The sequence below is a fragment of the Toxorhynchites rutilus genome, chromosome 3 (genome assembly GCF_029784135.1).
Source record: "Toxorhynchites rutilus septentrionalis strain SRP chromosome 3, ASM2978413v1, whole genome shotgun sequence".
Taxonomy (NCBI): Eukaryota; Metazoa; Arthropoda; class Insecta; order Diptera; family Culicidae; genus Toxorhynchites; species Toxorhynchites rutilus.
In genome coordinates, this window is record NC_073746.1 from 228,131,819 (window position 1) to 228,203,907 (window position 72,089).

Consider the following 72,089-nt stretch of genomic DNA (forward strand, 5'->3'; position numbering starts at 1 on the left):
TCCGTTTTAATTTGTGGTTTTGCCGCAACCGGCAATACCCGCTTAGATTTGGATCGACTCCGACTCCTGCTGCTACGAGAAGAAACGGATTCGGAACTAGAAGTTTTACGGGACGGTTTCCTAGCTGGCGAAGATGATGAAGATGACGAAGAAGAGGATCGAGCTTTTTTACGTCGAGATGAATAATCTGGAGAACGACGACCCGCTTTACGTCCTCTCGAGCGAGACCTGGACCTAGATGAGCGTGACTCTGAGTGCGATTGACGCTTGTACTTCGAGAACGTTCGTTTTGTTTTCGATCGGCTGCGACTTTTCCGCCTTCTCCACGTTCGTGGACTTCGACTTCGACTCCTACTCCTATCGCTACCACTCTTCGACCTTCTTTGATATTGAACAGGTATTTTGCTTTCTTCTTCTTTCGTACTCATGCTTTTTAGCTTTTCTAGATTTTGTTTTACCTTCTCAGCGTAAGTACTGCTTCCCGCTTTCGAAGTTCCCGGTTTGCTTAGACTTTCTTTATTAAAGCTAATCGATATTTTTGAATGTGGTTGAAGTTCATCTTCACCACCAAATGAGGTAATATAGGTAATTTTCCCTGAATTGACAGGCGATGGCGATCTTGAGCTATCATTTGGATCGTCGTAGGTCCTAGGAACTAGTTCCTCTTTCGCTGCATAGCTTGGTGGACTCAATGGTCTCCCCGCAAACTTTCTTTCCCGCTGCGCTCTCCGTTCTCTTCTACTCTTTCTCCCGCTAAACATGATATTCTCTTGTTCTTCTTCCCGTGCCATTTTCAATGCCTCCGCTTCGTCCGCATCCTTTGTCAGGAATGAGTAGAAATCATTACTTTTCATACCGTAATGCCTACCACATGTATTCATCTCGTGGGCTTGAGCATTCCCCACTTTATTGATGTCAATCGAAACGTCCATATCCAGATCCGAATCCGAATCACTCTTCATGCACTCGTCATACTTTGTGGTAGCGGACGACTGCTCGATGGCTGATATGGTTTGGGTGAATGGAACTACCCCGCTAGGTTCGCTTTCTTCGTAGGTGTAACCAATCGCAACCCCTCCCGATGATGCTTTCTTCTTCGACGAGGAAGACTTCTGTTCGGCTTCCACCTGAGCATTAACGCCGAATTGTTCCTCTAGGTATAACTGGTGGAGATACTTGTCCTCGCTGATACCTAGAATGAGACAAGCATAGGAAAATTATTTTCGTTGAGTTGAGTTCGGTGATTCTATGGGACATACTCAATTCGTTATTCTGTTGCTTTTATCACATGGTTTGTTTTTTTTTTGTCTCTTTGATATGATGAAATATACTCTATCAGTCATTCCATGCCAAACCGATATAGTGGTTCTCAGATTTTCGTGAAAATTGTTAGTTTTGTTCTTTATCGCAAAACATTTGATCCGTATTTTTTATTTTTTCATTAGGGTGACCATTTCCATTTTAGGGTAGTCCAAAAAATCAACTTTTGCCTCTTTTTTCCAAAAATGACTTTTTTCAAAAATTTATAACTTTTGAATTGCTCGACCGATTCAGATGAACGACATTTCAAATTAAAGCCAACCACCTGGTCTTTTAACGGTTGACTTGAAAAATCATAACTAAAAAACGAAAAAAAGCCTCTCTGGTTTCGACATATGTTATGTTAAAAATCCTTAGCTTCCCAGAATAAATATAAAAAATATAGTGCCTTTGGTCCCGAGACTATGAAAACAATAAAAAACGAATACAATCAATAATAACGAGAGCAGAATTCGCTTTGTCTGCAGGTATAGTATTTTTTCAAAAAACCAGGTGATTGGCTTTAATTTGATATGTCGATCATCTGAATCTGCCTAGTAATTCAAAAGTTATGAATTTTTGAAAAAAGGCATTTCTGGAAAAAAGAGAAAAAGTTGATTTTTCGGACAATCCTAAAATGGAAATGGTCACCCTAATGAAAACTAAAAAAAATAATAGGAGGTTGTGTCCAAGATACGACCGCATTGTTGACGTAGAACTACGCTGTTATTTTATATAAGTCGCTTGTTTATACCTTCGGATATTATTCTATAAAGCTGTGAAATTTTAGAAACAACTGCTTAGTAGAATAATCTCTAAAATGATTTTTTCATTGTAGAATCAGTTGACGATAATTGATTGATGGTTCATTCTTGTCCTCGCAAAACAATACACTATCTGATCGTATGTCGCAATTTATTTCATGTCAATGCATTGAAAATTTACCTCGAACGCTATCCCGGTGGCCTTTTTCGCAATTGACATAGACTCGGCTACAGTCGATTATATACATGTTGCACCCGCACCAATATTCCACATCTCATAACTACATCAATATATCTTTGGCACCGCATAGAAACATCAACAATGACAACACTTGCAAGTATCAAATATCATGCTACATGTTATTTAGTATTTCCTCAGTGGAATCGCTCTAGGCATCATTCGTATAACGTAAACCAAGCGTACGCCATAGCATGCATACAAAGCCATACATTGGTGACTTGAAAATACTAGGAATATAAACACTTCTCATCATTTTGCGCTATTCTCAAAAGAAACGCTTCTGTGATTATTACTGGCTTCGAAAAAAGTTGCATTACTTTCTCATGCTCGAGAGAAGCTGTCACCCTTAGTGGAGGAAGTTTTGCTACTGGTAAGCGAAACCTAATCACATACAAAGTTCCAGAACAACATTTACTGTCTTGGTGACTAAACAAACGAAATAAACTCTTTTTGTTAATATCAACAACCTCGAAAACAGTAGCATTGCTTCATTATGATCAAGATTAGCGCAAATGCAATCCTAGTTGAAGGCAGATTTGAGACTGGCACGCGAACCCAAATAACCTAAAACATTCCAGTAAGACATTCAAATGCTTGATATTCCCCAAATAATTTTTTGGCGCACAACCTTAATGCCTGCTTCGCCATAACGTCAGTTTAATGCATTGATGCATTCTCAAAGGCACCAACGAAGCCCTTATGATGACGGAAAACAAACAATGTTAACTGCTTGGAAAAAGACTGAATTATGCCACGCAACTTGTACTCTGCTGTAACACCCATCGATGCGAATTCGCTGATGAGTTCGTCAAGAGCGACCACCAGCGGGGGGAGCTTGATTTTGGTTGCTGCATGGGTAACGGCGTTTACATTTTCGATCGACGCGCCGAAGTCGCCTACTTCGCTGTTATTCGATGCGGTGTCACTCGCGAAGGCTCGGTTCAGTGCGAGCGCTTTTCACTGCACCAACATCGCGTGCATCATTAGATGACGCTTGCTTCGAAATTTTAAAACCAAACGACGATATCCAAATTGGATTACCACTGGTGGGGTCCAATCTTAGATCGAAGCGCAGTGAAAGCAAATTGAACTGGATTGCTCAATAGTCCGATGCCGAATGAAAGTTTGCCTCAGCGAGATCCACTGTTTATACTCTAGGGAAGTATTCCCCTTCGTTCTTCTACTTCCCCGAGACTTTAAATCCTACGATTTCCCCTTCGTTGGTCGTCGATAAGTTGCTCGTTATTGACAGCTCTGTTCGGAAAAGCACACAAATTGACAACAAATGTATGAGAAAATGGAAACGCTTAAAGTTTTCATGAATTTCAACCATTTACAAACCAGGGGATTCTAATGTATAGCATATTAAACAAATCTTAGGGAATTTTCGACTCGTTTAGTATGTAAATCGCCAAAATCCGTTTGCGGCAAAAATAGTTATTAACGTTAACTTTATTTCATAAAAACGTGACCTGTTTTCTGATTTGCCACCCTTAATGAAAGACGTATTTCTACGTCAAAAATACGGATCAAATGCTTTGCGAAGAACAAAATTACCAAATTTCACGAAAATCAGAGAACCACTATATCGGTTTGGCATGGAATGGCTGCTATAATACAAGTCCTGGGATTTTTTAATGAAAACAATCGTTTCTTGGGCAAAGCTGTATTTATTCCTCAACATAGTTTCCTTCGAGAGCAATATACTTGGTATAGCGAGTTTCCAACGTTTCGATCCCCTTTCTGTAGTACGAAACGTTTATGTCTTCGAAATATGCCTCAGTGACACTCTGCAGAGTGCCTAGTGTGGTAATAGATCCACTTTTCATCCATTGTTACAAAACGTCGACAGAAGTCCACTCGATTACGCTTCAACAACGCCAAACCGGCTGTTGAATCATCAACGCGCCGCTGTTTTTAGTCGACGGTCAGCAAACACGGCTTCCATCGAGCGGATAGCTTTTTCATGTCCAAAATATCGTGCAAAATGTATCCCATTCGTTCCTTTGACATGCTTACGGCCTCAGCTAACTCGTGTAACTTCACTTTAACCCTTTCGTTACGAGCGTCGTCTATAGACGACATCCGCGCGACGAGCTGTGTGTACGAGCGTCGTCTTTAGACGACATGAAATTCATACTACTCTTCGATCACACGAGCGCGATGTGCATACTTTTCGGCGCAGTGCTCCGTACAGGGGTAGCACTTTGGCGGAGCACACTGCCGTAATGAAAGGGTTAAGCAAGGTATTCAAAAGGAGTCGATGCACTTGTTTTGCGGTTTCTGGATACGTAGCCTCTTTTGGTCTTCCAGAGTGAGGTGCATCTCCGGCGCTTGTATGACCCATTCCAAATTCACTAAACCACCGATGAACTGTTGTTCCCGAAGGAGCAGAAGTGAAATAACGTTTCGGCAACACTGCTTTGATTGTTCAGGAGTTTTTTCAATCAAAAAACAATGTTTGATCAAAATACGATATTCCTCTTTTATACGAATCCATATACGAATGCTCTGATATTAACACTTAAACAACTGTAGTTTGTGAACAAATAAACGAAATGTCATGGAACTTCACACATAATCTAGTGACAAATGAGCCTCTCGGAATAATTGTTGTTCATTTTTAGTGGCGCCATCTGTTGAAAAATCCCAGGACTTTTCAGTCCATGTAGTATTAAACATTTCATATTCTCTGCTATCAAAGCCATAGCCAATGGCACCATTTGTACGCAATCTATATCGAATTATCATCGATAGTTCGTCTTTCACTAGAGGCTCCGACCAGATCGGCAGTAGATCTTTGGTGAACGAGAACATTCAACACCAGTTTCATAATTATAACTGAATGGGTTTCCGAGCGGGCACCCGTTTATATATAGATTCAGATTTGTGTGTTTTCAACAACCTGTTTCTAAAGCTGATATATGCTGTTGAAACAAGTTTATCGCATAAATAAGTAACAAGCGTATAACTCTTAGACATTTTATCTTTCGAATAAAATGATTAGCGATATGATATGGTGGTATGGCAAATAAATTGTTAACGCTCAAAGTAGGAATCGATTCCTCATCGAAATACCCAGCTCAAAGAATACCCAGCTTAGATGTAGGCACCTATAATTTTTGAACCTCACTGATAGTTGAAAGCATTGATATCATCCAAGCACATAGGAAGAGATAAGCGGTACCATGGCCCTAGAGCTGATAGTATTAATCAAACATATTAGGTTGGTGAAAACAGAAATCCATTATTTTTGCACAAAATTCGAAACTTTATTCAAGATATTTCGGATTGTCCGGTTTGGGTCAAACCGTTTTGTTGTACAATTTGTTACAATTTTTAAGGTAACTTCATAATGCCTCTCTCATAGAAGCTTTGGTTCTTATTGGTGAAAAACTTTTATACTCGATTTCTACGATCTTCTCTTGATCCCAATTCATTATCATTCAGGAAGTTTTGCAAATCGAGAAAAAGATGAAAATCACTTGATGCGAGGTTCGGAATATATGGTGAATGCACTAAAATTACCCATTCAAGCTCCTGTAGTTTCTGGCGAGTCACTACAGACGAGAGTGGCCTTGGAACACAACATCTCTTCTGTTGACAAATTCTGGCCATTTCAGATCAATCGCTAGCTTCAAACGGACAGTAGAGATTTGAATTAAATGTTTGGCTATACGGAAGCAACTCATACTCATTTGTATGCAAAGTTATATGCACTTCATTTCTATTAGCTACCACTTACTACAATTTCATTCAATTTTGTATAGCTTTATTGGGCAATAAATTCGGTGCGAAAAGTAATAACCTCACATAACCTAACAAAAAATTAAACCTTATAAAATTCAAAAATATGTAAACTTTTCTAAAATATAACTTAGATAAAAAATCACATATTGTGATGTAGGATAAAACACAATTGGATTAATACTCCTACAGGAATAAAAATGTAGGTTTTGACCAATGCTTTTTTTTGCTATTTTTCGATTTTTTGTTATTTTCTGGAAAACGGAAGAGCGATAAAAATTAATTCTTGAAGATAGAGTTCCTGTAACGCTGGTAATCAAAATTACACCAATGACAAAATAATTTTTACAGCTTAATCGTTAGTGGGTTAAGAAATGGCTCGATTTCATTCCGTTTGGCCAAGGCTTCTCAGACAGAAATTCGATCCATTATGTTTTTGGTGTTAATTGGTGTGGCAAACATCGAGCTCTTTTGTGAATCCAACTTTGCGCAAATGTTTGAATTTTTTTTTGTATTCGATCTTTAGCTCCTTCAGCAACGACTACTAACATGCCAGTCAACTTTGATTTTTCTTTGATTTTATGGACATTTTCGACCACATTTGTTCTGCATGTGCGAGGTACATTTTCAACATAAAAAATTCCCGAAGAGAATCAACGAAAACAAAATCGCACGGAATTAGCTGTTAAAATATCGACACCATAAACACCATTTACATTTACAATATTAGCGGCCTGGCTTGCATTTTCACTTCCATCGTTAACACCCTGTAACTCACATCTGAATGGAACAAAGCATAAACTTAATGTTGTACGTTCGATACTATACGAGATATCGGTTCGGTTCTTTTTTGAATTTTAGAGATGTTAAACTTAAAGAGTTCATTCGTCTCTAAACGAGATATCGATCACTACATTCACTTGTAAGGTCTAAGGCGACCCAGCATAAAAAAACCTCACGTAGATCAGAAATAACATTTACTAACTCGTATGTTAATCCTTTTGGAGATAGTTTTAGATTGGGAATAGATTTCAAGCCTTGCAGATTTTTGTCAAATATGAGTAAGAGAATACGAGTTCACCCAAGTTCATGTCATAAAAATAACATTAAAAGTAAAGAAAAATACATTTTTTAAATATAATTCAATAGATTGTGAGTTATTCACGGTTTATTTGAAAACGAATTCAAAATTCTAAGAGAAAATGAAATCGAAAAGGAGCACAAACTGAAACTCAAAAGCCCTTTTTATTAACGGTAGGTAGATCATATTGTTTAGAAATATTTATATAGAACTAAAAAACCTGCATTGGATGCATAGTTACCCACCGAGAAACTCGTTCTGCGCGAGGACGCGAAACCGCTCGTAATTCATGCTCCGTTCCTCCATATCGAGCACGTCATCCTCGACCGGTTGGTCCGGCTTACTGGTCACGGACGGGATGTAATCCAGATGGGCGCGTACATCGAAACGATCAATCAGGTTGTCCTTTTGGCCTTGCCAAGGCATCCTGTGTCCCAAAAGAGAATAGGAGAACGGTAGACAACATAACAAACAGATTAATCAACGGTCCAATCAAAGTGTTTCATATCAGCTATCGAATTCAAACCCCATTTTTCATCGCCCCTCACAAACGCGATACCGAGAAACCAGTCGGTTTGGCGAAAAAATGGATTTGAATAGGAGTAGCCCGCGTTGATGTAAACAATAACCCATCACAACAGGAAGGAAGAAATAATTGTTATAGAATAGGAGCAGCTTTTGCGTTCTGCTTTTGCAATATCACTTGCATGATGGCTGGATTTTCAGCAGCTGCTGCCACGCTTGCGTCTAGGTGAATCTTGCATTTGCGACCGTGAACTTGAAGGAACTGCGTTGGATCCGCTTTCTGTGAAATGGGGAAACAAAAATACAATTAAATATATATAAGTATTCATAAATAAGGGCGCAAAAGGAATAGTGTTGCAAAGACATGTGTTGCCCATTCGGGGAGTCAAATAGTATCGTAACAATTATTCCGATATATCATTTCATTTGCCCAGATTTGCGAATATCATGCTGTGTATAACACGACATTCCGTCAATGCGCCAGAACACATGTATACAGCATAAAATATGGCAATCACTTATGGAAAAAGCTCCATCTAGACGTCAAACTCCGCAACAAATCCCGAACATTTTTGAATTTAATAATTCAACCATAGAAATGAAAGCAAGTTTCATTGTTTAAAAAGAAAGAAATCATCTCAGGAGTGTTAACACTTGCAATTGAATGTAATTATAAACTTAATATGCTATTTGAAGGAATACTGCCATCATATCCGGAATTAAAACTGATCAATTTAACATCAGGAATTTCAATTTTGGATCATAGGCCGGCAATATTCATGCAATCTTTTATGCTTAGAATAATAAGATGATTTCACAAATGAAATAACCGAATTTGGGATTTAATCCATTAACCAACACTATAATATACTGAATCGGCCAAAACATGTAAATATTAACCGAACTTTCCGTAATATCCATTACTCTGAATCTCGTAGCGTGACAGCACATATCAACACGCAATCTCCCCAATTGCACAAAACTCAAAAAAAAACATGCAAATAAATTTGGTTCCGTTTACAAACGCACTATTCGCTCGTAGAAATCCTGCCGTCGCTCGGCACGCTTCCGGTAATCCACCAGCATGCCCCGGATCTTCTTCTCCTGTTTCCGTGCTTCGTGCCACATTTTCATTGGTTTGCGCTTAATATTACTGCACGGTTCTGATGGAAAATCGAAATTCCGCCCAAGCACTGACACAACCTTACTAATCACGATGGATGGAATACTAAGAATACCCGCTAACAATCATAGGGTTTCACTGCGAGAATATGTATTTTCAGTGGCAGACTAAACAATGCGACAACTGGCTGTAATTATTCCAAAATTAATATCGCGAAAATAGCACATCCTCACTGCTAGACCGTGTATCCATTTTTGAAGTGCGGCTTCGATCAACGACGCAGGTAATGGCTAAATGTCAAACATTGCCCGGCACCAAATAGGGAATAGGCATGTAATGCCCACCTATAAAATACCCACCCTTCTGAAAACTGATGCAAAGTTCTTATTAAGGTGAGACAAGTATGCTGGTGATGAACGAAAAAATTAGGGGCTTAAGGGTCCCTTACACGATAAATAATAATGACATCACTTCATCAGAATGACAATAAAAATGATCGTGTAAGGTTGTCAGAATTGAAATGACGGACATTATCGATGCATATCTGGATTTTCTGATCTGGCTCCATCATTTCTGTAATAGGGCAGAGACACTATCATTCGTGGTGTCTACGATACTGTGCGACATCTTTTGTTAAAATCTATGTTTGTTAGGAAATTTACTCTCCATCAGGTTAGTGGGCCCAAGAGAATTTTAAATCCCTAAAATTTGAATGAAAGTTATTATATGTTGTTACCTGAATGCATAAAACACGTAGCACCGAACCTTACCTAATCATTTTTTTATATTTTTCTGAAAAAAAATAAAAAAAAATTTTAAAAAAAATTAAATTAAAAAAATTTGGTTCTCAAATGGAGATTAACATAGGGTAGGAGCCTGCCTGTTGGTCTCAAATGTTCCTATCTCACGCCTCCACGAAGATCATATGACGACATTTTTAGATCGGGCGTGAACTGGAAACACACACCTGGTCTTGGCTCCGAGAACGGGTGTCGAAAGTGGCTAAGTGAGGGGGTGCGAGCGAGTCAGAGCGCTATATCTCTCCCGGGGAAGGCCTCCCGGGTCATGGAGGCCTTGCCAACCCGCTGTCTCCCGGGCAAAGGAGATACACCCAATAAAATGGAGCTACGATCACGAAGAGTAATAAGAATGCGATCACGGAGGAGGGTCCCCGAACTGGAGCTGGTCCAGGAACGGGCGTAAGAGCGAGCGGCCAGCGGCTGGAGGGCGAGGTGCAAGAGCGGGCCACCAGCCGGGTTCAACCCGAAGAGCTACCGCCACACGGAAACAGCAGCCATCGACATCACCCAAGAAACGCTGCGCCTACGAGACGTGTTGCGACTGCCAGACGACAGTCGTCCATACTTGTGGGTACCACTAGGCGCCGGATCATGTGGACACACGAAATTAATGAATTCGTGATCCGCGCCTATTACATCTGCACTGCTTTGGAGACGGACATGAGCGGTCGCCCTCGAATACTAACAATGTTCGAGGAAGCGTATCCAGAGTTCGTCGGGAGGCTTGATCAGAACGCGATGAACGCGAGGCGTAGAGCAATAGTACGCAACAACATGCTCTCCCAAACGCAAATCGACGAGATCAAGCAGCAGGTGCAGAGAGAAATAAGCTCCAGGAACAACAGAGCAAGCGATGTGTCGAGACGAAGTTCAGTACGGCTGAGCAATTCATTCGCGAGTGGGGCACGCGAATCAGCACCAGTGGAGGCCACAGTACTACAACCCCCTGAGCTGGAAGACCCACAGCCAGATCAACAACTACTACGCGATCTGGTCTTCCACTACGACGAGGCGATCTCACAGTTCCGCGACACAGACCCATTGTCGCGCCCCAGGATTCCGAAGTTGCAGCATTCCCGCAGGCTGACAAGTGCAGTAAAGCTCATGAACGAGCACGTTCTTCCGCTGCACTTGGTTGATGCTGAGAACATGGAGGAGCTGCAACTGAAAGTTTACTGTGCTGCTGTGGCGACCGCCAAAAGTTTAGGATACCGTATTAGGCCAAGAGGCGGACTGCTCCAACATCTCCGTGAAAGGCGTGAGCCTCCATGGCGAAGGAGATTGGAGCAACGGATCCTAAACAAGCGCGCCGCAATTGGAAGACTGATGGCGTACAAAAGAGGCAGCAGATCGGCGAAATTATGTCGCCAAGTTGCTGTGATCGTGCGGCCTACTGAACTTCGCCAGCTGGGAGCTCACCAGCTGACGGAAAAACTCGACACACTGGTACAGCAATTGAGCGTCCTAACTAAACGGCTGAAACGTTACTCTGACTCTGCAAAGCGTCAGGAACAAAATCGGATGTTCAGAGATAACGAAAAAGCGTTCTACGACCACATTAGCGACGAGAAGCCCGACTACCGCGAAGGTTTGCCAGATATGAGCGATGTGACGAACTTCTGGGCTGGTATTTGGGAGACCCCAGTAGAACATCGCGACGGGCAAATGTGGTTAAGACGGGAGGAGGAGAGTTGTGGTGAAATTGGAGACATGCCGGCTATCATCGTCGGAGAGAACGATGTCCGCGAAGCCTCGTGGTACCTGAGGAACTGGGCAGCACCGGGCCCCGATGGTGTCCAGAACTTTTGGCACAAGAAGCTGACCGTCGCACATCCAAAGATAGCTGAGTGCTTCAACAAGGTGCTACGTGACCCACACAACCTTCCTGAATTCGCCACCCGTGGCGTCACCTTCCTCCTCCCGAAAGACAGCAACACATTGAACCCATCAAAGTACAGACCGATAACGTGCCTATCGAGTCTGTACAAAATACTGAGCAGCATAATTACCGCCAAAGTTTCTGCTCACTGCGAACAGCATCACATCATCGCAGAAGAGCAGAAAGGATGCAGGAAGAATACGCATGGCTGCAAAGACCAGGCCATCATCGACGCAGCCATAGTCGGCCAGGCGGTTTATAACCAGCGGAACCTAAGCATGACCTATATCGATTACAGGAAGGCTTATGACTCCATACCTCACTCGTTTCTCGTCCGGGTATTGGAGCTCTACAAAATTGATCCCGTCGTCGTTAGGTTCCTGCAGCATGCGATGAGGCAGTGGAGTACGTCTCTGCATCTCAGTGATGGGGGAAATGTGTTGCAGTCTAGAACGCTGCAGATAAAGAGGGGGATATTCCAAGGCGACTCTTTCAGCCCGCTTTGGTTTTGTCTGGCACTGAACCCCCTCAGTAGGACGCTCAATAGAAACGGTCATGGCTATAAAATAAGGTATGGCGACGGCGCCCACGAAGAAGTGACCCATACCTTCTACATGGATGATCTCAAGGTCTACGCTGATTCACGTCAGCGTCTAGGTGTAGCTATCCGGGTTGTCGAAGACATAAGCAGGGACATCTGCATGGAGTTCGGCCTCGACAAGTGCCGCTGTGTCCATCTGCTGAAAGGGCAGCTTACCGAATCCGGAGGTTACGAGGTCTATGACGGCGAGTTTATAAGAGGCATGGTTCGTGGCGAATCCTATAAATATCTTGGATTCCGACAGCTCACCGGGATTCGCCACTCCGACATCAAGACGGAGCTGCGAGACGAGTTCTTGAGTCGAGTGAACTGTGTCCTGAGGACTTTCCTCAACGCGGGGAACAAGGTACGCGCGATCAACACATTCGCGGTTCCTCTGCTGACCTTCAGTTTTGGTGTAGTCAAATGGAGCAAAACTGACCTAGAGGACCTTGAGAGGAGTATGAGGAAAGCATTTGAAGAGACCGGAATGCACCATCCTCAATCGGCACTGGAGAGAGTTTCACTGCCACGCAAAGAAGGGGGACTTGGAATAGTCGACATATCTGCACTGTGTGTTGCCCAGGTACGACAACTGCGCGAGTACTTCGCAGAACGCGCCAACCAAAACGCGCTATACCGGGCTGTCTGCGCCGCCGACAGAGGATACAGCGCTCTGCACTTGGCGCAAGCGGAGTACCAACTCAACTGCAATCTGCAGACAGTGTAGGAGAAGATTGCAGCTTGGAAGCAGGAGGCAGTGCATGGTACCCACCCCCATCAACTGGACCGGCCACACGTCGACAAGGCCGCATATAATCTGTGGCTAACGCGTGGTGAACTCTCTTCAGTAGTAGAAGCCGACATGATAGCCATCCAGGACAGGATAATGCCGACGAGAAACTGCAGGCGGTACATCTGGCATCAAGACGTTGATGACATTTGCCGGATGTGCCATCAACCAGGTGAAAACATAGAGCACATTATGGGAGGCTGTCCCGTTTTGGCCAACGCAGCCTACACCGAGCGCCACAACAACGTGGCCCGTATTGTTCATCGACAACTGGCGCTCCAATGTGCTCTACTGGAAGACAACGTACCAAACTACCGGTACCTGCCTGCACCTGTCCTGGAAAATTACCGTTTCAAGCTGTACTGGGATCGCACTGTTCTGACCGACCTCTCGATCCACCACAACCGCCCAGATATAATGGTTTACGACAAGAGCGACCGCAAAGTCACCATCATCGATGTCGCTATTCCATTGAACCAGAATCTGGAGGAGACCCACGGTCGCAAAATCTGCAAGTACCGACCATTGGCCGTGGAGCTCAAGGAACTGTGGGGGCTAAGGGAGGTCCCAAAAATTGTTCCAGTCGTTCTCTCTGGAACTGGAATTGTCCCGAAGACACTTCTGGAAGCGCTAAAGGTGTTGAATATGGAGAAGGAATTGGCCGGCATCCAAAAGTCGGTCATCCTTAGCACCTGCGCGATTGTCCGACAATTTCTCGGTCAGGACTGAAACAGCACGAGCATGCAGATACGTGCATTCCGCAGAGCCTAGTCCCCCTTTGGCATTCAGAAGCCCGGGGGCAGGTGAAAATTCTGGCTAGGTTCGCCTAGTTAAGAAGTGAGATAAGTCTGCCAAAAAAAAATAAAAAAATTAAATTCATTATTATAAAATAAAATTATACCCAGATATTAATTTAGTTCAAGGTTTTTTCAACATTTGCGGAAAACCTGTTATCCTACTACATAGAGCAACATATTTGATGTGAAGAAAGTGATTTTCATTTATATTATTTGATTTTAAAAGTTTGCCCATTCCACCTGAAAATCCATCATCATTTTCGCTTCACAACGATGAAGCACGAAGCATAAAATGTTAATTCGTGATGACTACTATACAGTGTCGACATCTATTACCCAATTACGGGGGTCAAGCACACGGGTAAGATACGGTGTCGACATCTACGAAGGTATTAAATGGTAATTAATCAAGCATAATCTATTAAGATTACTATGATAAAATACAGTTTTGAATTGTTAATAGATCAATGAAAAGCATTTCAAAATATTTTATTGAATGTTCATAACATATTATTCTGAACATTCTTCATCCATTACTGAAAAACATTATAAGAACACATCAAATTGTTGAAATTATAATTAGAAATCATTATTAGAAACATGTTTCGTTTAAGATTTTTTCATTATTTGCTGAAAACCTTTCAAATCATTCATTTCATTTCGAAAATATGTTGATTTCTCTTACGACTATGATGGCCGGAGTTGCTGCATTCCTGCAAGTGATAAGACTGATCGTGTAAGGCTGAAGAATAAGGTTATTGAGGAATGGAGTGATTCTTGCCACTATTGTCATTACTGATAATGTCAATGCTACTGATCGTGTAAGGGCCGCTTTAGAATTAAAAGGGTGTAAGTGAATTGATCGATTTCTCTTCGTCAACATTTTCTTTAGTTAATAACTCAACTGCAAAAACGTTCTAATTTGAGTGTGCTATAGAATCCGATAGATGAGGTTCTGACTTATCTTCCTAATTTTCAAATACAGTTGGGAATGAGTTGCAGCTATGTTATGACCATAAGGCCATGTTCTCACAGAAACAATACCATAATTCCAAGTGGTTCGAAAGAAATCAATTTACATTTAACTCCTTCCTGTATTATTTTTTACGTCACACATCAAGTGATTTCATTACTTTGCTGAGCGTTCTAGCGCCCCGTTATGTAAGTACACCACGAATGAGACTCGATGTTGTACGGGAAAGGGTTAACGTTCACGTCTATGACGTCAGTAATAACATTATGTACCTTCCTATAAACTTATTGCAATGTGCTTACCCGCATTAGCGCGCGACTTCGATTTGTTTTGTGTAGTTTCTGTCAAAAAATCCGAAATCGGAACGGATAGCATAAGATATTCTCCTCTATTGTTCATATTTGATTACTTGATAGATTAGAATGATTATCTCGTAAAAGCTCTAGTATCATTAACTAGATAATCTGTTGATCAAAAGCGCCTTCTTTCAAGTATTAACGCACTATACGTAGAGCAAAATGAATAACTTTCTCCGCAGCTCCAGTTTCAGCCAGGAAACGGCATCTCTTTTCACCAATGAAAAATATGCATCGGCCTGTGGCAAGGTGAGTTTCATTACTTGTTTATAGTGTGGCGGAAATGAATATTTAATCGAATATCTCGTTTAGGTCGTTAAATTGCTGAACGAATCATTGATGGCTAATGCCAGCCAGAAATGTGAAATCATTTCAAAAGTTCAGGAGCTAATACTGCACTCTGATACGGATCTGTTACTGGAATTTCTAGATAACATACTTTCGTTTGCGCATGATACCAATCAGGATGTCCGGAAATCGGTAGCTGGATTTATAGAGGAAGTTTGCAAGATAAATATACCTTTACTGCCCAAATTAGTTAACGTTTTGTTCGCATTATTGCGAGATTCCGCTCCAAGCGTTGCTAAAAGGGTTATACAAGGTAGTGGAGCCATTTACAAGCAAGCGCTGCAATGGATTTGTTCGCTTACGGATATCACCGAGGAAGTGGAACAAGCCTGGAACACACTCTGCTTGATAAAGGCATCGATTCTGGATATGATCGACAATGACAACGATGGTATAAGAACAAATGCGATCAAGTTTCTGGAAGGAGTAGTCATACTTCAAACTTATCCTGATGAAGATAGTATGAAGCGAGAGAATGATTTCTCGTTAGAAAACGTTCCGCTGACGTTGAAAATTGCCCGCAGACGCAAGCTGGAAGACGAAGCCGTGAATATTTTCGAGCTGTTATTGCAGTTCCATGCTGCATCGCATATTTCATCGGTAAATCTTATCGCTTGTACGGGAACGCTGTGTATTATAGCGAAGATGCGCCCTTCAATGATGAATCAAGTGGTGGATGCTTTCAAAAATCTTCACGCTAATCTTCCACCAACTTTGACGAATTCCCAGGTTAGCTCGGTTCGCAAAAACTTGAAGATGCAATTTATGAGCCTCTTGAAACATCCAGCTTGCTACGAGCATCAAACTAGCATCACCCAAATCCTGCAGGATCTCGGAGCGTCCAATACCGAAATCGGGCGGGCGATTCCCAAACTGGACAAACGCGAACAGCAGCGACGAGCGAAGCGAGCACTGGAGAATTCTATGTCTTCTCAACTAGCGGCGAAAAAGGCCAAATTGGGTGAGCATATGCGGAGAGAGAAAGAACGGGTGGCAGCGGCGAGTGCCGCTCCCCGACAAATGGAAGTAGATTTTGATGAACTGAACGAGCAGCGATTGCGGTCTAATCGTTTGAATGAGCAATTCCTGACAAATCACCTTCAGAAGATCGGCGTGGTTGTACAGCTGGTTATGAATAATATGGCCGAGCTGCCATCGGAGCCGACACAACATTTCCTGCAGACATACAGCCCAACATCGCCGGATGTTACCATTCAACAGCAGATTCAGAAGATCGCCCAAACGTTCGCCGAACAGATGACCGATAACAAAGTTGGCCCAGGAGTGTCCGCCATGACCAAGGAAGTACCAATGAGACCTAAAATAAGCGATGACGAGGAGAGGAGTATTATTCATGGTGAGTTGAATTGGAAAATGTTGGTTAATTTCATGTTTAAAAATAAGGTTGGGGAATAAGAAATCCCCTATTTTTTCGGTAAACGGCCCTAGCGATCGATGCCTCGTATCTGTCAAGGTGACATATTTAACACTAAAAAATTATACGAGTTTGTGTCCAAAACACGACCGCATTTGTTGACGTAGCACTACGCTGTTATTTTATTCAATTCACTTGTTCATAACTTCGGATATTATTTTAGGATGCTGCGAAACTTTAGAAATAACTGTTTAGTAGAATGGTTTAGTCACCCTAAAATGTTTTTTTGTAGAATCTTAACGATTATTGATTTATGATTCATTCTTGCCCTCACAGAACAATATACAAGCTCATCATAAGTCGCAGTTTGTCTCTTGCCAATGCAATGAAAACAGGTAAACATATATCTGTTGTACCAGCACCATTATTCCACATCTCATAACTACATCAATCTTCTGCCCATGTTGCGCTCTTAAAATAAATTCTTTATGTTAATCTTATCAACCTCGAAAAGAGTTGCATTGCTTCATAATACTCAAGATTAGCACAGAAGTCATCCTTATCGGTGACAGTTTTGCGACTAGCACGTGAACCAAAATAATTTATGACATCCCGACTAGACATTCACAATGGTCTAGCTTGTTGATTCCTCATATAATTATATGACGCACAACCTTGATGTCTGCTTCGCCATAGCGTCAGTTCGATGTATTAGTGTAATGTCAAAAGTGCCAACGAAGACCTTATTCTAACGCAAAGCAAGCGATGTTCACTGCTTCAAATATAGAAAAAGACTGGAAATTTGCCTCAGTAAAGATCAATTCTTTATACTCAATGAGGTACACGTGAAGTGCAGTAGTAGGTAAAGTATATTCGGATTAGTTAAAAAAATTAAACACATATAAATCCTTTTGCGAAACATAACTTAACAAAGAACTTGCTGTTTGCTCGTTGGACCAGATGGCAAGGATGTCCTCGACCCATAGCTCCAGGCCAGTGGAGAGGAAGCCGTGCCGTTGAAGATGCCGAAGTGTTAATATTCCCCTTCATCGTGGAGGTGAAGGAACAAGGATCTTCTTGAATGATCCATTGTTAAGACGCTAGATCTTAAAAAATAATTCGACATCTTTTAGGTAGCAAACAAGTGCTGCTACTCTTGCTGGATCGTCCCTCAAGACGTCTCTTACACTCCCGCTGATGCCATGAAGGTTTCGCAGATCATCAAATTTCGGGCAACCACACAAGAAGTGCTCAACGGAGTTGTGGATTTGGCAGAGGTCGCAGAGTAGATGGAAGGGTCGTCTATAGAATCCGTGTGACACCGAGCAGTAACCGGTCCTCAGTCTGGACAGGATTCGTTGTTCTCTCATTCCTTTAACATCGTCAAACCTGACAATCGTGCCCTTGACTTTTTTGAGGAACTGCCCCCTTTCTGAGAACGACCTTTCGGTCCAAAAGGTGCGGAAAGAGTTGGTGATCCACATCTTCACATCGTCAAGCGGCACATCTCGAGTGAAGAACGGTCTGGTGTGACCGATTCCGGCAAACCGGTCGGCCGCTTCATTCCCTGCGATGCCGTTGTGTCCGGGGACCCACATGAGTACAGTGTCGGACAATATGTACTTCCTGACGGCCTGTACCCATGGATGTTTGGACCTGGTCGCAACGATGGCATCAATGGCGCTTGCCGAATCGGAGACGACCAACAACGGCTTGGAAGATGAAGTTGCAGTTGCCTCGAAGATGCCGGCCAATTCGGCCGTGAAGACCTGGCAGATGTCCACGAGTTTCTTGCTGGAAATCAGACTTTTATTATCGCTTACCCCAAATCCAACTCCCGATGGTCCTTTTGAGCCGTCCGAGTATCTGATCTCGTGAAGACGGTATTTTTCTGCTATGATGGCCTTGAAATATTCTAGCAGACCGATCGAGCTCGCCCGGCTCGAAAGTTGTCCCTAATACCGTTCTCGACGAGAACAGTTGGGAACTTCCAGTCGTTCGCACCAAACCAAGATTGTTTTGCCACCGGGGGGAGGTTGAAATGCGCCACCCGCTGTAGGATCGTGTTGCTAAGGACGATCAGGTGGGTCTCCCCTCTACCGCTGGTTTTCCACAAGAAATTGGCAGTCCTGGCTACGATCGCCGAGTCTATGATTAAATCGAAAGAAGGATTTCAGCGCAGACAGAGGCAGCTGGTGTTGATGGCAGGAGACCGAAGACTGTCCGTAGTATTCGGATATTTATTATATATTCGGATTAGTTAAAAAAATTAAACACATATAAATCCTTTTGCGAAACATAACTTAACAAAGAACTTGCTGTTTGCTCGTTGGACCAGATGGCAAGGATGTCCTCGACCCATAGCTCCAGGCCAGTGGAGAGGAAGCCGTGCCGTTGAAGATGCCGAAGTGTTAATATTCCCCTTCATCGTGGAGGTGAAGGAACAAGGATCTTCTTGAATGATCCATTGTTAAGACGCTAGATCTTAAAAAATAATTCGACATCTTTTAGGTAGCAAACAAGTGCTGCTACTCTTGCTGGATCGTCCCTCAAGACGTCTCTTACACTCCCGCTGATGCCATGAAGGTTTCGCAGATCATCAAATTTCGGGCAACCACACAAGAAGTGCTCAACGGAGTTGTGGATTTGGCAGAGGTCGCAGAGTAGATGGAAGGGTCGTCTATAGAATCCGTGTGACACCGAGCAGTAACCGGTCCTCAGTCTGGACAGGATTCGTTGTTCTCTCATTCCTTTAACATCGTCAAACCTGACAATCGTGCCCTTGACTTTTTTGAGGAACTGCCCCCTTTCTGAGAACGACCTTTCGGTCCAAAAGGTGCGGAAAGAGTTGGTGATCCACATCTTCACATCGTCAAGCGGCACATCTCGAGTGAAGAACGGTCTGGTGTGACCGATTCCGGCAAACCGGTCGGCCGCTTCATTCCCTGCGATGCCGTTGTGTCCGGGGACCCACATGAGTACAGTGTCGGACAATATGTACTTCCTGACGGCCTGTACCCATGGATGTTTGGACCTGGTCGCAACGATGGCATCAATGGCGCTTGCCGAATCGGAGACGACCAACAACGGCTTGGAAGATGAAGTTGCAGTTGCCTCGAAGATGCCGGCCAATTCGGCCGTGAAGACCTGGCAGATGTCCACGAGTTTCTTGCTGGAAATCAGACTTTTATTATCGCTTACCCCAAATCCAACTCCCGATGGTCCTTTTGAGCCGTCCGAGTATCTGATCTCGTGAAGACGGTATTTTTCTGCTATGATGGCCTTGAAATATTCTAGCAGACCGATCGAGCTCGCCCGGCTCGAAAGTTGTCCCTAATACCGTTCTCGACGAGAACAGTTGGGAACTTCCAGTCGTTCGCACCAAACCAAGATTGTTTTGCCACCGGGGGGAGGTTGAAATGCGCCACCCGCTGTAGGATCGTGTTGCTAAGGACGATCAGGTGGGTCTCCCCTCTACCGCTGGTTTTCCACAAGAAATTGGCAGTCCTGGCTACGATCGCCGAGTCTATGATTAAATCGAAAGAAGGATTTCAGCGCAGACAGAGGCAGCTGGTGTTGATGGCAGGAGACCGAAGACTGTCCGTAGTGCTTTGTTGTAGATCGGTGCCAGAGATTTTGGGAGCTTGTCTCCAGCCAAACACGTCAGTTCAAGGCCATACGTGAGGCGGCTGCTGATAATAACTTTGGCCACCCGTAGCCGGATATTTCTGTTATTGCTCCGGTGCTGTTTGGAAATGGTTTTCAACAGATTCAACCAGGTGGCATAGCTCTTCCTAACTTCCTCGAAATGGCGGTGGAAGATAGGTTTGTGGTCGACAAAAACTCCTAGGATCTTTAGCGTTTTTCGGAGGGGAATGTTGTTTTTGTATAGCTGGACCCTGGAGTTGGGACTCTGATGTCTGTCGCTGCAAATCACCATATGGCCGCTATTCTGCGCTGAAAGTCTAAATCCTCTCGGCCGCCCACCGGCCGATGGCATTGGTAGCTGCCTGTATCCTGATGCGTGGAATCCTATCGGTGTCACCCACTGCCATCAAAAGAATATCGTCCGCGTAGACAAACACAAGACTCCCCCAGGCAGGACCTGGAACAGGCTATTCATGGCGACGAGAAAGAGGGTGACAGCAAGAACAGAACCTTGAGGTACTCCTGTTTCCTCGTGGAAAGCTCGGGAACTGATGTTACCAATTTTGACCTCAAAGGTTCGACGTGTGGCGAACTTCTTGACGAAGTGCAGTAATTTCCCGTCAACGCCCCAATCTGCCAGAGTTTTCAGCACTAACGGGATCCATGTTCTGTTGTATACCTTTTCCAGGTTCAGTGCTACCGTCTCCATGTGCTGACGGTTCCTGTCGGCTTCGGCTATCACGTCTCTGAGGGTCGCGAAGTAGTTGTTGGTGCCCACACCCGGTGGGAAGGCGAACTGTCGATAGCCCAATTTTCTATTTTCGGTGGTCACCTTACCAGGCGTCTATTCGCCATTCTTTCCAGGATCTTGGATCTTGAACAGGAGGTTAAGGAAATTGGACGGTAGCCTTTCACGTTGTTGTTGCTTTGACCGACCTTAGGTATGGGTATTGATCACTAAACCAACGATAGTCCTACGTCAACCTTGTGGTTATACCACAGATATAACCAACTTCCTGTTTTTTTATGACTTTTTTCACATAAACACATCTTTATTACTTACATGTGTTTTTAGAAACAGAGAAACAAAAATTTGAAACATGCTACTTAACCTGAACACATTCTGCTGCACATAATCTGCTGAAAGAGCAATCCAAAAAATAATTCTCGAAAGAGACGTGATCGCTCTGAAGCTCCCCTGATGCACATTGGAAAACAAACTAAGCGATACTGTGTGGATAAAAAGGAGCACAATACAAATTAGCTATTGTGGATCACGTTTCCTCCAGATACTTAAAATGATAGAAAGAGGCAATAAAGGAATGCTGTCAATTCCCCTATCTTTGTGCAGTTGCCAGACATCTGAATTCAACACAAATTCCGCTTAGCTTTCACAATCTGTAAAGGCAGTTTTAGAGTTCGTGAACGTGAAAGTGAACAAACACCTTTTCGTTAATAATTCATCAGTCCATATATAAAACGCGGGGAAAACATCTTGAAACGATAGGAAGAAACATTTTCTAGTTAAAAAACATATTTAAACACAATTCATATTGATAAAAATAGATTAATTGAATATTTCACTACGATTCTAAATTTCCACCGTGGAATCGAGATGTTGGTGAATTTACCATAGTTAAACGGCTTCGGTGGACGTGAACACGAGAACAGTGTTGAATATAGACGTCAAAATATTTCCGCCTTCATGTTCACGTTCGGAAGTCACAAGGCTCTCTGAAAATTATTTCACCGTGAACTGTAAGGGCGATTACACATTATCCGGTTTCAGCCGGACCGGTTTCAAAAAGCGCCGCTGGGTTTGGACGGATAACCGGATGTAGCGGGATAACCTATTACCATTATCCTTTCCCACTTGTCATAAAATCCCAACGATCCTATTCCCACAAATTCATTCCCACGCCATAAATTATCGTCATACATGTTTGTAGGCCAAATGCATTTTTATGTCACTAGCTCACAGCTGCATACGATAATATTAAATAACAACCACTCACCCTTGCAGCGTAACATTATGCAGAACTAACCCACTTCAACCAAGTGTGAAATGACAACACACAGAAACAACCACTACCCTTTTGTTCTCCGTATTGACCCGTTCGAACCAATCGAACGCGCTCACATATTTCCTTGCTGGCTCCTCCTCCTCTAGAATAGAAGCTACCTTGTGTAGAGTTTTAGTTTAAGCATTATAAAAAGTACATGTCGAATGCAAGCAAGAGGTCTTTTACATTTCCAACCAATCAAGTTAACAAGTGTCGAATGCACGCGAGGACGGAACTAAGAATATAGTGATATTTATATTAGTGGAATGTGCCTGAGTTCTTTCATTCCGAATAATATCACAAGTGCCCCAAAGTGATAGAAATTGTATACTACATCGGGTTGAACCTCCACATGGCGACCGAGACTTTAGCCTGAATCTTCGGCTATGAGTGAAACCAAACAATTTTTTTGTTTTGACGAAACAGTGAACGTTCAAAAATGGGCTTTTTCTCGGCAGACGAGATAGTGTCGAGCGCCCCAGTGTCGAGTTCACCGCAAACGATTGCTTTATGCATCCTTGCTGGTGCTGCGTTAGGTTACGGTGTTGTGCGGTTAATGCACACGTTTTATAAGAATCACTCGGAGAGAGTAGCCTCCCGAGCAGTGAGAGCGGCACAGCTCAACCAGGTATAAAGGGCAGAAGTGAACTATTTTTTTTTTTCAAAATTTGAACAAAGTGAACTAATCAACGAAGACGTGCCAACTAGACCAAAGTGAACTAATAAACGGAACTGTGCTAACCACCCATGTGAACGAACCAATAGAAACTCATTACACGAACTAGTGACCATTGGAAAAACTAAACATGTGGAACGAGAACATCAAGGACATCTTGGCCCAGGCGGAGGCCCAAGCGGAACACATCGCATTAGTGGAAAAAATCGGATGGCGGCAATATAGGAAGCAACACCCGAAGCAGCCGAAAAGAGGTTTCAATATCAAAATTGAAAACATCCATGGAGCAACCATCTATGTGACACCTTTCACAAAGCTCAGCCTTACTGATACTGTAGTAGGATACCGCCGACAGAGATGGTAAGTCAATTATAAGATGTAAAATATGAAAAAAAAATTTTTTTTGAAGTAAAAATTGTTAATGAAAAAAAAAAAAAAACACAAAATGTTCATGTAAAATATGTGCTAAGCTGTAAGACTACTTGTTGTAGACATCAACAAAAACAGAAATAAAAAAATTTTCGCCTTTAATTTAATGGCAAGTTTAATAGAAAACAAAATACAGAAATTACAAGTAATTGCAAAATCACTGCGATCCGAGCAAACTAAAAAGTTAAGAAAAGCTACATTGAGAACCAAGCTCGCAGAAGCTGAAAAATTAGCTGAAGATATTAAAACAATAGTAGACCCTCTCGTACACAATAAAGAGGCTGAAGAATTGTTATTGCTTGCCGAAAATGCTAATCTAATATATCAAGATATTAGAAATAAAATAAACATTATCATTAAACAAAAATCTTTCAAAGAAGTAGCTCTTGCGATATTGTTCGTTGTTGGAATACAAAAACCGAAAATGTCCAAATTCGATTACAAAGAGGCAGCCGCAATGGTGCCAATCTACGACGGCTCACCTGATGGACTCGATATGTTCATCAGTGCAGCCACACTACTAAATGAGATCTCCCCCAGCGCAAACAAAGCGTTGGTATATCAATTCCTACTGACCAGACTCGACAAAAAGGCCCGAAGAGCAATTAATAATAGCGTGGATATACCTTCACTGCTAACAAATTTAAAAACTACATGTATATCAAAGACTAGCGCCGACAGCATATTAGCGAAGTTGAAGTCTATAAAAAAACAGTCAGCAGACGAATTATGTAAGGAAGTTGAAGAGCTGACCGAACAACTCATCGACTTACACATCAAGGAAGAGACACCACCGCAACGAGCAGCAAAACTCGCTTGCCAAGCAGGAATCGATGCCCTCATTGAAGGCATTGATAACCCTGAATTAAAAACTATATTACGTGCGGGAGCCTTCACCAGCATAGCTGACGCAGTGGAGAAGGTCAATAAATATAAATCGCTGACAACCAAATCAGCAAATGTGCTTATTTACAATCGCGGGCAGCGACAACCGCCCTACCCGCATCCTAACCGTTTCAACCAGAACAATCGTGGTAGAAATTTTAATAACTATAGAGGAAGAGGTGGTAGATTCAATAATCAACCTCAACAAAACCAAAATTTTAACCAAAATCGCCAATATCATCAACAGAATTTCCCTAACCAAAACAGAAACTTTAGGGGCAATGGCAGCCAAAACTATTACAACAGACCGCAACATTTCATTAGAATTGCGGAAAACTCCGAAAACCCGGCTGCGAACCTCCGCGCGTTGTCGGACGAAGAACAGGAGGAAAACCGAAATCAACATCAAATATTTTCAACCTAAATATTACTTGTTCAATGTTTATTATAGTTAAATTAAGCATGTGCGAACAACCATGCGTTCTTATTCTTGATACAGGGGCAGATATATCAATCCTAAAGGAAAATTTGATCAAACGTACCCAGAAAATTAACAAAAATAATACATGCATAATAAACGGCGTGACCGAAGGCAAACTTGAAACAATAGGTAGTACCAACACTAGTCTACTTATAGAAAATAATAAAATTCCACACCAATTCCATTTGGTGAATAAACAATTCCCAATTACAGCTGACGGCATTCTAGGAAAAGACTTTTTAACAAAATATGAATGTAATCTGTGTTTGAAGACATGGTTACTATCCTTTTTCTTCAATGAGACTAATCTAGAAGTACCGATCCATGACACATGGGACGATCATCTAGTCATCCCCCCCAGATGCCAGATTATCAAAGAAATAAAAATTCCACATATAAAAGAAGACACTGTCATAATTTCTCAAGAAATCAAACCTGGAGTATTTTGCGCAAATTCCATAGTTAACTCTAAAACACAATTCGTTAAAATCATTAATACCAATACGTCTGAAATACTTCTACCCAAAAATTTCAAGCCACTAACCCAACCGTTAACACATTTTACAATCAACCACAACACAACTAACAACCCTAATCGTATACCAAAATTAACTGAAGAATTAAATCTAACTAACACTCCCCGTGAAGCCCAACACAAACTGATAAATCTCTGCAGAAACTATAACGAAATATTCGCTTTAAAAGATGACTTCTTAACTACCAACAACTTTTATAAACAAAACATTCAACTCAACGACAAAAACCCCGTCTACATAAAAAATTATCGAACTCCAGAGGCCCAAATAACAGAAATAAATAAACAAATATCAAATATGTTAGAAAATAGAATCATCCAACCATCAACCTCTCCATATAATTCCCCTATACTTTTAGTGCCAAAAAAATCTAATACACAAGATAAAAAGTGGCGATTAGTGGTAGACTTTCGCCAGCTCAACAAAAAAATTACACCAGATAAATTTCCCCTTCCAAGAATAGATGAAATACTCGATCATTTAGGAAGAGCCAAATACTTTACTACTCTAGACCTAATGTCAGGTTTCCACCAAATAGAACTTGACGAAAATTCCAAAAAACTAACAGCATTCTCTACTTCAAACGGTCATTTCGAATTCAATAGACTACCTTTCGGATTAAATATTTCCCCAAACAGCTTCCAAAGAATGATGACAATTGCACTCAGCGGCTTACCACCAGAGTGTGCTTTCCTTTACATTGACGACATTATAGTAGTCGGATGTTCCATAAATCATCATTTAAGTAATTTGGAAAAAGTTTTTAAACAACTCCAAAAATATAATTTGAAACTTAACCCCGCAAAATGCTCATTCTTTAGACCAGATGTCACATACCTAGGTCATAATATATCCGCATCTGGCATCCAACCAGATAAATCAAAATTTTCAGTCATATTAAATTACCCTACACCAAACACATCGGATGAAGTCCGTCGATTCGTTGCTTTTTGCAACTATTATAGAAGATTTATTAAAAATTTTGCCCAAATTGCGCATCCCTTAAACAAACTCCTTCGAAAAAATGCAGTCTTCGATTGGAGCTCTGAATGTCAGCAAGCATTCAATTCTTTAAAATCAGCACTGATTTCTCCCACAATTTTACAATTTCCCGATTTTAAAAAAGAATTCACACTAATAACCGATGCATCAAAGACTGCCTGTGGCGCAGTATTGGCCCAAGATTGCGATGGAATCGAATTACCGATCGCTTACGCAAGTAAAGCCTTCACCAAAGGTGAAGCAAATAAATCAACAATTGAACAGGAACTTACTGCCATTCATTGGGCAATAACATTCTTTAGACCATACTTATACGGAAGAAAATTCACGGTAAAAACAGACCACAGACCGCTTGTTTACCTTTTTTCAATGAAGAATCCATCTTCCAAATTAACACGAATGAGACTAGATTTAGAGGAATTTAATTTTGACGTACAATATGTACAAGGAAAACTAAACGTAACTGCCGACGCATTATCACGAATAGCAATTGATTCTGAAACTTTGAAAACAATAAACGTCCTAGCCGTTCAAACGAGAGCAATGACAAGAAAAGAACAAAATATGAATCAGACGGAATACGAACATTTGAATAATAACACTGTACTCGATGTCAATGAGCCTGATCAACTCAAAGTATACGAGGCAGTTGAACCAACCGAATGGGAAAAACTACCCAAACTTCAATGCGGACGCGCACTCGAAGATAATGAAAACGCTAGCGAGAATGAATTTAATAATATGAAATGCGCAATTAAAAATAAAACAGGATTCAAAGAATTAATGTCGACAAATACAAAAATTGCAAGCAACTCGAAAGAGACCTTAGGGAATCTATTACAGAAAGTTGAAAATATGGCCAAAAAATTAAGAATAAGCGCGATAGCTCTAGCGTTATCAAGCGTGATATTCCAATTATGCAGCGTTCAATTCTTCAAGAAGACTTGTAACGACTCGCTAAAAGACTTGCAAATAGTGCTCTACACACCCAAGCGTGTGATAGAAAGCCAAGAAGAAAAATTAAAAATCCTGAAAAATTATCATGATGCACCAATTGGAGGACATATAGGTGCCAATCGATTATATAAAAAGCTCAGTAGACTCTATTCCTGGAGCAAAATGAAATCAGAAATTTATGAATATGTTAGAAATTGTATACAATGCAAACAAAATAAACACAAAACCCCGACCAAGGAAAACTTTATAAAAATACCCACCCCAGAAAAACCTTTTGATTGTGTATCTATTGACACTATCGGACCTTTTAACAAATCTAATTCAGGAAATAGATATGCATTAACTATCCAATGTAACCTCTCCAAATACGTAATAATAAAACCAACCCCAGACAAACAAGCATCCACAATAGCGAGAGCATTTATAGAAAATTGCATTCTCGTATACGGTACTCCGTCAATTGTTCAAACTGATCAAGGAACCGAATACAAGAATGAATTATTTGACAATATTTCAAAATTACTCCAAATTCAACAAAAATTTTCTACCCCCTATCACCCGCAATCAATCGGAAGTTTAGAAAGAAACCATCGTTGTCTTAATGAATACGTGAGACAATTCATCAACCCATCGCAGAGCGACTGGGATGATTGGTTGCCTTACTATGCATTCTGTTACAACACCACTCCGCATACAGATTTTTCATACACACCTTTTGAATTAGTTTTCGGCAGAAACGCAACACTGCCATACAACCTAAAATCACACATTGAACCCGTATACAATATCGAGCAATATCATAAAGAATTACAATTCAAACTCAAAACGGCAACAAAATCAGCAAAAGAAATAATTGACAGAATCAAACAAAAGCGTCGTGAAGATCAGCAGAAAGATACAAACCCAATACAAATACATGAGAATGATTTAGTTATGATGACTAACGAAAACAGAAGAAAACTAGACAAGGTATATCAAGGACCATACAAGGTCATATCAATAAATCACCCAAACGCGACATTATTAGATGAGAAAACCCAAAACACTCATACTGTACATAAAAATAGATTAATTACTTATAATTCCCTCCTCCGTTAGGGGGAAGGGGGTATTAGAAATTTGGTACGTATCAGAGATTAAGTTCATTTTTACTCAATTATTTCCCAATTATAATTATTATTAAAATCATCACTGTTATTATCATCATAATTATCGACAATCATTAAATACAAATATTATACAATAAGCATCACAGAACAAATTAAAACTATTATAAATTAAATACACTATATAATTAAATTTACGAATTTATCACAACCTGTAAATATAGTTAGATAACCATATGTAAGAGGAGAAGCTATAACACCCAATAATAATGAATATAATAATAATAAATGATTCCACCCGGTTACATCATTCTCCCAAAGAGGGATGGTGTAGCGGGATAACCTATTACCATTATCCTTTCCCACTTGTCATAAAATCCCAACGATCCTATTCCCACAAATTCATTCCCACGCCATAAATTATCGTCATACATGTTTGTAGGCCAAATGCATTTTTATGTCACTAGCTCACAGCTGCATACGATAATATTAAATAACAACCACTCACCCTTGCAGCGTAACATTATGCAGAACTAACCCACTTCAACCAAGTGTGAAATGACAACACACAGAAACAACCACTACCCTTTTGTTCTCCGTATTGACCCGTTCGAACCAATCGAACGCGCTCACATATTTCCTTGCTGGCTCCTCCTCCTCTAGAATAGAAGCTACCTTGTGTAGAGTTTTAGTTTAAGCATTATAAAAAGTACATGTCGAATGCAAGCAAGAGGTCTTTTACATTTCCAACCAATCAAGTTAACAAGTGTCGAATGCACGCGAGGACGGAACTAAGAATATAGTGATATTTATATTAGTGGAATGTGCCTGAGTTCTTTCATTCCGAATAATATCACAAGTGCCCCAAAGTGATAGAAATTGTATACTACATCGGGTTGAACCTCCACACGGATAACAATGTGAAAAAGACCTCGCGCTACACAAAACCGTGCATCTCTCACATACACATACGTGCAATTATTTATATAGTGGATTGATAGGTAAACATTGCTGCAAATACTCCTGCTACATGCAGCCGTTTGTATACGGAAAACCTTGAAACCACAGCTGCTGCAGCAATTACGAGTCTTCTCAAATTTGCGTTCCTTTGGAGAGTATATACGGCCGTGTTAAAATGTGGCACACCAGGAACACGGCAGATCTTGCGAAAATTACGCGCATCTTGCATCAGGACGGTATTATTACCGATAGGTGCGATCCAGCGGTCGAAGGTGTGAATCTTCTCGCCCCATTTCAAAATACAATTCAATGACAAATAAATTTAAAAGTCCAGTTGCGGTGTATTTATCCATATCCATATATATAAATTGTTTTATTTCCAAACTTACACAAACAGTATTATTCAATCCATACATTCTGTTGCCACATATTTCCAATAGAATTTGAATGAACCAATAAAAAACATTTCGTAAGCTAAGGGCACTACTCAATTATTTATTCACTTCCTGTGATTTTCTTAGAATTAGCCTACGAGATAATCCATCTATTCTAGAGTGTCTTTTTATTCCACCATTGCAGTATGAATCTTTACGATTAGAACAACATAATTTTCCTTCAGAAACTATTTCATCACTGCTTCCGCAGATTCCTCGAGCGCGTACTCCCGGGGCAGGGACGGCTTCTCGAGCGTATTTCGCATCAACACATAGTTATCAATACGCGGATCCTAGGCGAAAAATGACCGAATCAGATATGCCAGCTGGATGATTTCGCTCTGACAGAGCGGATGCTTCTGCATCGGGCAGGAGAACATCTTGATCACCGGTCACATGACAGACAGTTTGGTCTTTAGCTCCTCGAGCCGAGCCTTGTCATCGATCGCTTTCCGGGTCAGGTCGAACTGTGTGGAATGCCCAATAAGAATATTACTAGAGAGCTATTTTTGGTGTGTTCAAATTAACAAAAACTGACCTTCACATTCAGCTCGATAAAATCGCTCACCATTGCTTTGCTTTGAGCAGAAACCTGCATCACTAAACTTTTTCCACAGTAGCGAAATAAAGGAGTAAATGTAAATCCATCCATATCACTTGCAAATTCTGAATTTCAAAAACAACAAACAAACGTCAATAGCACACACATACTAATACATGGGACGAAAAACTGCCTGAATTGTACTAATACTAACAGACATGACAAACAACTGTCAATCCGCGTTGATGGCATGGAACTTCTTGCTCTGCTTTTGGGAAATGATAGTGATAATAGATTTTCAGGTGCAATAAACACATGTTTGAAAATAAAAGTTATGAATGAAAATTAACTTCTTATAAAATATGTTATTTTCGTAATGGAGTAACACGTTCTTTTGCAAGTGGAGAAAAACCCCTGATCAATAATTATATTTGATGATGATTTTGTATTACAATTATGAGTTTCAGTGAAAATATGAAGAAAATTATACAAAAATGATTAAATGATAATCAGTTCACGGGTTCTAAGTAATCAAATAACATGAAGTAAAAATTTTCATTCAAAATTTAAACAACTTGAAACTTAAAAGGTCTGATAATCTTATAGAGAATAATTTGCTTTCCCAAACTGATGTCTCCACCAGACGTCGGCACAATACTATTGTCATCGCGTGTAATGCTTGTCCGGTCACCGGACATTGCAGTCGCAGTAGACGGCTGCATCACGGCGCCGTAAAGAGGTTGGTACGGTCGAAATTTGCCATTTGGGTTTCAGATCGGTCCGGCAAAAACCGGATAATGTGTAATCGCCCTAAGCCGTGATATGTTTAGCAACTCTTGAGTTTTCAGTTGATGCAATTTCATTAAATCGGATTTCTGCACGGGTCGAAAAACTTCGTTGCTTCGGGTTGCCTCGTGAACAACTGTATATTTTAACCGAATTACTTTGTTGAAGCTTAATGTTTATTTACTTCACGTTTACTGGCGAATTGAAGCATTATTGTACAAGAATCCCGTCCTTGAGAGAACAAAATATTTGCATTGAACTTAAAAAGAAATCTATTGTCCGCGTAACTATTACATGGTAAGCTTTTAAATTCAAATTCGTGCAAAAGTTTGAAGTATAGTTTGTTTTACTTTCAATTTTCAGTCCAACATGAATTCAAATGCAAATAAATCTTTGACGCTAAGGAATAAGTTGGATATCATTGACAAATATTAAAAAGCAATTAGAAACAAAACAATATCCAGTAAAGCCACATAACACGATTCCATCCATATTTAAAAATAAAAACTAAATTCGCGAAAAAGTAATAATAATGGTTTTAACTGCTGATGTTCAATACACCAAAATTCAAAGTGCAAAAAAACTCACGCCCGTCGGTTTTCGCTAAAACACAAAAAAACTCGTGCGCGCGATGTTTGAAGAATGGCTTTTGAAATTGGATGAAAAAATGGTGTCCGAAGGAAGATGTATCATTTTGTTGATTGATAATTCTACTAGCCATCCAAATATCCAACAAAAGTTAAGAAATTGCAGACTGCAATATTTTCCTCCAAACATAATCTCTGTGTTTCAACCACTTGGTCTTGTAATAATTAAAGAATTGCAAATGCACTATCGCAACAAATTTGTAAAGGACCAAGTGAATGCGACAGAAAAAGATGAATCGTTGAATCCTACAGTGTATTTGTAATGTCAAACAATCCACTATTGTTAATTGCTTCGTCAAAGCTGGCTTTGTAAAATCAAACAATTTGATATGCATAATTGAAAACAGCATTGATAACGGCCCATTATAGGAAATTGTATTGCGATCGAATTTTGAAGCGCTCGCTAAACAAGGTTTTGATTTATTTGAAGGTTTGGTTATAATTTATTATTATTTTCAAATATCATTTAAGATATAATCGTAATTTGTATTTTCCAGACTATTTGACTTTTGACAACTTAGGCGGCGGTGACACTGGATGCAGAAAAGTGGTCGTACGAATTGTATGCAATAGTGAAGCTAAACAACCACATTGAGTTGTATTGGTGTGGTTACATTGCTTCCCCCTTGCTTCGTTCGTATTCGTCAGCTTCTATCGAACAAAATTGTTTGTTTCTATTCGTACAATCAAATTTTCGTGCGTACTCCTATCCAAAGTAACCTTAGCCTTATGCGAAGGAGCACTTTTGTCTGACGATGGCATCAAAAAGTGTGTTAGGGGACAAATGAGCTGAATTTTGTATCTGTGGTTCAATGTTTTGTTTCAAGATAGTTAGAAATAAATTTCCTTTATTAATAATATAATTTAATTTTTTCGTGTGGACTGTAGCGACAATTTTGTATAACGACAGTTCCTTGCGGTGTCGCTATAGAGAGTTGCACCACCAAATAATCGTCCAACACACCATCAAAAAACTAGGCGATTGTTGCATCGTGACCAATGCGCACGGGAGACAAATGAAATTTTAGCTTAGCGAAGATGTGGAGCCAGATCACACACAAAATTCCAGAACATTTATTTTCTTGGCGAGCTGACGATAGCCTACACACAATTGTGTAGCTCAGGACCCCAATGCCATGGCATCAGTTTGAGGCGATGCCAGAGACATTAGCGAGTGAGATATTTGGTCGCGTCTACAGCTCAAGCGGAAACGAAAATATGTGATGACGCAAAACAAGGCAGAACAAGCAATTTCCATTGCTTCGAGTATAGAACGAGACTGAAAGTTTGCCTCACTCTAGAAAATATCCGCCTACGTTGTTTATACTATCGGTACTGCATAAGTTGGTTGTCATTAACGGCACGGGTAGGTGAGCACAAAAATTAGCAGAACAAATGAATAGGAAAATGGAAATGCTTTTAGGTTTCTTCAATATAAACCATTTACACATTGGGGGATTGTAATGTATAGCATATCAAACAAATCTTAGGGAATTTCCGACTCGTTTGGTATGTAAATCGTAGATGTAGTCCTACGTCGAAAATTCTTTTGCTGCTTTTTGTTTGTTCCATTCAGTTGTGAGTTACAGGGTGTTAACAATGGAAGTCAACAAAGAGGAAACTCGGTACATTTTACCGTTTTTCTTTGACAGAGAGGAAAATGCAAGCTAGGCCGCTAATATTGTAAATAATGTTTGTGGTACCGATACTGTAACAGCTAATTACGCGCAATTTTGGTTTCGTCGATTTCGTTCAGAATTTTTTGATGTTAAAGAGAGGTGCTCAAGCAAGCCCTCTATCGAAAATGTCGATTAAAATCATAGAAATAATGAACGGCAGTTAATAGTCGTAACATCGTCCAGGATCTAAATATCGACCATAGAACAGTTTTAAGCCAAAGACGCAAAGCTGGATTCGCAAAGAAACCAATTAACACAAACAAACATGATGGTGCTGTGTTTCATCAGGACAACGCAAGGACACATACGTCTGTAGTGACTTGTCTGAACCTCCGGCAGGTCATCTGGCAAGTTGTAATACATTCACCAAGCGATTACCAGTTTTTCCTCGCATTGCAAAACTTACTGAGTGATAAGAAATTCGGATCAAGAGTAGATTGTTAAAATCCATAACTAAAGTTCTTCGTCAATGAGGACCAAGTCTTCTATGAGAAATGCGTTATGAAGAATGACAAAAAATTCTACAACAAAACGGTGCATATTCGAACCGGATCGGACAATACGAAGCATTTCAAACACAATTTTGATTTCACGCAAAAATATTGAATTTCTTTTCCCCTAACCATGTTTACCATTTTTTATTCTTTGAAGGTCCTAAACGTCGGCGTGATTTAGACGCTGATACTATTGAAGACGAAGAGGAAGAGGAGGAAATTGATATGGACAAACTTTCGGAAGAAGACAGGAAAAAGTTAGAAGCTAAAAGAAAGCTCCGGGAAACGTTGGAACGGGCGAAAGGCAATTCAGGAGAGCCAAGGTTGAAGCAGCGTGTCAAAGCACTGCGTCTACAAGATGTCACGAAGCCGCTACCGCGTGACTTCAGGCACACATGTCTCAACGATGCGGTCAGGAGAATCCTAAAAGCGGAAAAGCAAGCGCTCATCGGAGGAGCTGGATTCAAACGGAAGCGTATTGTCACCGTTTTCGGGTCCTGTTTTATGTTTTCCGTTAGAGATATCATCCTCGAGTTTGTACTTGAAGACATAAGCAAAAGACTAGATTTGGCGTTCTCCTGGATTTTCGAGGAGTACAATTTGCTGCAAGGCTTCACCCGGCATACCTACATCAAATCTGAAATGAAGCCAGACTTTGCGTACACGCAGCTTTTACTGAAAATAGTTACAAACGTTGTAGAGCGGCAAGAGTTCCGGGAGAAAGAATCGATTCTGAAAAGGGTTTATTTGGAGGCTCCCATGATCCCTGATGATCTGATCTCAATGCTAAGCTTTATGTGCCAACTAGAAGAGCTTTCCGATTGTGGCATGCAAATAACGAAAGATTTGCTCATCAGAAGACCTCCCAAGGAGAAGGTCTTTCTTAACATCCTCTTCAAATACGCGTTCTGTGAGAACGTTGTTATTCGAGAGAAAGCAATTCACTATTTAATGCACATTTACTCACTGCATCATATCCTGATGGAAGAGATGGAAAGTCGAGCCCTGCTTTGGTTAGGCTACTTGGAGGAAAAGGATCCGCCAGAAGGAATATTCGCTGCTGAATTCAATCGCGCGGAGCAACCATGGGTGTGGAACGATGAGCTGGCCAAAACCTGTTTGGGATTGTTTCTGGAATTGCTTGTTTACAAGCAGGAATTGATGCATAGGCTGTCGGAAGTTTACATAAAGGCCACTTCGGATATGAAAAGAGCTATGCTGCGAGCCATTGAGGCACCGGTTAGGAAAATCGGTGCTGACAGTGAAGAATTACTCAAACTCATCGAACAATGTCCGAAGGGATCGGAAACTATCATAACTAGAATAATCTATATTTTGACGGAAAAAAGTAAGTATATTTTTTATACTTGTTTAGATTGGAATTCTTATTCTATACTCTCTTTCCATAGCCATTCCAAGACCAGAACTCGTCGAACGAGTTCGCAACCTACACCAGACTAAGGTATCAGATGTGCGTCTTCTGATTCCAGTCATAAACGGACTTACAAAGAAAGAGATTCTCAATGCTCTGCCGAACCTCATCAAATTGAATCCCGTAGTGGTAAAAGAGGTATTTAATCGACTGCTCGGCATCGGTGCCGAATACAGTAGTTCGAATCTACCCATCACTGCAGCGGAACTTCTGGTGGCCCTGCATACAATCGACACAAACAAAGTCGAACTAAAATGGGTAGTGAAAGCCACCTCTCTTTGTCTGGCGGAGAAGGAAACTTACACCCATGATGTACTAGGAAATGTAATCCAGCAGCTAGTGGAAGTAACTCCTCTACCAACGCTACTGATGAGAACGGTCATTCAATCGCTAACACTTCACCCGAGGTTAGCGGGATTTGTTATGAATTTGTTGCAGCGTCTGATTGGGAAACAAGTCTGGAAGCAGAAGGTCGTTTGGGATGGCTTTCTGAAATGTGCTCAACGTCTGACACCCCAAAGTCTTGGGATACTGATCCAACTGCCGGCCGTTCAACTGCAAGATGCTTTGAATATTTGTCCGAAGTTCAGAGCGCCTATGTTGGAACATGCCCGCGAGATTATGGAGCACCAAATAGGACATGTTTCACAAGATCGAATGGATGTATTGTTGGGAATTTCACCGCATACACCTTCGGGAACAACGGACGTCCAGGTTGTTGTACGTATCGGGATCTGTCTGTAAAACCAATGGGGTCAGCTTGTAATCTTATTTCTGTGTTTTTCAGGGTACTTACAGCGACAATGTACAAATGACTCCTCACTTGCCGGTGATGATCAAACAGGAAAAAGACGCAGAGCGGCCTGAACCGGCTCCTCCTGGTATGGATTGAGCTGGAGAACACTAGGATTTGTCAACGAAATACATACAGTTCTGAATATAAAAGTCGCAAAAATATTTTTGTTTATACAATTTTGTCTATTATTGAGGCTTCAAACTATAAAGTACATCTATAGATATTATTGTTCAATATCAACATTACATTTCTGTAAAATTAATTTGCCGTGAAATGGCTAATTGGAAGATGACCAATTCGAGGTCCTGAGAATGAACTCCCAATCGTTCGCATTATACGCGAACGCCCAACCATTGGCTACGTTATTGTTGTTTATTATTTTATTCGCTCCTTTACCTTTGGCCCTATTTATTTCATTATCCGAGTCATCAATTTCTGGCTAAAAACAAAGTTTTCTTAATATGACCCTTGGGTATCATAACACTCTCTAGAACTCTTCTCTTTGAAATCTGTCAAGGAACCTCGATGAAGCTGTCGTGTCCAGTCGTTTCCCTTTCAGGTCTTTTTTGATGCGGGATACAGAAAAACTGCTGGAATTTGTAGGTCGGGGGCTGCTGAAAAGCTTCGGTAGTGCTGTCATGTTGAACTTGGGCGAAATTCCACTGGTGCTGAACGTCGTGTCAGTTTTTTATTGTAACATTTGCATTAACAAAAGAACAAATTTCTCATGCGTTCACCTTAACACCTGGTGATGAAACCACTTGTGCAAACAGTGAAGCAACTGCGCTCCATAATTTGTGCGTACTGGGAGCTCCATCCCATTGCGAAGAAAGTGGACATCGTCAAGTACTTTGAGTGCGCCGGATACACCCATTCCGGTATATATTATATTTTTAGACTTCTGGAGAAAAATGGAAGCATTGAACGGAAGCCTGGTTCCGGTCGTCCGATGGTGCTACTCGATCATAAACTGCAGCTGAAGCTAAAGCAGAAGATGGATAAATCGTTCCGGTCTTTGGGCCAGGAGGTCGGAGCATCAGGTCAGACAATGAAAAAACACCTAGCGGCGATAAACATTTATCATGCGGAAGCGAAAGTCCGACCGGCCGTGTCGGAACAGCAAGCTGTGACTCAGAAATAATGGCTGGAAGTGATGGAGAATGAAATATTTCAGGCGAAGCAGAACTTCGCGGTCGTCATAGTCGAGACGTATTTAACGCTGAATGGCAACGACTGGCAGGGAACCAGCTACTTTATGTCCCCCACCAAGTTCCAAAGAAGATGCTTCTATGGCTAACCATCAGTGGGAAGGGGATGTCAAAGCCGCTTTTCTTTCGATCGGAACTTGCGCTGAACGGAAAGATTTGCAGCACAAAGTGGCTGCCGGAAGTTTCCTCCTTCTTCCAAGAATGTCATCCGGACGAGGATGTGGTGTTTTGGTCGGACCTGGCCTCTGCCTTTTACGCGAAGAAGTCGCTGGATGAGATGAACCGCTTGATGAAAGATGTTGTTCCGAAGTCCGCTAATCCTCCGAACGTCTCCCAGCTGCATCGTCGTGAATTTCTGGGCAAACCTGGAGCGGAGGGTCTACTCTAACAGTTTTGTGGCGAAAACGGAGGGGGAACCAATAAAGAAATCTAAGAAAGAACTGAATAACATGCCAACAAATACGTTTTCGACAGCAATGGCGAATGTTCCGACCAACTGCAGGAAAGTCGTGGTCAATGAAATTATGTTTTATCGGAAATTATCTATTGTTTTTTTTGTCGCCATTCGAAAATTGTCCATTTTCCATATAACACTACTCCAAAAATTATTCTGTTAAAACTGTTACCATCTGTTCATGGGCTCATATATATTTCTCGGCCAATCGGAGCTACTCGGCTATATTTCATGTGACAAACGTTACACTCTTCGTACCCAAGACAAACTACGGAGAAATCCGAAACGGTTTTGGAATTTCGTAAACACTAAACGGAAAGAAAATGGATTACCGGTAGAAACGTTCCTGGGTTCCGAATCAGCTCAATCCTCTTCTGAAAAAAGCGAGCTTTTCGCTACGCATTTCAAAAGCGCATTCAATAGCTCCATCGCTTCCGATGAACAGGCAGAAGTTGCTTGCAGAGACACACCAAACAATGTCTGTGAACTGACAGGTATTACTATTACCCATGAACAGGTAGAATCTGCTATTGCCAAGATGAAATACTCTATTTCAGCTAGCCCGAATGGAATTCCCTCCTGCGTTTTGAAACGTTGTTCAAGTGCATTGGTGCATCCATTAATACGGCTTTTTAACATGTCGCTTCAAGAAGACAGATTTTCATTTAGTTGGAAGCTGTCTGTGATGTTTCCCGTCCACAAAAAAGGAGATAAGCAGAATGTTGAAAATTATCAAAGAATTACCTCTTTATACGCTTGCTCGAAAGTATTTGAGATAATTGTTAATGATGTACTGTTCCAGAGCTTTAAAAACTATATATCAGCTGATCAACATGGATTCTATCCTAAAAGATCTGTTTCCACAAATCTGGTGCAGTTTACCTCATTTTGCTTGCGTAGTCTAGATGCCGGTTCACATGTTGACGTGATATATACCGATCTCAAAGCAGCGTTCGATTGAGTTGATCAGAGGATACTACTTTTAAAACTGGATAAACTCGGAATCTCTAGTGATCTGACCAGATGGTTGAATCATACCTTACAAATCGCAGACTATGTGTTAAAATTGGATCGGAATCGTCAGAATATTTTCCCAACAAATCCGGCGTTCCACAAGGAAGCAATTTAGGCCTATTCCTTTTCTCAATTTTTATTAATGAATTAGGGCCCACTCCTTTTCTCAATTTTTATGAATGAATTGTCGGAATCATTACCGCCAGGATGCCGCCTTTTCTACGCAGACGATGTCAAAATATACATAATAGTAAACAGTATTGAAGTTTGCTTTCTCTTGCAACAATGGATTGATACTTTTGAAGAATGGCGCTCCAAAAACTTATTAACTATTAGCATTTCGAAATGCAATGTAATATCGTTTCATCAGAAATTGAATCCGATTACCATAACTATAACATCTTCAGCCAATCTCTTGTATGCGTTAATCATATACGTGACCTGGGATCATATAAATCAGCAACTGGGAAAACGCAATCAAAGCTTTCTAGCTCACATGTCTACCAGAAGCTTTAGGCGTTTCAATTTAGCAATAAATCGGGGTTTTTATAAGCAGTAAACTATTGTTTGATTAAATGTGAAAAGTTTCCCTCACTGAATCAATCATGTTTGATTACAGGTTCAAAAAAAATGTTATTAGGCATTCACTAACAAGTACACGTGTTCTGTTAAACTATTTTTCATTTGTTTGAGAATAAATTCGTTCTTCCAAACCAGAAATGAGCGAATTAGCCCCGTTGGAAGCGTGACATAAAATTTTTGAACGTGAACCGATTCATTTATTATGGATCTACAAAAATACATAGTGGGACAGTTATGCCTAGAATAACAACATAGGACAATTGAGATTGATGTTGTTTCTTTAAAAGCTGGAATCAAACTTTTTTTTGTGTTTTTTTGGAAGATTATGCATAAAAACATCGTTTTGTGAAGAAAAAGGGAAAATTGTAAAGAAAATTACAACTCTGCGTAGAACGGCAATATGAGTCTTCGAATTTTCACGGCTATTGTAGTCAGTTGTTATGACCGAGTCAAAATAGCTATATTCGTCGATCACCTCGAGCTCTCCGCCGTCGATTACTACAAGATGGATTTGATTGCGATCAGCCCTTCCTGTATTTAGTCTTACACGCATTGACCCCAAGTCTAATCAGTCCTACATCCTGTTTCAGTTGGGTATACAATTCCACCACCATCACATGTGTTCTTCCAATTATGTCCACGTCTTCGTCGAAGGAGATAAACTGGCTGAACTTGTTAAAAATCGCGCCTTGCATATTGTACCCCACTTCCTCCATGCTTTTCTATAGCTGCCTTTGGTCGATGGTATCGTATGCGGCTACTGGAAAACTGGGAATTGTAGTCAGGTGATAAACTATCGTGGAGTATCTTTACTTTGCTACCTCATCAAGGTGTTTGAAACATCGATGGATAATGACCTATACAACGCTGCGTCATCTTTTATCTTCGAAGGACAACATGGATTTATGAAACATCGCTCGCCCACAACGAATCTCATGTGCTAAGTCGTCGCACTGTCCCGTGAAACTGAAGCGAGACAGCAGGTTGACGCAGTGTATGTCGACTTCGTGAAAGCCTTCGATACTGTCCCGCATTTTCGACATAACATCTGGTGTACCACTGGGTAGCGTTTTGGGACCAATGTTATTCAGCATCTTCATTAACGACTTGTGTTCACTGCTTTCATCGTCCAAACTTGCATTCGCTGATGACATTAAAATCTACCGGGTGATCTCATCTCCTTTGAATTGCTTACTGCTACAAGAAGACATCAATAGAATGCTGGAATGGTGTGACGACAACGGAATGAGGGTGCAAGATTCCATTGACTGTCCTGAACTTCTCGCACAGGTTCCTTTATACACTCGACAATAAAAAAATTAGAGGAACAGAGTGCGAAGTCGTAAAGGTAAAGTGATGTTTGACATGCTGTAACTTCGTGAAAAACTAACGCATACCAATGGGATATACTACAACTACAACTTCCAGGTGTTAGAACATTTTACGTACACATTGGTGTGTGTATCTTGGTGTGTGTAGGTGAAATGGACAACAATACCAAGAAGAAAAAAAAATAGTGTTCTCTGATTTTTCAAAGATTTTTTGGACTAACACAATTTTTTGCTAACCAACTCAACAGCAAATCCAATTAACCTTATCAACCAGCTTTCATTTGGTTCCTAGAACGTTCCTGTAGGACCTTTGCATACAGAAATATTTCAATTTGAATGAAAATTCCCTAAACTATTCCCTAAACATCTGTAAACGGTTATATCGATACGTTTAGCCGTTTTTTCTAGCCGATGCATGTCGTATCAGAAGTGCAAAATGCTACGCGACTCTCAAAATGAACGATTCATAACTTTCGTGTTCATGCACGTGAAGGTACGAGGATTACAAGAAGTGATGTGATTATACTCACACGTATACATACGCATTTCCACCAATACACGTACTCCTCACCCACAAGCTCGAAAAGACGAAAGTTACGAATCATTCATCCTGAGAGTCGCGTGTACTTCTGGTACGATTTGCGATGAAGTGCTTCTCTAATTTACTCAAAATTTAGAAAAAAAAAATGAAACGTTCACAAAAGTGTAAGGGACACACTAGGCTTACAATTTGCCTGCAAACATAAGAATTTACTGCAACATTTGCAAAATTACGGATGACTTTCTAAAACACTACAAAAACCCTGTTTTTGGCACTTTTTGAAATGGATGTGAAAAATTTAAGTTAATTTAACTTTAAATTAACTTTATACAGAACTAGCTGACCCGGCAAACTTCGTCCCGCCCAAAATTTGTTTTTTGTTATCAATACCTATAAACATTCACGTTTTCTTATTAAGCGCAAGATTCATGAGTCCAATCGCAGAACTGTTCATTGATTGTTCTTCTAATCGACCCAGTTGAATTCGCCTTTTACTTTAAAATTCCTAGTACTTCATTATCATTATAATATAAGACTATTTTCAGACACAATTCTCGTTCAAGATTTTTCAACCACTTGCCAATAACATGTTTCTCCGTTACATGGAAGAAATGTTTGATACAAAAAATATGATAGAATAAAGACATACCCTTCCCTTCTTCCCCCCTTAGAGAGGGGGGAGGAATGTCTATTCATTATAGAAACGTTTCGTGCCCCCTAAAATCTTCACATGCCAAATTTCAATCCATTTGCTTGGTTAGCTTTCGAGTTATGCAGAAAGGGCCTGGCCGGGTAAGGGAGTAAAAAGTGCCCCCAAACCAAATCACTAGCTGTATGGCAAATATTGTGGTTTGACGTAGGATCTATAGAGAAAAACGTACTTTTTCGATTATTTCACGCCATCCTCAAAAGATCCGAGATAAAAATTTGAAAAAAATACTGAATGTGCATCTTACTACGGTGTATCAAAAAAAAATTCATCAAAAATTTTAGTACTAAAAAAATATTGAAATCTTGAAAATTTTTTTTTTTGGGATTTAGAGATTCAGTACTACTCTAATTCATATTTTAATGTGTTTCTACGGCTTTTCTAGATATGTGTGATTTTTTTCAGTGTTGCGCGGTATCAAAAAAATTTTTTTTTTTATATTCCCAAAGAGTGGTTAGGTAAGGGAGTAAAAAGTGCCCCCAAACCAAATCACTAGCTGTATGGCAAATATTATAAAGGATATTAAATAAGAAATTTTGGCGGTTTTTTTGTACCCCTATGTGGTTTGACGTAGGATCTATAGTGAAAAACCTACTTTTTCGTTTATTTCACGCCATCCTCAATAGATCCGAGATAAAAATTTTAAAAAAATACTTAATGTGCATCTTACCACGGTGTATCAAGAAAAATTATCAAAAAAATATTTCATCAAAAATTTTAGTACTAAAAAAAATATTTAAATTTTGATTTTTTTTTTGGGATTTAGAGATTCAGTTCTACTCTAATTCATATTTAAATGTGCTGTTACGGCTTTTCCCTCAAATTTCGTTCGCAATATGGCCATGTTCGGTCGTGTTGGGTGGCACGTGGTGCCGTCCTGCTGAAACCACATGTCATCCGTATCCATATCTTCAATTTGTGGCAAAAAAAAACGGTTAACATGCGGCCATAGCGCTCACCATTCACAGTTACCGTCTCGCCGTCTTCTTTTTCAAAGAAATACGGCCCGATGACTCCACCAGACCATAATGCGCACCAAACAGTGACTTTTGGCGAACACAATGGCCTCTCAACAATCACGTGTGGATTTTCTGAGCCCCATATACGGAAATTTTGGGTGTTCACATAGCCACCGAGCTCGAAATGTGCCTCATGCGAAAATTTAGCATTTTGCTGCTGTTGTTCGTTCACCCAATCGACGTATGCCCGACGCATTCCATGGTCAAGTCCAAATGCAAAATTCGCCATAATGATGTGTTTGACAAGCCCAATTGCTGAGCACGCCGTGGAATCGAAACATTCGGGTCATCCTCCACACTGGCAGCAACAGCAGCAATATTTTCGGCCGAACGCACATTACGATGATGCACAGGTTTCACAATATCCGCTACGAATCCAGTTTGTTCGAATTTACGCACTACATTAGCGATTGTGTGCTCTGTAGGCCGTCCATGACGACCAAAATCCGTCCGTAATGCTCGAAAAACATTTGCCGGTTTTTCATCATTTTTATAGTATAATTTAACAAATTTAACACGTTATGCGATGCTAAAACGATCCATATTGTAAAATGGCAGACATTCAACTAACGATATGACGCTTTGGTTGACAGCTATGTCAAACGGTTGTCAGCGCAGGGCTGTATACTTTCGGAAGCCCGAAATGGAAAACCCTGTATTAGGCTGTCAAAAAAGTCCTGCGGTATTTTTTTTGAATTTTCATTTCTTCATAAAATTAGTTACAATCATCTGTTTTAAGTCAAATATGTGCCGTTTTGTTCGATCGAGATGCCAACTTCATAATACCCCTGTTATAGAAGCTCGCTTCCTTATTGGCAAAAAACTCGGATAGCCAATTTTCACAGGCCTCTTTTGTGGCTAACTTCTGACTACCTAGCTCGTTCGCCATGGACAAAAACAGGTGGTAGTCACTTGGTGCAAGGTCCGGACTATACGGCGGATGCAAAAGAACCTCCCATCCGAGCTCCCGGAGCTTCTGGCACGTCACCAAAGAAGTGTGTGGCCTGGCGTTGTCCTGATGGAAGACAATGCGGCCTCTGTTTATCAAAGATGGCCTCTTCTTCATGAGTGCTACCTTCAAGCGGTCCAGTTGTTGGCAGTACAGATCCGAATTGAGCGTTTGGCCATAGGGAAGCAGCTCATAATAGATTATTCCTTGACAATCCCACCAAACACACAGCAGAACCTTCCTGGCCGTTAATGAGGCCTTGGCCACCGTCTGAGCCGCTTCAGCGGGCTTCGACCACGACCGTTTGCGCTTCACGTTGTCGTAAGTGACCCACTTTTCATCGCCAGTCACCATCCGCTTCAGAAACGGGTCGATTTTGTTGCGATTCAGCAGCGATTCACATGCGTCGATACTGTCAAAGATGATTTTTTGCGTCAACGTGTGTGGCACCCATACATCGAGCTTCTTTGTGAATCCAAGCTTCTTCAAATGGTTAATAACGGTTTGATGACTTATCCCCAGCTCTTGGCCGATGCTACGGCTGCTACTATGCCGGTCTTTCTCGGCTAATTCAGCGATTTTGTCGCAATTTTCGACGACAGGCCTTCCGGAGCGTGGCGCATCTTCGACGACCTCTACACCAGAACGAAAACGTTGAAACCATCGTTGTGCGGTGGAAATGGAAACTGTATCGGGTCCATAAACTGCACAAATTTTTTTGGCAGCTTGAGATGCATTTTTGCCTTTGTCATAGTAGTACTGTAAAATATGTTGGGTTTTCTCTTTATTTTGCTCCATATTTGCGACACAGGTATTTTTGCGCGCTATAATATAGTCCTTGACAGTATTTTGTTTGGTTAAGTCATTCGTGAGTTATGAATGACTTAACCAAACAAAATACTGTCAAGGACTATATTATAGCGCGCAAAAATACCTTTCCAACAAGCTATAGTATGACTCGATACAATGAATACAACTAGAACTACGCGCTTACAACGACACCTCGCGGAAATACCGCAGGACTTTTTTGACAGCCTAATATATAGATAGATTTAATGGAGTTTTTGATGTTATTGGAATCTGTCTTTCGATCGCACCGATCATTGACTCTTGAATTATTCAGGGCTAAATTTTAATTAAAACAGAAATATCTGTATTGGAAGGTCCTACAAAAACGATATAGTAACCAAATGGAAGCTGGTTGATAAGGTTAATTGGGTTTGCTGGTTAGCAAAAAATTGTGTTAGTCCACAAAATCTATGATAAACAGAAAAAAATGATGTTTTATTTCTTCCCGATATTGTTGCCCACTACACCTACACAAAACAAAATAAAAATATGTACGTAGAATATTCCAATACCTGAAAGTTGGGGCTTTAAAATGATGTACATCATACCTGTATGCGTTGATTTTTCACAAAGTTACAGCATGTTAAAAACACTTTAAAATTTTGACTTCGCACTCTGTTCTTCAATTTTTTTTGTCGAGTGTAGTTGAGAACTGCAATGCAGAATATTTTCCGCAATCACGTTGATTATCAAAAAGTATACTTTTATTTCATAATGTTCTATGATAAATCAAAAAAGGTATGAAAATTCCACACGAATTATCCGTGATTCTAGCCGTATAGAGGATAATTGTTTCCGGCAAAATTATACTTCAAATCAAGGCTATTGAACTATAAATCATGACTGACAAGAGTGGGATGGGTTATTTTCCCTTAATTACATATAACGTGCTCAATGGGCTACCCTTGTGGAATTATAATAATGAAAATGTGACATCTGAAAAAAAAATCAATCTTATCATGAGTGCGCCTTGAAAGGATTTCCAAATGTAATATTCACCATCAGCTTGACAATCAAGTGCGTTAAAATAATATCGTTTATGGCAAAGCACATCACTTACAATAGTGGCCGTCTTACCCCGGTAAGAGTAAAGCAAAAATTCTATAAAATGCTTAAAAAACATACCGTTTTCTTAACAAAAACACTTTACAGACTTATGTGTTTATAAGTGTTTATAAGAACACACTTAAGTCTATTATGTGTTCTTATAAAGAAAACGGTATGTTTTTAAGCATTTCATAGAACTATTAAGGAACTTTTCCTTTACTCATACCGAGGGCAAGACGGCCACTATTGTAAGAGATGTGCTTTACCATAAACAATATTTTTTGAACGCACTTAATTCATGAATTGACGAAAAATGTACATATTTACCACTAAAACACTAAATTCATAGCAAGCAAAATAATAAACCGATGATCGTCGCCATCTGAAAAGCTCGTTTTTGTTGTTTCTAGTGCCGTTTCACCAATACTCACGCTTAAATGGATATATATAATTGAGGGTAATACAACACGCTAAAATAATTTATTACAATTGTCCGATAGTTGATTGTTTCAATAATCTAGAGAGTGGCCGTCTTCTCCCGGCTTCCCCTGTTGGTTTTCCTGGAAAGAACACACCAAAAAAGTTTTATCCAATGAACCGAATATAAATGCCACACGAAAATAGATTGATGTTCGCACTAAACAGCAGACGCTGATCAGTCAGAGATGTTTGTTCCATACACATAATTGTCACCGACCAGTTCATCTAACCTTGAAAACAATTCTTCAACATAAAAATGTGCGTCCGATTTGTGTCAAACCAATGAAGTAAACTGCATATGAACTGAAATATTGGCCCCTTTCCTTTTCACATTCGACAGTTGTTTCGACTCCGCCAATGTCACTGATGATTAAGTTCAATGTCAGTCCAACCAAACGCAAAAGGAAAAAAAAACGCCGCTTACCGGAAACTCTATTGCTACTCGCGCTGAGGGTTGCTTCTTCTTCAATCGACGTATTTCCTGACCATGTGTCATGTTGCTGCCGCCATGTTTCCCCCATACATCGACCCTTTTCGCGCAAAGAACCCCGTTATTGTGGCGTTCATGAACGCCACGGAAGGGGGCGTCGCTTCTACCGTGTTTCTTTCTTCGTAGTCAAAAGAACACTCCAAAAGTTAGAGAAGAAGACGAAAGCGTATTTTAGCGAACCCTAAAATTTGGCAACAACGCACCATGCTGCATACCGCCCGCCCATGTACTTCCCCCCACTTTTCCCTACATTCTCGAACCGTTGTGTGCTAATGCAAGATGAGAGTTGTTTATTTATACTTGGTTCGTTTTCCTTTTCCTTCTGCTTTTTCATGGCTCGATAAATTTATTCAGAACGTTGTTTATCGCTTCATCTCACACTCCATTCCCCATCCCCGTGTTGCTGTTAGTAACAACAACTTCCACCTACTCAAAGAACACATGCTGGCACTGGTTTTTCGCGGCTCTTTTTCACTCGCTATATTTCTCTTATTCCTAACATTCGTCTAGCGGCAAATCTTGACTATGGTTGCTAAAATGTATTTGCCAAACATTTTAAATCCCGCTTGTGTTTACAGTTGGTACCGCTCAACCGATAACAAACTGGTTTTGAAGTGAAGAATGTACTTTTTTCGTCCGAGTTCGGTTCCAAGTGGCCCGAAGAGTACAGCAATACCGATCGTCGGTAGAAATTGAAATTAATGGACGCGAATGAAAAATCGAATAAACGAGAGAGCGAAGTTTTAAAGTAATTTCTTCTGATGACAAATGGGCATCGGAGCTACATATACAGAAACAGAGCATCGCATTCTGCTTGAGAAAAGTGGATGTTTCATTCTAGCAAAATCAAAATGAAGAACAACTATTTTGAATGTCGGAAACTATAATCTATTTGTAGTTCTTTCCTTTTTTGTGATTTCAACAATCACTTCACTGACATCATGTTCAGGGCTCGGTAAAGTTATATTCAACTGAGGATAATCAGGGGTCTATGAAGACATCGGTCATCGCATTCAATTGGAAATGAGTTATTGCTTCTTCCATCAGTTCTCCGTCAACATGAATCAACAGTCATTCGGACCCTCTCGTCGCTAACGTTTTTATTAAAAAATGGACTTTTTTCAGATGGTGATAAAAAAAACTAAGACAGATTTGATAAATTTCCCATGGAAGGTAATTATATTAGCTGACTTGCAAAAAAAATTATGCGCGCCTTGCGATCGGCCTTCCGGCAGTTGAACGGAACATTCGCCATGACGGACGAAAACATGCGTGTAGGCATGTTTTTGAGTTCTTTCATCGTTTTATTTATCAATTCCTTCTCAGTTTTCGCGACAAAATTGTTGGAGTAATTCCTACGCTTCGCCAGGTACATTTTTACTGTTTGGCCGGTTGCACCGACTTTCAAGCCAAGCGATGTAGCCACTTTTCCCTCGATCTTTCTTTTCAGCATCCTTTGGAGCTTCTCGTCGCTCAGGGTCGTCGGCCGTCTGGAATCGGGCTTTCTTTCGATGCTCGGATTGTTGTCCAATAGTGCCAAGATGTTGTAGATGCCGGAACGAGCGTATCCGGCGTCCACAAAGTGCCACTCGATGTCCGTTTTCGACGTGGCGGGGTACCCTTCTTTGAACGCGCACACATCTGAACGGAGTAGCTTCACTGTTTTCGCCTCACGGTTAGAGTTCGACTGATATAGCTGTCAAATTTTTTCTGCTAACTCATGGGTTACTATGATTAATGCTGCATGGATAGTTTCGTCAGTGCGTGTGAAGGTAAACCCATGAAAAATCGTCAATTTTTGTCCATTTTTTTAATGCAAACGTTAATTGTTCTAACGACGCTCCGTGCTCATTTCATTCTTCACCATCAAATGGACTTCACATAAAATTGACTCCCTCAGAAAGAATTCACGCTTAACTTTCCAATAGGACCTATCTGTTTTAATCGATTCTTTCATTGTCTTTCTTTTTCGATAACCACGGTCTTGCAAACAGATATTGCACCAGTTTTGTCATATATTACACTCCCTTTACACTCCCGATTGTTGAGCACATCAGGATATACTTTTACCGCTGAGATCTAGAGCAACATGTCAAAAGGGCCTACCTTCTTTGATCTTCATCTACATTCTCTTTCGATAACCACGGCCTTTCAGACAGATTTTGCTCCAATTTTGCCATGTAGTTTGATAAACGAGGTTCCCTTTCACACTTCTTATCATCGAACACATCAGTAAAGCTTTTACCGCTGAGTTATTTATGAAAGAGAATGTAGATGTAGAGAATCGATCAAAGAAGATAGGCCCTTTTGACATGTTATTCTAGAGTTATTAACGGTAAAGAATGTCGATGAAGAGAATTGATTAAAACACATAGGCCATATTAAAAAGTTAAGCGTGAATTCGTTTCCCTCTAAGACAAGACGTGACAACTGGCTTCTTACTCTTACTCTTCGACCAAGTGCGAGCAACAGGAATGCCGAACCACTCGATATATCGAGTGACTGACGAGATTTTTATTTATTTATTTACTATGACTCTACATCCCATTGAGATTAGATCTGATTCACTACTCTTCTCCAATAAACCCGGTCCATGGCTGCAGTTCTCCAACTCCCGGCTGCACCGATTCTTGAAGTTCTGCTCCACCTGGTCCAACCACCTCGCTCGCTGGGCTCCTTCTTGTTCCTACCGGATTAGATGCGAACACCATCTTTGCAGGGCTGCTGTCCGGTAATCTTGCAACATGCCCTGCCCATCGCACTCGTCCAGCCTTGGCGACTTTCTGGATGCTGGGTTCGCCGTAGAGTTGCGCCAGTTCGTGGTTCATTCTATTTCTCCATACTCCGTTTTCCTGTACACCACCGTATATTGTTCTGAGCATTCGACGTTCGAAAACTCCGAGCGCTTGTGAGTCCTCTTCTAGCATCGTCCATGTTCGTGCTCGTAGAGAACAACCGGTCGAATTAGGGATTTGTACATGGTACACTTCGTACGGGGTCGGAGCTTGTTGGTCCTCAAGGATTTGCGGAGCCCATAGTAGGCACGACTTCCATTGACAATGCGTCTTCGAATTTCCAAATGAGATAAAGTTTCCGAAAACTATTTTCTCACGTTCCTATCACATGTTTTCGTATCATATATTCTATTAATAATTATATTTGGATGATGTAAAGCAAAATTGTTGCATATTTCACACCAAATTTTATTTTTCTGTTATGCTTTATCATGAAAACTAGTTCGAGAGTACATACCATGAGTACATTATGTAGATGTGTATTTTCAAATATTCATGGCAACCCATTAGAATTAACCAATCAGCAGCTGGTTCGATTTTCAAAAAACTACTCTACCTTAAGTCCGATTGAACTGATATTTTGCATAAGGTGTTTTTTTGAGGTGGTGAACATTTTTTATAGGGTAACTTTTTGAAACTCGAGATGACCATTTTCATTGACACCCTAATATACATGCAGAGTATCTGTTGGGCACACATCGCTTCTTTATTTTCGTAGTTTCTTTGCAGCAGAAGCCGAGTTATTATCAATCAGCGTTCTTGTAGATGATTCAAATATAGATGCGGTCTTCTACTAGCGTGAAATTTTCATAGATCTAACATGAACTTGTGAACAGCTATTTCCCAAACTAAGGATTACTAGTACCCATTTCGCGATGTAGATTTGGATCGAAAAATTGGCAGAAAAGGATTATCAATGAGTTCGGATCGAGATTAAAGTCACAGAGGCTCGAGCTCGAGTTCAAATGCTTCCTTGCATTTTCCATGAATTTCTAAAAAAATTAACCAAAAAATGGATTTTCTCCATTTTTTTTTTATTAATTTGCTTATAAACATATTTAACTTCTCCGCAGAGCATTCAGGTACCCGAAAATCATAACTGAATTGATCATTTTGGCTGAATATGTCCATAATTTCAAAATGAACAACTGCTTTTCGATGGAATTAATCACAGAAAAAGAATATTTGTTCACGAATGTTCATTATAGTCACGAGACCACCATTCCAGGGCAAAAAGCACAGAGCCTTCATAAGAACATAGTTCCTAATCTGGCTCCACACCCGCGATGTGCAGTTTGCATTATTCCGTTGGAACTTTTTTGAATACTCATTCTATTCCCTTTGAAAGAAGTCATAGCCATAAGAAAAATTTCTATTTTACCGCGTACTTGGCTTTGACACTAAAACTAAATATTTCATGTAAAGACATATACAGTCAATCGCAAAATTAAGTATACACCACGTGCTGGTTTTGTTTTTTATTTTTAAGTTTTTCGGGGTTAAAAAGTCAATAATTAAAATCGACTCATAATCATCGTTAAATAGATCCTTTTCGCTCTCATGCAGCGATAAGAACAAAATTGAAATGGTCACATTTCTACTTCATGTTTAAAAAAAAAAACAAACAAAAAATCTCCAATTCAGATGTTGCTAAATTGAATGTACAGTTCAAGTTTTTCCTGAAAAGAAAATTGAAATCAGTTCAGAAATGTTAACAGATAACAGAATTCAATCTCCTAGTATTTGGTACGGCCCCCTTTGGCGTCCAGCACTGTTCGCAAGCGCTGAGGCGAGATTTTTGGTCACTGTAAACGGATGCTCTCCCAGATCTCCTTAATCTTCGTTTCGAGTTCTACTTCGTTCCCTTTATTTTTATTCTTCACATATTTCTTGATTCCCAACCACAGATGCTCAATAGTGTTCAAAGCCGGTGATTGCGGAGGTGTTTTGAGTTGATTGGGACATTATAGAGTAGGCACTCCCGCACAATGATATCACTTTGCTTCGGGATCAAGGTTTTAAAAAATAAATTTGGTGCCAAATGTCTCCCCCCTTGGATGATTTTTCGATTTTAAAAAAACTTAAACTTTGACCGCTTTGCGCCACTCTCCCTTAAGTCCGATTGAGCTGAAATTTGGCATAGGGTGTTTTTTCGAGGTGGTGATATGTATAGGGATATGTATTTGTATAGGGTAACTTTTTGAAATTTTAGGGTCGATTTTTTCCCGTACATTCATTGGCACCCTAATGTCTATATAGCAAGAGCCTTATTACATCGCTTGTATGATACACACACCACCATTTTTATCCATATGTAACTTTTTTGTCCGTGGGTAAAATTGAAGAAAATCTGGGTATAACTAGTTTAGAGTGTATTCTTTACATTTTTGCACATGTTCATAACAATCTGTTCAGTGGTTATCGAGATGTCATCGAAACAAGAAGAAAATCGCCAGCTAATTTTGCGCGCCGTCATGAAAAATCCGATTGCGACCATGAGATGGATCGGAAAACAACCGGGAATCACCCATACAACTGGGGTTCGGGTAGTATAATCGTTTAAGGAGTTCCAGACGACCGAGCGGCGGGCTGGAAGTGGAAGAAAATTGAAGACAGCTGACCCTTTGAAGGTCCGGAAGGTGTTGGATTATTTCAAGTGCAATCCGAATCTTTCGATTCGCAACGCGGCTCTGAAGGCAAAGTGTTCCGCCTGGTTTGTTCAGCAAACCATGAAACGAACTGGGCTTCGTGTATTCAAGGTCCGGAAGGCAACGAACCGGCGTGATCAACAAAACACGGCGGCCTAATCCCGAAGAAAAATCGATTTTCATTTACTAGGGGCTGTCCACATACCACGTGGACAACTTTAGGGGGGTATGGGGTACGAAAATGTCCACGCTTGTCCACGGTGAGGGAGGAAGGAGTTTATACAGGGTTTTCCATTTCGGGCTTCCGAAAGTATACAGCCCTGCGCTGACAACCGTTAGACATAGCTGTCAACCAAAGCGTCATATCGTTAGTTGAATGTCTGCCATTTTACAATATGGATCGTTTTAGCATCGCACAACGTTTTAATTTTATTAAATTATACTATAAAAATGATGAAAAACCGGCAAATGTTTTTCGAGCATTACGGACGGATTTTGGTCGTCATGGACGGCCTACAGAGCACACAATCGCTAATGTAGTGCGTAAATTCGAACAAACTGGATCCGTAGCGGATATTGTGAAACCTGTGCATCATTGTAATGTGCGTTCGGCCGGAAATATTGCTGCTGTTGCTGCCAGTGTGGAGGATGACCCGAATGTTTCGATTCCACGGCGTGCTCAGCAATTGGGCTTGTCAAACACATCATTGTGGCGAATTTTGCATTCGGACTTGCACCTACATCCATATAAAGTTCAACTGGTACAAACATTAGAGCGTGGTGACCATGGAATGCGTCGGGCATACGTCGATTGGGTGAACGATCAACAGCAGTAAAATGCTGAATTTTCGCATCAAATTTTCTTCAACGATGAGGCACATTTCGAGCTCGGTGGCTATGTGAACACCCAAAATTGCCGTATATGGGGCTCAGAAAATCCACACGTGATTGTTGAGAGGCCATTGCATCCGCCAAAAGTCACTGTTTGGTGCGCATTATGGTCTGGTGGAGTCATTTCTTTGAAAATAAGGACGGCGAGACGGTATCTGTGAATGGTGAGCGTTATGGCCGCATGCTAACCGATTTTTTTTTGCCACAATTTGAAGATATGGATACGGATGACATGTGGTTTCAGCAGGACGGCGCCACGTGCCACACAACACGACCGAACATGGCCATATTGCGAACAAAATTTGAGGGACGCATAATTTCGCGTTTTGGTGATGCCAATTGACCGTCCAGATCATGCGATTTGAACCCGCTGGACTTTTTTTTGTGGGGTTATGCGAAAGACCATGTCTATGCCAACTCTCCGCCAACTCTTGAACATTTGAAAGACAACATTCGTGAAGTTATGACCGAGATACCGCCCCATATGTGCCGAAAAGTCATCGAAAATTACCTGTTCGGGTCAAGGTATGCGAGGAAGCCCTAGGTGGACATTTGAATGATGTTGTATTTCACACATAATGGCATAAACCAAACTTTAATTTGAAATAAAAGTTTCATCGAAATTCGAATTCTAAGTGTGTTTTATTTCAATTTACTTTCGGAATTTAAAGTTGGAAAACCCTGTATAATGTCTACGTGGGCACATAAAACGAATATTTTATACCTATATATTATTATTAATGTATTATTATAATACATTAATATCCATAATCAAAAATGAATGAAATCTGTTCTGCATTTTTATCAAATTTCAATCGTACCGCACCTTACGAGTACTCCGTATTCATCAATAAGAGATAAATTTTTTTCATATCGTTGAATTGTTCCGCTAAATGTATATTCTGAGAGTAACGCAAATAAACTAAGAGCGATGGATTTATTTACATAGGCAGAAAAGGATCATACATTTTGCCAGGACGAAGACACCACCAAAGAATGTTAGAATTTTGTAATTTGAAAAATGCACGACATAGTTTTCTTAGGTACGGGTTTTGTTGTTGTATCTGTCTCTTGAGAACTCCAAAGTTGATGAACCAAAGGAAAATGAACAATAAATTACCTGGTGAAGCTCCGTTGCGTAGAACGCTACAATATATCCGTTCTATACTGTTGCATCATGTGTCTGGTGAGATTGGAAAGGAATTCCGTTTTATGTGCTTCTACTACTGTGCTTCGATAAATTCTAACAAGTACTGCTTGCAACTAAATTAACAGAATTAGCCAATATGATAGACATCGTATTCCACGAGGACAATGTCGAACCTCATTTTGTTTAACATCCCGGCCGAAAATGTTAGGTTTACCTGTGAAATAGCACACCCGCCGTCCTCACCAGATATTGCACCTTGCAGTTAATCATTGTTCAGGCCACTTTTCTTGAGCGCAATTTTTGAAATTGCGGAAGTATCGATTCAGCAATACCTGTGTAAACTAGGCATACAAATTAATTAATCAATATTTTGAAAAAATAAACTGCGCAGAGAAACTCGATGTTTGGAAGCCGCATAAGTTATTGTAAATTTTTGCTACATTTTGTAAATTTTTGACTGTGTTTTCATCAGCGAAGCACAACTAAATCAACCCATTTCTGGATTTCATAGGATGAGCAAGACAAATTACTACATATAACATCAAAGCCTTGACTCCACAAAAAGGGACGCTGTGTGTGTATGGTGGAACTGAAAGCGAATCTCCGATTATGAAAAGTTATATGGCCAAAAGGGTTAATTCAGTGTTGTACGGTTCACAACTGGATAGACTTCACGACTATGGAAGAAACCACCAGAATTTGCGATTTGTTGGGAAGTTTTAATGCATCCATGGTTGTTGCGGCCAAATATGGTTGTATTTGACTTGATTGTCATTTACTTTTCGTACGTTGTGTTGGGGTTAGGATTATATGCTGACTCAAATGTGAATAAGCATGACCGTGTGAATTGAATCGCTGGTTTTGCACAGTGGGTAAACTAAAGAAAAATAGGATATAACAACGAAATAGCCCGGGGGGGGGGTCTCCGTAGCGCCACATTGGTTGCGCGTTCACTTAGTAAGCGATCGATCGTGAGTTCAAAACTCAGGGCCCTCATTGACCATCTTTGTGTTTTTACAGAATAACTACGTTCACGCAACAATCACCGGCGATGGAGATCGATTCATCCATACAACTGCTCTGCTCTGCAAGAAACATCGGGCTGTTGTTCTATTAATAACACAACAATGATAATATCAACTGTATCCGCTGTCCGGTGGTCTAACTGGACAATGGAAGAACAGAAGAAATACTCTCACGCCTAAATGGCTACTGTGTAATGTACCATATGCAATGTTATAGAAGGAATTATCTTACGCCGAAAAATGGCAACTGTGTAATGTGCTAATCATAGATATGATAACCATGTGAAATGTTCATGATTAAAACTAATGAGCCTGAAATAAAAACAAATGGGATGAAAAAAATGAAATAGCCCAGACCTTGCAAACATCTTCGTGATATATTAGGAAATTATCGAGTTATAAGCGTTCAAAATCTTTCATTTTTCCTATTTGTTCAGTGTCTTGATATTAATTTTACTCCCTTATCTTCCGGTTAGACGTACTCCTACGTCAAGAAATCATTCAGAAATTAAACAGAAAAACGCGGATACTTTTTAAATGACCTAATATACTTGAATAATCTTGTGTCTATAAGAATGATGGTTTGGTTTTTTTCCCTTAAAGTCGGCACGAATTTTGAAACAACCTAACTTAGAGGCGAATGAACTGCAAAGTTTAAAGCCTCTTAAAAACAAAGAAAGAAAGAAAGAAACAACCTAACATTTTCCAAGACTAAAAAAGTCATTGGTAGATGAAGCCAGCGATCACGATACAGGTTTATTGTTCATTTGAGACGTCATTTGCGTGTTAAACAAACCAATACTACATAATTCAACACGACTTTCTTATAACATGAACAACATGATGATACCGATATCGATTTTTTTTAATCGCTGCTACTTTGTTCCGCGATTCCAATAACCATTTTAAAATGAAGCCCTAGATGTCATTGTCTGATTTTTTTTAATCATATAGGGTAGATAGGGGCAATATGGTCACCCTAAGAAAGAAACGTCCTAAATCTTGTAGGAACATTTATAAATCATGCTACATGTTCAAACCTCTTTATATGAAACCTTATTGATAGATGTGCATTGTATGAATTCGCTTTAAAAAAGATTTATGTGGAAAAATTACACTTTAAGAAACAATGTGTTCCATATCCGTCGATCGAAAGCACTACGGGGCAAAATGGGCCACCATGCGAGGCAATATGACCATGTTAGTTGATTCAATCATTTGAGCATGTTTTCGTTAGGAAATAACGTAACAAGATCATAAAACGAAAGCTTTTTCTATTTTGCAAACTTTCACGTGTATTTCATTGGATTTCATTCAGTTTGCATGTACAAAAAATAACAATGTGATCAAAATGATTGAACTGAAATATTACGTTACCTAAAGCAGGAACAGGGAATAGCATTTGTTCCATCCATCACCGACCGTAGAAGAACTGAATTGTGCCCCACAGTTGCAACATAGGGTGTCCTGTGGAAGATTCTATAATCGTTATTCCGTGCCCAGCACCACGCTTCAGCTAAAGTTATAGCGGTCATCTGCCTTTTTCTCCGCATTGCTAGGATTTTTGATCTGCACCTGTTGAATGAAGTATTTAATTTTTAGTTTACTTGCTGCTCATATGGAAAAAAGATAGTTACTGGAATTACTGATGTTTCATTTACGTTGAATTGCCTTTCTGGCGGAATGTTGTATTTCTACTGTACGTCCTCCAGTAAATCGTAGAATTTCCCGACTGCAACGCGATTGAATCCTTATGCACTGGCTTTCGAAAATCAGCCGATCAATCTATTTCGACTAATTGCTTTCGGCCAAATCATATGCCAGCTTCCGAATATCTCTCGTCGTAACACTGTGGAATCGTTGTCCCATAGCGAGAATATAATCTAATAGCTCGTTCTCTTGCTCCGTCGTAAAAACATTACCAAATGATCCGAGCAGCTGGAACTACATAGAGTCTGCTCAACGTAAATAATGTTTAAGTGTTTCTCGCAGGATACAATGCGCTAAGGCTGTATGTCACACTGATGTACCACTCTCCACTACATTGGTGGCCGCATTCAAACAGGTCTTTGAACACTTTTTTACAATCGGATGTATAATGGTATAATTCTGTACCATGATTCCACATCTAACTATTTCCAACTATGTTTACATATTTTAACAGCTGTATTTACAGGTTATGTTGCTAAAATACCTGATCATACTGCCCCAAGTAGGTATGCCCATTCCGCCCCGTACATTTACGCTCAATAAACATGAACTGATATTTTACATGAAACGGCAAAGCAGCGCAATAAGGCAGTGGAAATGTTCAGAAATAATACCAGTACGTATTGATATAAAGAGCAGAGTCATAAATTTCAGTATAAAGCGTACAGAGCTTATTTTGTCGGCAGCTTTTTTATATGTTTTTCACCATAATCAGTCAGTGCGAGATTTCTTTCAATATTTTTATACAACAGTTGAACTTGAATACGGTTTTCACGGAGATACTTAATAATAGTATTTCTAACACAATTGTTGGAAAATAAGTGTTATTGGTTCAATAACAAGCCCAAACGAAAGGTGAACCATTTCGTCCCGCTTGGTCGTATTGCCCCTAATAACAAGCCTAAACGAAGGGTGGGCCAACAGCTCAACCAACTTATGTCGGTTAATAATTGTATATGATAAAGAATAATAATAAAGAACTTCCGAGAATAGATTCACAAGTGATTTTTTTGTATGAGTTTCAGCGGTAAGAACAGCCTGACAACCTAAATGGAATTTGGAAGAAACTAACTTCCCGGGGAATGTTGGAGAGAGAATGAACAAATTCAAAACAAACCGTTATTATTAATTAAGCTACCATTTTTATCCACAAAACCTATAGAGGAGAAAATAGAATCAATCCCAAAATATTAGTTCAATATTAGTTTGATTTTTTTTTTAATAATTGTTTGAATGTCCACCTTAACGAAATTAAGTGAAATTTAAATCAGATTGCGCAGATTTTTTGGATGTCCAAATTTTGAATATTCAAACTTTGGAACAGTCATTCGTTGGCCAAAAAATGGTTGTATGTATTAAAAAGAAGGTTATCTTGATTTTTTAGAATTTTCAACTCTTAGTTTTTTGAAAATAGGTGCTCCCGTGGTCGAGTGGTTAGCGTCACACATTATCATGCCGGGGGTTCGGGTTCGATTCCCGTTCTGGTCGGGAGAATTTTTCGTCAAAGAAATTTTCCTCGACTTGCACTGTGGTCACGCGTATTCTACAGCTTGCCACTCAGAATACATTCAAGGCGTGTTATTCGGCATAGAAATCTCAACTAAGTACTAATAAAAATGACGCAAGTAATACTACGTTGTGACGGCGAAGTTCCTCTAGGAACGTTAGTGCCATTTAAGAAGAAGAAGAAGAAGTTCTTTGCAAATGTATATTTCTGCAGGTATTTTTAAACAGCATTTGTTTGAAATATTTTTGGAAGTTTGTCTAATTGCCAGCTTCAAATTCACAATAACAATAACCTTTCGAATAGAATATTTGCCTTCTAAGTATGAGCATCACATTCGACTTACTGAAATCCGCTACAAAAATCATCCAGCGATGGCCGAAGTAAACTGGTAGCTACTTTCTATGCACCTCAGGCAACCGGATTTGGCGAACAAGTTTTGTTTTGCACATTCGATACACGTCGTCATCTTAGCAGGAAAGACCCGCTCGACATATGTTTTTTGCATTTTAAAACTGTTTTTACGAGCTAGCTGTTTACTCGGCTCCACCATTTCGCTACCCCCTATTTGTCTGCCGATATCAAATGCATATTCTTCCATGGTAGTTTGCCATTGAAAAATGTTACCAGCAGCTCGCATGTCTATGTACATTTATTTGCTTCGTGGCGATCCATTGAATTAATGCGACTCATAAATATAAGTTAGTGTAATGGTTTTTTTCGCAGACTAGGAGTTTGTGATCGAATTTGTCTGCAAAGAAGCAAGATTGCTCGCTGTAGAAAAGGCTGACATTTAATTGAATTTAAAATTTACTAACTTGCATGAAAGCCCTCATTAACAATAAATACTCAACGAATCGTGCAAGACATGCTTAACGTATACCATGTGTGTATTACCAACACCAGAGCAAGTTTAGCACAACAACATAAATTCTAGCATTTGTCGTCATGCAATTGACTTGACGAACGAAATCAGCTCTCCGACATGCTACTTTCCTCGGCTGCACGAGGGAATGCTTACACGCCGCTTGTTATATTCACATCATCCAGTTGCAAACGCATGGTGACCAACTTGTCGTCACCAGATGACTTTCCCTTGCTACCAGAAGCGTTTTTGTCTGTAAACTGGAAATGATAATCGACATAATAGGGCCGGATACTCAAGTTTGTTACTTTTTTATAAATATTGAGTCGACGAGTCGGGATTACTCATCTCGTGATACTGGACGCAGTACAGTACTCTTTCGCTAACAGGGTGTTCTTCTGGACTGGACTACTCATTAACTTTTTAAGTTGAAAACTAGTTATGAATCAATAATAGACGAAGTCAAATCGCCTTCAATGAATTTTATTCTTTAGTCCGTAAAAATACCATCGCAAACTGGCAACGTAAATGGAACTAAGATGAATTGGGCCGATGGTTTCACTCGATTATCCCTAAGGTTAGCCTCAAACCATGGTTCAAAAGTCTGGACTTGAGTCGGGACTTTATTCGCACCTTCTTCCGACTCATGTCCAATCACTGTTCGTTAGACGCGTTACTCTTTCGTTTCAATCTGGCCGGTAGAAATCTCTGCATTTGTGGCCGAGGTTACCACGACATCGAACACGTTGTTTGGTCGTGTGAGGTGTATCTTGTTGCCAGATCGAATTTAGAAAACTCCCTTCAGGCTAGAGGAAGGCAGCCCAATGTGCCGGTGAGAGATGTGTTGGCTCGGTTAGACCTTGATTACATGTCCCAAATATATGTTTTCCTTAAAGCTATCGATGTTCGTGTGTGATTATCCTTATATCCTTATACCCTGCTTTTCTTCCTTTACGAGTAATTGGTCCCCTTGCTTTAATCAGGAGAACAAGTTGAAATGTAAATTCACAATAGATATACGAATAGATTTAAGAATTAAGTGTGTGTGATTATCAACATTGTAATAATTTGCTTATATCCCATCCTTCTCCTGAAAAATCATGTCACCCTTCTAAACTCGAGTCCACCGCGAGTAATCGGTTTCCCACATTACTAACCATAGATTTTAGAAAATTGTTTGTATATATATAGTTTTAAAAACATATTTAAGAACTCGGCTCCTTTAAACTTATGTAACTGAGCCTGTTAAAATAAACGAATTAAAAAAATAATAATAATAATAGACGTCATATTCAGTTTTGCTGTCAATAGTTGAAATTTCAGTAGAAACCTTTTGTATATCATATTTCACGATGTTCAACGCTGAGAAAACGTAACGAGAAACGATATACTGTACATGTAACTACCTTTATGGCCAAATTGGAACGTTCACAAGCGCACGATTTTTTTTCACGGTTCTAGTCTTGGTTACCTCTCCAGCCTAGTTAACGAACGAGTACTGTTCTTCATTGAACACTGAACTAGTAGTATCGATACTTAAGATACTTAGCTTTCCAACGCGTTCATGGTTTGAAGTCAAGAAGGAAATGAACCAATTTTTGATACCCTGTTCTGAAGTAAGTGTTCGAAACAAATGGTAGCAAAGGGAAATGTCTGCGCTATAAGGCAGGTGAACCAGAATTTCCAATCCGCTTTTTCCGATTTTTTACATTTTTAATTCGAACAACAACATGAGGCCAAGCGTTGTCTTGATGGAATATTAACGACTCTTGTCTGGCCCCAAAATATGGACGTTTTTCGGCAATAGTCAGCTGTAAACAGATCAATTGTTGCCTGTACAGGTCTCCATTGATCGTTTGATCAGGTTTTAGCAGCTCATAGTGGATCATATCCTTTTGATCTCACCAACTACAAAACATCGCTTTGGCATCATGGATGTTCGTCTTCGACGTTGATGTTCCTAATTGGTCGGGCCTTAAATGCCGTCTTTAACGTTTAGGATAGTTGTAATGAATCTGTTTTCATCCCCGGAAACAATTCGATGCAAAATCATTCCCTACAAAATCTTTCGAAGCTTCTCACAAATGGTGCGTATTGGCAATGGAACTGGACATTTTCAAAATATACATTTGCAGGATTAGTGGGCAAAAACTAGATGCTTGAAAATAACTGATGGTTTGGTCACATTTCCGGCGCTTCAATGCTTAATTTTTTTATATCCTTTCAATGCCTCACTCCTTGGCAACTTATAAATTTGTTCAACTATCTTGAGATCTAATATTTTAATTGAATTACGTCGAGTAGCTCTGAGCTTTCAATAACTGGTAGTATGCAATGAATAATATTGTTGTTGTTGAAATATAATTGTTCTCATCTACATTTTTAAAGAAGAACGGGCCAATTATTTTTCGGGACCACAAACCACAGCAAACAGCACTTTTTCGGTTGTATTGGTAGCTCTTGTATTGCAAAAGTACGACTACTAGAAAAAAAAACGATTTTCAACATTCCAGAGTAGGTTCGCTCCTTAATTGTTTTTCGATGTGAGATTAGGGGCTTAGAGATTAGGGACACTTCGTTAATAATTGTTGACATTTGTCACTTGACGAATTGTCTACCGAGAAACGTTTAACTTCACTGTCTGTTTGATTCATTTTTAAGATATACGAAGCAACTCGTATTATTTCTCATTTAGCTCGACTTAGATCGATTGCTGTATATTTTCGGGGTTTGTCGAGTAACTAAAGGGTGGAATGATCCTTCTTCTTTAAACCCACCATTAACTCGCGAACTGTCTGTCGCTTTCCTTCACTTTTTGCGTCTTCTTCAAATTCTGCTTGACGATGACCCAATATCGTGAGATGGGACGAACCTGGCTGTTCGAAGGGCTGTGATCTTTCATCGCTTTCTTCCCATTAAGGCAAGATACCAAGTCTGTCTAGAACAGAACAGGTTTGTCGCATTTATTGAGAAAAAAAACTCTGGCATTCCTTTACGTATATATTCTGGTTGATGGTCCCGGTGCTAATTAAAGTATCGCTTTTCTTGCCGCATGTACAGACGGCTTTACAATCCAGGTATTTTTCATTGCCTTGAAGAAGTCTGTCATCTTTCCCCTTCCCGTTGCAATGCAAAGCTTTTATCCCGGGAGTCTGATTTTGCCAACTTCGGGTGCGAGAAACTCGGATTTTTATGTGGCGCGAGCAATATTTTTATGTTTTGCTCCTCTTGCTACGCCGATTGACGCCTTGGAAGACAACATTCGGCACAGTATCACTGAAATACGGTCTCCATTGCTGTAAAAATTGATCAAAGACTGAACATGAACTTTCTCCGGGCCAGCCGATATGATGAATAATATTATATGTCGAGAATGATTTATATAAATAAAAATGGAAGGCCAAATGCATTGGTAAGCGCAAAACTCGAGGAAGAAATGGTCCGATTTGAGCCGTCTTTATTTTGTTGCATTCCTCTCTATCCGTAGATCAATTTTATGCTATGGTTAAAATTTTGGAATCTTCGGAAAGCTTTGAGAGAAAGTTGGATATAATAAAAGGAAATTTTAAAGGACCAATTAGAAGATCAATCAATGGCGAGTTCTGCGATTGAACCCACGAACGTTCGCTTAGTAAGAAAACGTGAAAATTCGAAAGAATTCAGATCATAAAAATAATTTTGGACGGGACGAAGTTCGCCGGACCAGCTAGTGTTCAAATAAAAATGGAAAAGAATCATTATTCGAATAAACTCAATTTCATGGCAATTTACACCATTTATCTGTGTTTTATTACAAATTTAACTTTCTATGTTTCTATGAAAACAAGCTGTATTAAAGACCTGATTGCCACCCAACTTCGAAGATATAAAGGCTACAAAACTCAACAAAGGAAAGACTCTATTTCCCACAGCTCTGTCACGTTTCTCCCGCTGGCCCTTTTCGCGGAATTTATAAAAACGACAGACACGAGTGAATGTGAATGTCGCCTCATACCATTCGGCTGTGTCCGGTCCCACGACAGCTCGCCCGCCGCCCATTGCCACCCACTCTTGCATCATCGATCGATCGGTGCGCGTTTGTGTGATGTGTTAGTGTGTTTGTGTGCTATGTAGTAATCGCTTCACACTCTCGCACTCACTTGTCGCTGGATTCGTGTTTAGTCGTTCCCGACGTGCGAAAGTGTTTCACTGCGCCGTAAATAACCAACATGAATTCCTCGTCTATGTATCTATATACATATGAAACTTATATATATCAACTCAGCTCCTCGCTTCCACACAACGAAGCTCCAAAAACAAAACAAAACAAAAAACACATTTTCCTTCCTCGATATGAGCTATATTCTATCCGGTTTGAGTCATGCACACACATTCTTAACCGCTATACCGTGCCGCCCTTGGAGTCGTTTCTTGTATACATAACATGGTCAAATGCGGGCTGTTTAAATGTGACGTCATGACGAAGCAGCAGAATATTGTGCTACGTTGCAAAATTTTCAGCATACTTTGCGGTGATCGTGGCCTAGCGCGAGGTTTTCCGAGGAAATATGTATTTGCTGCCGCTGCTGCTGGTGCTGTTGCTGATGTTGGGGTCGAGTACGAGACTACTCGGTGGAAGGAGCTCCTGTATCAGTTTCACCGGTTACAGCCTCACCCGCCGAAACACCCGTTGTCCGTGATGTGATGCGAAAGGTGATGATGGTCGGTTATTCCGGTTTTTCTGGCTACACGCTACCAACACGATTACGTTTTGTTTTTGCGTTGCTCCAAACACGTATAACCATGTGCAGGGATTGGTAGATGGAGTCAACGAATAAGACGTTCTCAACTTCGTTGAACAGAACTATTTCTGAGAAGTTTTTCGAAATATCTAGGATTAATTTCTTTTTTTTATGTAGGGGGAAAGCAATCAGTTTGAATATAATAAAAAAGAGCAACTTCTCGGATTCAATTGAAAAGTTGATTGTATAGAACATAAAAGTATGACGAATGATCCAAAGTTCCATCCCTCGCCCGCCAGATCAATTAATTGGTTATTCTCAAAGGCATATAAAATGCTAACAGTCGAGAGGACAGAGAATAGTAAAGTAAGAGAAAAGTGAAGGCGAAATCATGCCTGCACCCTAAATAATCAGCCGCATCCACCTGGTTTGTCATTCTGAAACTTTCTCATTTGTCATTTCTCAAAATGAGCTTAAGCTTGCATTTAAATAGCTATTAAATCGATGTAAATATTGTATTGGGACTGGAGGAAACTACTTTGTATAGTAAAATCAATAAAAATTAAAATAATCTGATTAAAATTTTATTTTCACTACCCGTCGCGAAACTTGACTGACACACTGACTGTTTTCTTAGCTTTGCTTAGGTGTACACCAAACAGTCTTCTAATATAGGGTTGGGGAAAAAGAAATGTCGTATTTCTGATCGAAATTTGACGCTTTACTTAACATACTTAAAATTACCCAATTTAAGTCAAATATACGCCGTTTTGTTCGCAAACTTGTTGCCATTTAGAAGGCAACTTCCCCCCCTTATAAAACCCCCCTTCCTTATTTGCAAAATACTCAGACAGCCAGTTTTCGCAAGCCTCTTTTGAGGCCAACTTAGTATCACCAAGAGCGTTTTGCATGGACCGGAAGAGATGATAATCACTTGGAGCCAGGTCCGAACTATACGGTGGGTGCAATAGGACATCCCATCCGAGCTCCCGTAGCTTCTGGCGGGTCATCAAAGATGTGTGCGGTCGAGCGTTGTCCTGGTGAAAAACAACACCATTTCTATTGATCATTTCTGGCCGCTTCTTGTCAATCGCCTGCTTCAAATGGTCATGCTGCTCACAGTAGAGAACCGAGTTGAGGGTCTGGCCATAGTTGAGCAGCTCATAGTGGATGATTCCCTTCCAATCCCACCAAACACACAGCAAAACCTTCCTGGCCGTCAATCCGGGCTTGGCGATGGTTTGGGCCGGCACACCGCGCTTTCGACCAAGACTTTTTTCGCTTTAGGTTGTCGTACGTGATCCACTTTTCATCACCAGTCACCATCTTCTTCACAAAATGGGTTGAGTTCGTTCCGTTTCAGCAGTGCATCGCAGGCGTTGATCCGGTCTAAAAGATTTTTTTGCGTCAACTCGTGTGGCATCCATACATCCAGCTTTTTTTGGAATCCAATCTTCTGCAAATGATTCCAAATGGTTTTATGGTCTATACCCATTTCCTGGCCAATCGAGCGAGTGCTCACATGCCGGTCTACTTGGATGATTTCAACGATTTTATCGGTTTCCACGATGATTGGCCTACCAGTACGGGGTGTATCTTCGACAGCCACTACACCAGAACAAAATCGATCAAACCAACGCTGTGCTGTGCGAATCGTTACAGTATCGGGTCCATAAACAACAGGAATTTTTTCGATCGCCTTCGTTGCAGTTTTACCTCGCAGGTAGTAAAAACGTAAAATATGGCGAATTTCTTGCTTGGTGGACTCCATCTTTAACTAGAGAAAAGGACAATCACAACACTGTCAAAACGACATTTGTAGCACAGATTGTCGTTTTTAAATAGCCGTATAGTATGATCCGATGCGATAAGTACAACACTAGATATGTTTAAGTGTTGCCATATATTGACCATATACGACATTTCTTTTTCCCCAACCCAATATTTGAACAAACGCGGGTGAAAGTTATTTGTATATTATAGACATTATCCGTTTGAGTACGTTTGGGCAAATTTTATGAGCATATGTCAAAAATCCGAATGAGTTTGGGTGTATAAACTAATAAACGTAGATAGCTGATTAGGTCACAAAAGTTGTGTCAAAGTAAAAAAAAACACATAAAAAGTGATATTTATAGGATTTATAAACATTAACTTTTTTATATAAATATATATTTTTTAAATAATGAGAAATTTATAATTAAACAATTTTATTGACAATTATGGTTTACTGCACAAAACGCGTGAAGTCCTCTTTCGCAAATTGAGCAAATTAGATTTGATCTTTTCACTTTTTCGTCCTTTTTATTATTACATTCTACATATCGCCTTAAATTTCGCCCTGGTAGCTTTTATAGCGCTTTTCAAAAATTACTTAAATCTACCGAAAAATGGATGAGTAATAAGCGATAGATGACGATTATGACGGAGAACGTTCCTGCAACTGTCAGGTACAATTTTAACAAAGCTGCTATCATCATTGCAACTTTTCACGAAATAAGCTGAAATGACATTTTAGCCAAGGACGACGTTGACAGTGCAGCTCAGACGTTTTCTCATGTTTTGACCTACGTAATCGATCGACACGTTCCAAAGAGGATGGAGATAGCAACTAACAAGAAGCCATGGATGACACCAGAGCTTCGTCGAATGAAAACTCTGAAACGCGCCATGTTGGGGTGGTACTCCAGGTATCGCACTCCCTTTCTGCGAACCCATTTCAACCGCATTAACAGTGCCTATCAGAAAACAATTCAAGGTTGCTTCAGGAGGTACCAGCAAAACCTGCAAAGAAAATTTAAGCGTAACCCGAAATCGTTTTGGAAGTTTATAAGGAGTCAACGGAAAGAAGACGGATTACCGACTACGATGTCATTTGGCGCCGAAACAAGCTCCGAAAAGGACGATATTTGTAGCATGTTCGCTCAAAAGTGTGCGTGTTCGTCGATCGTGCACTATCACCTGAGCAAGTTGCTGCAGCTACTAGAAATATCCCTACCTTCGAATCTTCGTTGAGCCGTTTCGACATTAATGGTGAACAGATCATGGCTGCTGTTCCGCAAATGAAAACGTCCGCTAATCCGGGTCCAGGCGGAATATCATCATTCTTCCTGGAGGGGGACGCCATACAAATTAAACACAAATTTCTGCATTTCTCGAGAATTAATCAAGACAATGAAACCAAATTAGACATGTGGAGGTTTTAGAGTGCAATAAATGTTTTTACTGTGGTTCAGTAGACTCTCCACCCCCCTCTCTATGGGGGGGGGGTCTGCCATACAAATGAAACACAAATTTCTGCATTATTCGAGAATTTATCAAGCAAACGAAACCAAATTGGGCATATTGAGGTTTTAGGGTGCAATAAATGTTTTTATGATGATTAGACTCTCCACCCCCCTCTGTAAGGAGGGGCTGCCATAAAATGAAACACAAACTTCTGAATTAATCAAGCAAACGAAACCAAATTTGGCATGTGCAGGTTTTAGGATGCAATAAATATTTCTATGGTGGTTAGACACTCATCCCGCTCTTTAAGAGTGGGCCGTCATACAAATGAAACAAACATTTCTGCATAACTCGAAAACTGATCAAGCACAATTTGAGATGTGAGGGTTTTTGGGTATGAGGAATGTTTCAATAATGGTATGACAACCCTCCCTCCTCTGCAATGGAGAGGGGTTCCATAAAAATATTACAAATATTTCTACCAAAAATATTCCAACCAAACATGAAAATTGGAAAATTTCGGAAAACACTGAAGGAAAAAGGGGAAATTCGGAAAATTAAATTCTCATATGTTCTACAATTACATAGTGACAAGTGCTGTTAGTCTATTTGATGTTTGCGCTAGCGAAATTAATCTTTGTTCGAAACTGGAAATGAATTTTAATGTGATGAAACGCACTCCTATATCTTCTTCTATCTATACCAAAAAAAGAATCGCTGGATGTGTTGATAAGAGCAGAACCCGAGGAAGGAATTGTCCGATTTAGAGCTGTCTTTATTGTATCATATTTTTTGTCAAAAACATTTATTCCATGTAACGGAGGAACATGTTATTTGCAAGTGGTTGAAGAATCTTGAACGAGAATTGTGTCTGAAAATAATCTAATATTATAATGATGAGTTTTGTTAAAAATACTAGGAATTTTATAGTAAAAAGTAAAAAAGTAAATTCAACGGGGACGAATAGAAGATCAATCAATGAACAGTTCTGCGATTGGACCCATGAACTTGCTCATAGTAAGAAAACATGAATGTTTGAAAGTATTGATAACAAAAAACAATTTTTTGGCGGGACGAAATTTGCCGGGTCAGCTATCTATATATATATATATATATATATATATATATATATATATATATATATATATATATATATATATATATATATATATATATATATATATATATATATATATATATATATATATATATATATATATATATATATATATATATATATATATATATATTTATATATATATTTATAAATGGATTTCTGTCTGTCTGTCTTTTTTTTTTTTTATAGAGGTGAGTAACGCTCTACCAGCCTTATCTGGGAAGGGTTAACCCAGACGTCGAGTGGGGATCGCACCCACAAAAACCAAGCTCTCTACTCGTTGCCTTATTCCCCCTGGGACCACATCTAGGCGACTACTTCAGGGGGCGGCTGTGCTCATGCACTCTTGGAGTTTTCAACGCTGACTAGCGTTGTCCTTCCCTTTTTCTCAACATTTTTTCTCTCTATTCGCTTTTCATTCCACTGCGCTTGTGTCCTCTTCGCAGGCATCCATTTACCCGTCGAGACGTGTACCGATTAGGAATTGCCCTCCAACTTGACGCGCAACCCGTCACAGTCACCCTCGCGGGATTTCTCACCTGTGTACCGATTAGGAATTGCCCTCCAACTTGACGCGCGCCCCGTCACAATCACCCTCGCAGGATTTCTCTTCCCAGCGGAGTGCCGATTAGGTAGTGTCCTGCTACATGACGCGCACTCCGTCACAGCTACTCTCGTGGGGTATGCACCATTTTGATCATGGTTTCATCCTTGATGCTCGCTCCTTCGAGCGTTCGCGGTGTTCTTCCATCCAGGCCACGATCAGGCGTTGTCAGGCAGGCATTTTTCAGTCATTCGCGTCAGTATCCGATTACCTGTCGAGACGTGCACCGATTAGGATCGCGCCCTCCAACTTGACGCGCGCCCCGTCACAGTCACCCTCGCAGGATTTCTCTTCCCAGCGGAGCGCCGATTAGGTAGTGCCCTCCAACATGACGCGCACTCCGTCACGGCGGCTCTCGGGGGGGGGGGGGGACTATCCGGTACTACAGCCGTCTCGATTGTTCATCTCTTATGGTCAGGCGTTATCCGCATGCTGGTCGGTCCTCCACTTCCGCTGTAGCTCGGACATGATATGTACGATTGCACTGTTTACTGCGTTCCAGGTGCCCTCGTCACGACACATTTCCTCCACGATGTTCCCAGCATGAAGGGTAGGCAGCCCCTCGCGCACTGTGGTGAATCTGGGACATTCGAATACGATGTGTTCCGGTGTTTCCTCCACATTTCCACACTCCGGACAAAGAGGCGATCTTGCGTGTCCGAACCGGTGCAGATACTGCCTGAAGCAGCCATGACCAGACAAAAACTGCGTTAGATGGAAATTTACCTCTCCGTGTTTCCTGTTCACCCAGCCCATTAGTGTCGGTATGAGCCTGTGCGTCCACCTGCTGTTTTGCGCCGCACTGTCTGTCTGTCTGTTTGTCTGTCTGTCTGCCTGTATGTCTGCCTGTCTGTCTGTCTGTCTGTCCGTCTGTCTGTCTGATTCTTATGGACTCGGAAATTACTGAACCGATCGACATAAAAATTGGTATGTAGGGGCTAAGGGGGGCTGCCATACGAATGAAACATAAATTTCTACATTACTCGAGAATTAATCAAGCAAATGAAACCAAGTTAGGCATATGGAGGTTTTAGGGTACAATAAATGTTTCTATGGTAGTTAGACACTCCACCCCCCTCTCTAAGGGGGAGCTGCAATACAAATGAAACACAAATTTCTGCATTACTCGAGAATTAATCAGGCAAACGAAACCAAATTTGGCATGTGAAGGTTTTAGAGTGCAATAAATGTTTTTACGGTGGTTAGATACTTCTCCCCCTCTCTTAGGGGGTGCTCCCATACGAATGAAACCCAAATTTCTGCATAACTCGAGATCTAATCAAGCAAACGAAACCAAATTTTGCATGTGAAGATTTTAGGGGACACGAAACGTTTCTGTGGTGAATAGACACTCCTCCCCCTCTCTAAGAGGAGAAGAGGGGAGGTTTCTATCATATTTTCTGTATCAAACATTTATTGCATGTTACGGAGAAACATGTTATTTACAAGTGGTTGAAAAATCTTGAACGAGAATTGTGTCTGAAGTTAATCTGATATTATAATGATGAGTTTTGGTAGAAGTACTAAGAATTTTATGACAAAAGGTAAATTGAACGAGGTCGATTGGAAAATCAATCAATGAACAGTTCTGCGATTGGACTCATAAACTTGCGCTTAGTAAGAAAACGTGAATGTTTGAAGGTATTGATAACAAAAAACAAATTATGGGCGGGACGAAGTTTGCCGGGTCAGCTAGTAATAATAATAATCTTGAAGAGATTATCATTAATTCATAATAAGAATTAGGAGAGGCCAGATTCTGATTCGCGTGTATCCAAACTCATTCGGAATTCACTTCACTATATCTAGCCTATACAATGAATGCATGTCTCAACATAGCGGTCATGAACGTAGTAAATTGTAAAAAAAAATAGTGAGAAGAAACATAAACAACATGATTGTGACTAGGCGGCGTCAGTGGTTGTGTGGTTAACGTAAAAGCCTCACAATCCGATCGACCTGGGTTCAATCCCAGCTGGCGTCGTTGGGATTTGCTGAGGCGAAACATCTCTGGTTACGTCTTCCTTCGGAGGGGAAGTAAAAGAAGTTGGCCCGGCTCATGAGTTGTTGAGTCTGATAGGTAGGAACAGGTGGAGTCGCCTCCCTGATGTCGGTGATTGGCACTGAAGTGGCAGAAATAGGCCGACGAAAAATAAGCGAAGATAGAAAAAAAAAATGATTGTGACTATGTGCAATGCATATATACTGCCAGCGTTTCCCTGTATCCCTCCAAGTTGGGACAGTGAGTGCTGGTGGATGTTGAGTAACGAGAGCAAAATTATGCAGCAACACAGCGAATGTTCTGTGTGCCAACAGGAGGGATACCAATGTGTATTGATTTTTCGTATTTCATTCTGCTCCCAGCCATTTCCAAGATTTGTCGTTATCGGGGGGTGACTAAAATATTTTCGATACGTTTATTATGAATGACTATTCCATTACCTTCAATCTTCCGAATCTCTTAATAGTAGCTTGTTCGAGAAAATGATTACATACTCATGAAGCGTCGTCCCAAATAAGGGAACCCCCCGATGGCCTTCCGTGAAAACGGATTGCTCATAAATGGTTTTATTTTCTCGTAGGTCAGACAATCAAGTCACGATTACACTCACAACCACTATGAACGTCTCTTTGGGGGAAAGATGGACGGCGGTAAAACGTGCCGTTTTGCTGACTTTTCGTTTCGCTCGAGTTTCTATCGATTTTGCTTCTAAACAACAACCGACACTGGCGGGTTCTGGGTTATGCCTGTTAGATGCTGGCACTCATGCTCTACAATGGCATGCCGTTATGTGACAAACCTGCGTTTATCTGAATTGGACCGAAATGCGCGACTGGAGATGTTCTTTGTGTTTTCGTATGTTGTGAGCTTTCAATAGCAGCCCTGTATTCCCAAGGTTTTATGGAAAGTAGGGACAAAGTGTT

At 40.4% G+C, this 72,089-nt stretch overlaps 2 protein-coding genes and 1 long non-coding RNA gene across 5 annotated transcripts in view; 1 reads left to right on the forward strand and 2 right to left on the reverse strand.

The window, feature by feature from the left end:
* Window positions 1-9,091, reverse strand: part of LOC129773383 (CLK4-associating serine/arginine rich protein) — an 11,434-nt gene extending 2,343 nt beyond the window's left edge. The window contains exons 1-5 of one of the 3 annotated variants that reach the window (XM_055776980.1): window positions 9,022-9,091; window positions 8,687-8,967; window positions 7,840-7,937; window positions 7,378-7,559; window positions 1-1,192 (exon numbers count right to left, since the gene is read on the reverse strand). The exon at window positions 1-1,192 is cut by the window's left edge and continues 264 nt beyond it. In XM_055776980.1, the coding sequence (XP_055632955.1) occupies window positions 1-1,192; window positions 7,378-7,559; window positions 7,840-7,937; window positions 8,687-8,791 (1,577 nt within the window). In that variant the 5' untranslated portion in view covers window positions 8,792-8,967; window positions 9,022-9,091. Of the gene's footprint in view, window positions 1,193-7,377; window positions 7,560-7,761; window positions 7,938-8,686 lie in introns of those variants that run through there. The other 2 variants (XM_055776979.1, XM_055776981.1) reach the window with 2 other exon arrangements.
* Window positions 9,092-14,942: 5,851 nt separating this feature from the next.
* On the forward strand, window positions 14,943-36,473 carry LOC129773382 (symplekin). The gene is made up of 5 exons (XM_055776978.1): window positions 14,943-15,207; window positions 15,271-16,663; window positions 34,163-35,353; window positions 35,415-36,157; window positions 36,225-36,473. The coding sequence occupies exons 1-5, from the start codon at window positions 15,121-15,123 to the stop codon at window positions 36,327-36,329; spliced, it is 3,519 nt and encodes a 1,172-aa protein (XP_055632953.1). The 5' UTR covers window positions 14,943-15,120; the 3' UTR covers window positions 36,330-36,473.
* Window positions 36,474-46,172: 9,699 nt separating this feature from the next.
* On the reverse strand, window positions 46,173-47,024 carry LOC129773384 (uncharacterized). Its single transcript, XR_008742681.1, has 3 exons — window positions 46,841-47,024; window positions 46,647-46,779; window positions 46,173-46,496 (listed from the first exon to the last, which is right to left on the reverse strand). It is a non-coding gene; the product is annotated as an uncharacterized LOC129773384 (long non-coding RNA).
* Between the last annotated feature and the right edge of the window lie 25,065 nt (window positions 47,025-72,089).

Bases quoted from the DNA above. Each gene is read 5' to 3' on its own strand.
- LOC129773382 (XM_055776978.1), top strand. From the start codon at position 15,121: ATGAATAACTTTCTCCGCAGCTCCAGTTTCAGCCAGGAAACGGCATCT. The intron at 16,664-34,162 runs GTGAGTTGAATT...TATTCTTTGAAG, and splicing joins GGAGAGGAGTATTATTCATG to GTCCTAAACGTCGGCGTGAT. The intron at 35,354-35,414 runs GTAAGTATATTT...CTCTTTCCATAG, and splicing joins CTATATTTTGACGGAAAAAA to CCATTCCAAGACCAGAACTC.